The following is a 72,089-nucleotide window of genomic DNA, read 5'->3' as shown; positions in this document are numbered from 1 at the left end:
GTTTTCAGTGCTATTCATATTTCTTCACTGATTAAAACCTCACATTTTTACAGCCATAGGATTGTTTCTTTTACCGGGAAACTGACCCGAGTGATTCACCTTTTTTTTTTCTCAAGTTTTGCAGATCATACACTTGGCAAAATGCCAAAACAAAGGCCAGTTCCTGGGAGCTTTGACAGTAAGGGAAAGACGGAAGAAACCATTGGTGCAATGCCTAGCATCAGATAGATGTGGCAGGCATTCCGCTACTTCAGTGGCACTCATACATCCAGTAATAATGTCAATGTGGGTGTTGCCTTCCCCTTCTCCTAACACTACTGCTGCTCCCTCAAATAGCAGATTTGTCCTCACACCTTGCAATCCTATCAGCAGTAACTGGACTAGTGAATATAACAGCCAGAGAAACCAAACATGGAAAAGGTGTTATTAAGAAAGTTATCTACAGATTGAATTACTGCCTCTTTCAACAATATCCTAGTTAAATTCACAGAGTCTAGCAGAAAAATGGGAATACTTGGTGAATCACACCTGCTCCAACATTTACTATCTTAGGCCACATGAATCGGTTTTCTTAAATTTATTACCCCTTCAGTTTCATAACCAGGTAATAATTTGCAGAGCTTTCCATGCCTAAAGCACAAACAATCCAGATCAGTGGACTTCAAAGAACATCTTTATTATAAAAGAGAAGAACAAATGAATGGTGATTTTCTTGCAACCAAATGTGCAGTAGGCAAATTTCAATTTATTTTCTTTATTTTCATCACAAAACTGGTGCTTTGGAGCATGAGATATTCATTGCTCTGCTCAGCCAAGTGGAAAATGCTTAGAAGAGGCTCAGAGAGCCTGTGCTGATGCCACCTCCCAAGTACCCATGTGATTCCTAGGCCAGGATGCAGGGATTCCCCCCATTCCTACTGCAGGGCATGTCAGCCAGTCAAAGCTGCAGCAGTGCTCTGCCCACCGACACAGAAGCTATCCTTCAGGCTGCACAGATGCCAGAAATGCTAATCCAGCTGAAAAGGTTCCGTCTGCATATCCTTTGCCATTTTCCACATCAGAAGAAAAGCAGATTCTAAAGTATTATCAAAGCTGCTCATATAAATAACCCTTCCAACATGCAGCTTGCCTGCAGTTTTATTTTACATCTAGCTTGTAGCTTAAGCATTACCATAGACAAGAGGACTTCTTTCCTGCTATTTTGGTGAATGAGAGAGACTCACTGGCAGGACAAGTGCTATTGAAAAGTGACGTTCTGCAAGTCATCTGCATTACCAGTAAACCCCAAATCTTCTTAAATAATGGCAGAATAAGGAAGACTTGAGCCATTTGTGTCTAAAGATCTGGCTAAGCTTCAATATTCTCTTTTATATCACAGATAAATCTGTTTTCCAAAGAAAACAAGAAGGATCAGAAAACTTAGGCCTGCCTTGAGTGCTGGTGCTCAACAATCACAATACCCATGAAACCTTAAGAACCTAAAAATGAAACAACACACACTTTCAAGATAATATTAGTATAAGAGGTAATATAAAGGTTGATCTTTATTGGAGGCTTCGAGGGGTAGATATGAAAAATGTCTGCAAAAGCCCACGCTCACAGGGGTGAATACAGTTTTATAGGTTTGGCAAATTAGCATACTTGACAAAAATCATCAATTAGGAACACAGGTGGTGATGTAATTTCCCCTGCCAGTCCAAGCCGCTTCTAAATCCTCCCCCCTCAGATAGACCTAAACATTCTTGATGAAAATGTTTCTCAAAAAGCTGGTTTTTGGCCTTGGTTCCTAAGGAGAACCAAGACAGGATAGAGGCTTTGGAATGTTTTGTCTTTCTGCATACCAGGGTAGGGAAAATTACCAGGAAAACTAGCTATGAATGTAATAATAGCCTACGAAGGTACATGTATATGTGTGAAGATTACAGAGAATATATAAAAGAAAAAAAGACAAAATCATTAGGCATCACCCTAAGCTGTCACTTCTCTGTGCTGAATTCAACCCCTGCCAGGAAGGTCTTTAGCAACAAGGCTGCAGAAGGAGAAGTGGCGAAGTTAATTCGGTTTTCTGCATTACATCTCTGCAGCAGTACACCTGAGACTACTTCTTTGGTAGATATGGTGGCAACTGTGAGGCAGATAGAGAAGAGCAAAAAACTTGGTGATATCTAGATTTACAACTAATAACCAGTAAGACCAGGAACATTAAGCTATTAAAATACAACTACTGGCCAGCCATTCTTAGGAAGCTGTGTTGGTGTACAGATAAGAAGAACTTAATTACCAAGACCTTATTTCAGAGCCAGATAAAAAGTAGCTCAGCTATGTTTCCAGTCCAGGGTTGAGATGAAGCTGGTGTACCAGAAATCCTTTGTCTTCCTGCCAGATGGCCTTTGAGAAATTCTGGATAAGAGAATTTAGGAGTTATAAACAGGTGTTACTGTGACTCTCCTGCGGTCATGCAGGAAACTGAGGGATGCACTTCTCCTGAATGACCTTTCATCGACAGACTCATAAATGCAAGGCTCTCACATGCTGATCCTTAAATTTGGGGGCAAAATCACAATCCAGCTTCCCAGCTATTCCGTTTCTGCTTGTCTTGGTTTCAAAAGACAGGTGTCTGCTAAGGAAGGCAGGATCCTCCCCTAAAATGGAAAATGTAAACTTCCTCCCTCCGAATTGTTATAAATTTTAAACTAAGGGGCTCTCAGGTAAAACATATGGGAGCAGGAATAACAGTTCTTTACTAGGGAATAAAATAAAAAAGATAAGATAAACAATGTGTTATGAATAAAAATAAGGCTGCCCATTTTTTTTTAAGTTGCAGAGTTCACAACTTAAACCAATGGCTGCCAAGTTAGAGTTCTAACTATTTATTGTTAATAATTTCATGTTGTAATCTCCTGTTAACAGTTTCCTTTTAAATACCTGTTCTTAATAGTGCCCTGAGCCATCCCGCCGCTGCCTGGTGACTCGGGAGCGGTGGGGCGCCCCCCACCTCAGGCACGGGTCCCGGCGGGGCGGGGGGAGCCCCACGGGAGTTGCCCCTGGGGTGCAGACCCGCCCCGGGGACCTGCGGGGCGCCGCCCCCCCCCATCCTCCAGGCACGGGTCCCGGCCGAGCGGGGGGAGGCCCAGCACCGGTGGTCCCAGGGGCGGGGACCGTCCCGAGTCGCCGTTTCCAGCAGGGGCAGCTGCTGGGTGTCGCCCGGCTGTTTCCTGGGAGATGGCACCCTGACGGTGAAAAGACGAGATTCACTTGCAAATGTTAAGTCGTTAACTCTCTTTTGTATCAGTACCACCCTTCCTGGGCCAGGTATATGGCTTTTCTCAGACTGTGAAAAGAGGGTACCTTGGAGTTGACATGCAAATAATCTTGGAGCCAGGATGCAACGGAGTAAACCCCCCACCAAACTCAGCAAATAAACCCCCCACAACAATGAGCCAACCCAGAATTAAGAAATCAAAGTGATGTCCGGACGTGAAGATCAAAGTCCAGAGCCTGCAGAGACATGAGACCTTTTTTGCCCCTCACTGTAACCTCAAAAAATGTTAGCTAGAGAGAAGACCTCAAATGTCAAATTAGGAAATTGGGAACCAGGGGTATATCCCCAACTGCACTGGTGAGTACAGGGCCCCCAAGTCTGCCCCCGATTGGTTAAAACTGTATTTTCCTCCCCCTCTGAGTCACTTCTGGGAGTGACCCTGGTGAGACAGCAGACCTGTCAGGCCTCCCAACCTTGAGCTGATCATTTTTAATAAAGGTGTTAAAAGGGGAAAGATTTCCTGCCCTATTATTTCACAATGCAGTAAACTAAAACAACACTGACAAAGTCAGAACACTACCTGACACCCTGTTGGTAAGGGTGTTGGTAGTAGTCCAATTGGAATTGTGGCTGTAGTCCTGCAGTGTCAGGTGTGGTTCTGTTGGAGCAGGGATCCTGTAGAAGTCTAATTAGAATTGTGGCTGCAGTCCTCCTGGAGTGTCAGGTGCAGTTCTGTTGGAGCAGGAATCTTTCCTGTAGAAAGGTGTAGTTTTCCTCTGAAGATCCAGTGGAAGAGGCAGCTGTTCCTCTGGGAAAATCCAGTGGAGAAAGCCATGCTGGTGTTCCAGAATTTCAGGATTATATCTGGGTAGAATGCTTGGCTCTTCCTTCTGGGTGGAGCATCTCACAATGGGATGCTATATTCAATAGCCTGTTATCAGCAGATGTATCCCCACAGGGAGAAGTGGTTGTGGAAGAATCACAGAATTTCTAGGTTGGGAGAGACCTTTAAGATCATTGAAATAAACAGGGCAGGAGATATCTTTCCTTTTTTGATGCCTTTATTAGAAGTGTCAGCTCAAGGTTGGGAGGCCCGACAGATCCGCGGGTTTGCTAACGCAGCTCCCTGGAGTGACTTGGAGGAGGAGGCAAATGCAGGTTTGTCCACCAGGGGGGCAGAGCTGGGGGGGGGTCCAGCCTCACCAGGGCAGGTGGGGGTATACACCCCCACGATCCTGATTTTGAGTTGTCAGTCTCGGGTCCTGGCTCTAACAAACATCTTCTAAGTTTTGGTGAGGGGCCATTAAGGTTTTCAGAGTCTCTGCTGACTTCTCACCTCACCCCTGATGTCTAGAGATCACTTTGATCTCTGAATTCCATATTGGCTCGCTGGTTTAGGGGTTTATTAACTGTGTTTGGAATGGAGGCTTGCCCCATTGCATTTTGGCTCTAAACTTATCTGCATATCAACTCCTGGTTCCCTCCCCTTTACCATTTGGGGGGGGGGGGGTGCCATCCTCCCACCTGGCCACAAGCAGGGTGATGCTGATACAATAGAATGAATTCTCAACCATAGATGGCTAACGACCCGATACTTAACAGGTGATTACAACAAGCAGCTAACAAAAGCACTCCTCTGCCAGAACTGGTTAAACTTGTAATTCTACAACTTTTGGAAAAAAAAAAAAGGGTTACCCTTTTTTTGTTCATAACAATCATCGAGTCCAACCCACGCTCCAACACCTCAACTAGAACATGGCACCAAGCACCACATCCAGTCTTTTTTTAAACACATCAAGGGATGGTGACTCCACCACCTCCCTGGGCAGATGATTCCAGTATCTGACCACTCTTTCTGTGAAAAACTTCCTCCTTAATTCTAGCCTGTATCTCCCTTGATGCAGCTTGAGACAGTGTCCTCTTGTTCTGTCTGTTGTTGCCTGGAGAAAGAGACAGACCCCCAGCTCACCACAACGACCCTTCAGGAAGTTGAAGAGAGTGATAAGGTTACCTCTGAGTCTCCTTTTCTCCAGGCTGAACAACCCCAACTCCCTCAGTCATTCTTCATACGGGCCTCGTTGCTCTCCTTTGGACACGCTCAAGCATCTCAACGACCCTCCTAAACTGAGGGGCCCAGAACTGGACGCAATACTCAAGGTGTGGCCTCACCAGTGCCGAGTACAGGAGAAGAATGACCTCCCTGCTCCTGCTGGCCACACTATTCCTGATACTGGCCAGGATGCCATTGGCCTTCTTGGCCACCTGGGGCACACTGCTGGCTCATGTTCAGTTGACTGTCAACCAGCACGCCCAGGTCCCTTTCCTCCTGAGCACTGTCCAGCCACACCATCCCCAGCCTATAACGTTGCAGGGGGTTATTGTGGCCAAAGTGCAGAACTCAGCACTTGGACTTATTAAACTTCATCCCATTAGATTCTGCCCATCCATCCAACCGTTCCAGGTCCCTCTGCAAAGCCCTCCGTCCCTCTAACAGATGGACACATGCTCCCAGCTTAGTGTCATCTGCAAATTTGCTAATGAAAGTCTCTAAACCCTCATCCATGTCATCAATTAAAATATTAAACAGAACTGGCCCCAGCACAAACCCCTGAGGGACACCACTGGTGACTGGCCACCAGCTGGATGCAGCACCATTCGCCACCACTCTCTGGGCCCAGCCATCCAGCCAGTTCCTAGCCCAGCAAAGAGTGCTCCTGTCCAAGCCACAGGCTGTCAGCTTGTCTAGGAGTATGCTGTGGGAGACAGTGTCAAAGGCCTTGCTGATATCCAAATAAACAACATCTACAGCCTTCCCTGCATCCACTAGGTGGGTTACCTACTCATAAAAGGTGACCAGGTTGGTTAAACATGACCTACCCCTCCTAAACCCACGCTGACTAGGTCCGATACACTGGCCATCCTGTAAATTCTGTGTGATGGCACTTAATATAAACTGTTTCATTATTTTTCCAGGTACTGAGGTCAGGCTGACTGGTCAATAATTACCAGGATCCTCCTTTGCACATTTTTTGTGAATGGGTATCACATTGGCCAGCTTCCAGTCATCCGGAACCTCACCAGTGCACCAGGACTGTTGGTAAATGATGGAGAGTGGCTTTGCAAGCTCATTTGCCAGCTCTCTCATTACCCTGGGGTGGATCCCGTCTGGTCCCATAGATTTATGAATATCCAAGCATTTCAGTAGTTCTTTGACTGCCTCCTCTTGGATAATGGGGGGACTCATTATTCTGCTCCCTGATACCATCAACCAGTCCAAGCAGGCAGGTGTCTTGAGGGCAGGTCATCTTCCCACTAAAAACTGAGGCAAAGTAGGCATTAAACACTTCTGCCTTCTCAACTCCTCTGCAGATACTAAGTTCACTCCCTTGTCCAACAAAGAACAAAGGCTGGTCTTACCCTTTCTTCTAGCATTAATGTATTTGTAAAAACATTTTTTATTAACCTTTACAGAAGTCACCATTCTAAGTTCAAAATGAGCTTTGGCCCCCCTAATTTTTTTTTTGTGCATGCTCCAGCAGCCTTCTTGAATAATTCCTTAGAGACCTGACCCTCCTTCCAATGCTGATACATCCTCTTTTTATTCCAAAGTTCTTCCAAAACCTCCTTGCCCAACCAGGCTGGACATTTACCCTGCTGATCTTTCGGCACACAGAGAGAGTTTGTTCCTGTACCCTCAAGATCTCTGTTTTGAGGCATGCCCACCTTTCCTGAACTCCTTTGTTTTTAAGGGCTGTTTCCCAAGGGACCCTCTGAATAAGTCTCCTAAACAGGCCAAAGTCTGCCCTCTGTAAGTTCAATGTAAGAGTCTTACTGGTGCTCCTCCTGACTTCACCAAATATTGAGAACTCTATTATTTCATGATCATTCTGCCCCAAGCGACCCCCAACCACCACATCTCCCACCAGCCCATTTTTATTTGCAAACAGCAGATCTAACACAGTCCCTCCCCTGGTGGGTTCACCCACTAGCTGCGACAGAAAGTTGTCCTGCATACATTCTAAGAATTTCCTGGACTGCCTCTTTACTGCTGTATTAAGTTCCCAGCAGATGTCTGGTAGGTTGAAGTCACCCACAAGAACAAGGGCTGATGATCTTGAAACATTACCTAGCTGCCTATAGAATAAGTCATCTACCTCTTCTTCCTGGTCAGGCGGATGATAACAGACTCCCAGTAGGTTGTCAGCCTTGTTTGCCTTCCCCTTAATTCTTACCCATAGACATTTAACTCCATCTTCCTTAGTTTCAATTTCTACAGCATCAAAAGTCTGCTTAATATAAAGGGCCACCCCTCCTCCTCTTCTTCCTTTCCTGTCTCTTCTGAAGAGCTTGTATCCATCCAGTGCAGTACTCCAGCTATGTGAGTCATCCCACCATGTTTCCGTGATGGCAACTAAATCATAGCTCTGCAGTTGCACCATGGCCTCCAGCTCTTCTTGTTTGTTGCCCAAGCTGTGTGCATTGGTATACATGCACCTCAGCTGGACTACTGACTTCACCCCTAACTTAGCCTTGCAACCCTTGGGCCTGCTTCCAGATAGCTCAGCTGCTTCCTCTTCCCCCTTCAAACCTAGTTTAAAGCCCTCTCAATGAGGTCTGCCAGTTCATGAGCTAAAAACCTTTTGCCCTGAACAGAGAGATGTACCCCATCGGGTTCCAGCAGAGCAGATGCTCTAAAAGCTTCCCCATGATCAAAGAATCCAAAATTTTGCCAATGACACCAACCCTTAAGCCACTTGTTGATGATATGGATTCTCCTGTTTCTTTCATCATTTTCCTCTGCCATCAAAGGAACTGAGCAGAACACTACCTGAGCTCCTGCCCTTTCAATTACCTGACCCAGTACCCTGAAGTCCTTTCTAATTGCCTTGACACTCCTCTTTTCAATCTCATCACTGCCAGCCTAGAGTATCAGCAGTGGGTAATAATCAGAGGGCTGAATCAGCCCAGGAAGTCTCTCAGTGATATTTTGTACCCAGGCTCCAGGGAGGCAACAGACCTCCCGGTGGGATGGGTCTGGTTGACATATGGAGCCCTCAATTCCCTTCAGAAGGGAATCACCTACTACAATTACCTTTCTTTTCTTCTTAATGTTAAAGGTAGTGATCCATCTTACAGATGAATCATAATTGAGGGGTTCATTGGGCAGACAATTTTCTCCTAAATCATCTAGTTGGGTCTCTAGATCCAGGACCTCATACCTATTCGGAAGTGGTACCTGGCTGGATGATGGGGATGGGGAGGAGTTTCTGTTATTACCTCCCCGAGTGGGGACCCATTCCACTCCTCTTCATCTACTGGGTGCCCTTCTATTGCCTGACAGTGGGAGGCATATAAGTCCTCAGTCTCTCAATCAGAGGCCTCCCTTAAAGATGGAAGGGTTGAGCTCCACCAATCTATTTCCCTTTCACTTTCCCTGATACTCCTTAACCTTTCAACTTCCTCCCTAAGCTAGGTCACCAGTGAAGGAGGTCGTTCATTTGTTCACACTGCAGGCAGATCTCCTCCACAACACTCCCTGAAGCCACTGATAAGCTCAAGCACTCTGGGTACGGATGGGTCTGTACAGACACGTTCTTTTTGGAGGGCTCGACTTGGTCACTTACACTTATACCAGCCACAGTTTTTGACCGTGGTGAAACCATTACTAACAGACACCTCAGACACAACCGGGCAGCAGAAAGACCTCAAGGAACACAGAGGACTCTTTACTAGCAAGAAAGCTGGCAACCCTGCCTGCTTGCCCTGCCTGCGTGAACTGCTGCACAAGCTGCCTTGTATACGCCCCAGAGACTCACTACACCCCTGTTTGCCCACTCCTGTTCGCCGTGCTCCGGGTCGAGATAAGGAAAACTGCCCATTTAACAAAAGGTGACTGCCATAGAGATAGCAAATAGAATACAATTTACTTGACAATCCAGGACACTGCTCCTCCCAACATCCTATAGGAGTGACAGTGTAGGCACAGAATTTTAGCCCTACTGGATCTATTTGGCAGTGGAAAGCCAAGTTTCAAACCTAATCTGCAACTTCAAACTCCTCTTGCCAAGGAATCTGCTATGCAGAAGAAATGGAAATTTCAATGAGAGCTTGTTTGAAGTGCAAATATTTGATTTTATTTTCAGGTACCATGGAACAACACACAAAGCTAAACTCCAAACACGCTGTTTTGTCCTTTCAATTTAAGCAAGGCTATAAAACCTGTATTATAAGTTTAGGGTGTAAGAACAGAACACTAAAATAATCTATCACCAATTATTTATTTTAATAAAGATTGTATTTCTAATTGTTTCCTACCATTTTAAAGCAATTGGTCCTTCACTGAACTTCAAACAAATGAGAGCTTTGAAAACACAGCTGTTAAGAGAGATTAGTAACAGCTTCTCATCTCATCCCAGGAGCCCAAGATATTCTCCCATTATTGCTATTCCTCTCAACATGCAGAATTAAAGAAAAGGGCATGAGGACATGGAAGCAATTAGCAGTTCCCAATTGTAAAGTTATGGCAAGACAGGCAATAACATTTTTTTTCAAAGCATAGCCCATTTAGTCCAATGAAATTATTTTGGCCTCTAAAATCATAAATCCACTTTAAACTAGAGGTCACTGAGCATCTAAGCTGCCATGCAGCGCTATGTCAGGTGCCTTCTGGCACTTGTAAAGCTCTGTGTTAACAGATCTGCTCTCTAGTGCTTAGCTCTGGTTTCAATGCTTTTGAGATAGGAGACTCCTTGAGCCAGGTCTCATAAGCTCTTGGAGGTCTATTTCACACCCAAGATAGCTCCTGATACCTTTGAAGGCATTAAATCAGCAGGATGGCTTCTGTTGCAGCATTGGAAACAAAAAGGTTTTAATAAAAGGCAAAATAACAAACTCTTTACATAGAAAAACCAATCCAGGTGCAAGAGGCCCTCCTGCCCCTGATAAAACACATTACAAAAGCAGTTAGCTTCTTTGTTCTTTTCTTTTTCTAGTAAATTGCCCAGGCGGGACTTTTTGGCTCCTGTCCAATCAGCTATCCTTAAGTTTGAGGTTAAGTCCCCCAGGCCTATGAGATGCCTTTTTTACCTAATCGAGGAGAGAAATTCTGGGCTTATTTCCTTTTTAAGCGAACAAAGGATAGTTTTGTCACTCCGTCAACAGGGACCACGTTCTTACACTCTTTCATGAGTATTTATTACTAACAAATATAATCCCTGTATACTGCTTGTGCAGCTACAGTATTTTGCGTAATCAAAGAGTCAGAATTCCAAGTAAGATTCCTTCAGAGCCAGGTCCCAAAAGTGCTAAAACAACCTAATTGCCATGAATATATACAGCTTCTTGCTGAATCTATACAGCTTCCTTTTATTGAGGAAGATAGACAGTGAGCATTTATCAAACAGCTGTATCAGATATTCTCATGTGAGATAAATACTGAGACTTAAATAGAGCCAGCTCTCTGTTTTGGAGGCTATTTGATGTTTACACAGAGAAATCCTGATAATTTTTCTATGAGAAGTACATCAGCTAATGTGGTACAGTACATCTATAAAGGAGAATGTTCAAAGCAAATTATCTCTCTTTGGTAACATAACTGCTTGTTATAAATCAAGACAAGGTTGCCACCTCTTTTGGATCAAGGTTAATCTACTCATAGTCATTAAATTCACACACATGCATTACCAAGGATCTATTTTACAGCTTCTCACTCTAATAATTTGAAGTGTTACCAGCTGAACATGACATTTTCTATCACAGACACAGAAAAGTCAGAAAGGATTTGTGCTGTTATGTCTAGCTTCCAGGCTATACATTGAGCTGTTCAGGAACAAGATCAGTAATAAATTTTAGCAATACAGCAAGGCAAAGCTATAGAAACATGGGAAACCAAGGCATATTGTCCCACTATTGGGTTTTTTCCCTCAGCAGATGATGGAGAATATTTCTGCAGAGCAACAGTGTTAACCTAACACCTCCAAAAGCCTAGGTAAAACATGAGCAAGCTAAGCCTCACCACACCTGAAGGCTAGAAATTATTGCATGATGAAGCTGAGCCCATATTCTCCTTGCTAAAAAGCTGAAGTTTTATTCCATTTAATAGACTTTGTTGCACTAATGACACATCTCTAATAAAAAGATACCACATTTTAGTGTGAAAAATCCTGAACCTCAAGGGAAAACCAGAGCCCTATTCCACTGTTCATATTTCCAGGAATCCCCTACAAAAGACTAGCAGTAATAAAATCCATATGACTTGGTAAGAGTGGACAGATAGCTTTACAAACTGAACAAATCAACACGGTTTTACACCACTTGAATATTTATCCCTATTTCTCCATCTTGCATGCTGCAAACAGCTGGGCACTGCAAATCTCTGAGAGCTCAAATGTCTAAGCAAGAGTAATGACAAACAGAAGGTAAATTCAAACTCAATGAAAACTATTTCCTCTACAATCAAAGAGGACTGCTTTCAGGCATATGAAACCCAGGGTAAGTGCATTTAATGACCCACTAGCATTTGCTGCCAAAACCACCTGGATTTTAAATGCTCGCCTCAGCTTTGATTAACTATCTAGTAATCTATGAGGGCAGCTGCCCTAAGACACTAAACATGCATCTCTAAAAGGAAATAGAAAGAAAAGAGTTTCCTCTGATTAAGTTTTGAAAAAAACTTGACATACACTTTTGCAAACAGTTGAGAGGTAACAGAGATCAGATTATCAGAGAGATGAGGCACTGCCTTTTTTTGCAGCAGGAGTAAACACTAAATTTTAGACAAATTATCCTACTTTAATGTTACCAGAGGTATTACTGGTGCTTGACTAAACTCAAAGCAGTGGCACGTTTGGTATACACAGTGCATTACTGAATGGAAAGCCAAAGTCAGAGGCTGAGTAGTTTATTTTACATGTAACAAAACTCAAAATATCTTCTAAGACCCACCCTGCATGAAATGGCCGTACTGATTACATGAACATTCCCTGAGAACACTCATGTGGATGCAGAATGAACAGACAGGTAATGAAATCACAGCACCAGGCCCTTGGAAACTGAAATGTGCCTTTCACAAACAATCCACTAAATCAGATTAAAAATAGGTTATAAAGGAGATTTGAGAGAATTAGAAGTTCAGTGAGTTCATCCATTGACATGTGCTTTCCAAAGTGGCGTTTTCACAGATTAAAGCAGTGTCACCCTCAGTATACAGCAAGAGGTGTGATTACCTGGCAGCAAATTACACATTTTTGTTAAGGAAGATGACTGAGGCTTTTAATGAAGACCGGCATAGGCACCACACAGGGATGAAGGTTAAGTTTCTTAGATTCAGAGTGAAAAACAATAGCACAATCAAACATTCCACATAATGCCTCATTTCACACAGCCGAAGGAACCAGAATTTCTTCACAGGGATCTTGTGAACACAAACCCCCTGGAGAGATGAGGGAGAGCAAGTGCTGATCCTGGGAAAGCATTTGGGAGAGCACATGGTCTCAGCACAGCTGGGAGCTCCAGAAAGGCTTCTCTTCCCAAGGAGGTTCTGCTCCTACTTCTTTCCTTCTGACAGAAGACACTAAATGGACATGATTTGGAACTGCACTTTCAGCCAGACTCTAACAAATTACAGCCCATGTGAAAGAACTGAAACTATATGAAAATACGTAACCCACATACCTGACTTCCTTTTTGTAGTAGCTTTCCTGACATGATGGACACTTCCCTGACTGAAGTCCTGCTGTTTTCAAACAAGATAAGATTGGTATTGTTTTCAAAAGACTTGCTGGGGCAATTTTTCCACAATTTCTCAATGCAAAATTTCCCCTGCACATTTTCTCTGCCAGTTGTGCGATCATGGCACAGTCTTAACCTGCTCATACTTTGATGAAAGGACAACTGCAACAAAAAATATCCATCATTTAATGCGAATAGTCACAGAGGTGTCCAAGGCCATCAGATCTGTCCAGGTACTGTGTCAAAGTCTGTTCTTGTACAGACTAAATCTCAAAACATCGGTTGTGCTTCCACCCACAACTCTGCTGAGTGACTAATTAGGCGGCGTTATAGGAATAAATGACAAGCTCAAAAGAGATTCATGGAGCTTTCCCTTCCAGTGGCATTTCTCTCAAAAATGAAGGGAGTATCGACTCAAATTCTACTCCCAGGCCAGAAAATGAGCAGTGTCTAAGTGCAAATATAGGTAAAGACACCTGGAACAGCCATATGGAACTCTTCAACATGACAGAGCTCTTGCTGTCTGACAGTGTGTTAAGAACAGCCATATTGTCTGTCAAGATTTACCTTTAAAAGGATCCAAGTGTAGCCTGAAGTGAGCTGCAGCACAAGTGTACTGATGAAACTGAGGCAGGGATGAGAGCAGCAAGTATTTCAGCCAGGAAGAAAGGACACAGCTGCACAGCCAGATGCCAGTAAGAGCACCACAGTCACAATCAGGACACATGGTCATCACAGGCCAGCCAGATGTCTAGGCAGTATGGAAAGCTCTTCATGAAAATAATCATGTTATCAAAAGAGTGCAAATCTTATTTTCTGTTTATTCCCATGAACTGGTTTGATGGCAAATCAGAAGGAGGAATTAACTCCGCACAAATATATTGTGAGAGATGCCAAGTCAGAACTACAATTTAATAGGAAAATTACAATAAAGGCAATAGCACAGAAACAGTGTCTTATGCCTACAAAATCAGAATATGACCCGACACCCTGTTGGTCAGGGTGGTGGCAGCAGTCCTATTGGAGTGATGGATGTGGTCCTGTTGAAGTGGTGATTCTGTAGAATGGTCTGGTCCTTCTCTGGAGATGCAGTGGTGGTTATTGAGAGCTCTTCTCCTCTGGGAATCCAGTGGTGGTACTGTGGCGTCCCAAGCCCCAGATTATATACAGGTATAGGAATGTTTGATTCCTCTCCCAGGGCAAGGCATCTCACAATGGGATGATACAATTTTATGAGAAGTTCTGGGAAGCCTTGATGGCCCATTAGCAGAGATGGTCCTCCCAGGCTGGCTGCTGCTTGCCCAGAGGGAGTTATCAGGGCTGAGTCATACAGAAAGTAAAGAATACTGGTCCACAGCTCATGTAGGTGGTAGTAGAATATGTACTTTTGGTTACACCTTACATTGTAACCCAAGACATCTCATTTGCTTTGACCTTCGTGAAGCTTTCTGAGCTGGCATTTATGCATACCCTAACCTCTTTTAGTAACTAAGACAATTTTAACCCTTCTTTCTGAAACAGGCAAAGGGAGGTCAGATATTCAGCACAGTGAATGATCCCCTTATTTCCATATCTCTATACCAACTATTTCAGTTAGCCAGGCCTTCCTACAACATTCCTCATCACTGCTGTGTGTTCAGAGTCAAAGCATATTGATGTCAAAATCTGCAATTCTGAAAGTAATATAGGTTGGAGAGAAGTAAAGTATTTTAAAAGACCAAAATAATGATGAGGGGTTAAATACCATTATCTATCAGTATTATCTTAATTTTACAGAGTGCACACATAGGCACTGTAAAAATCCCTTTGCTCTTGGAAAGGATTGTAACTTGCTTTAACGTTACAAGGATTTTCTTAGTCTTTCCTCAAAGTGTTGGAACAATCCTATAAACTTCCTGACTTATATTGCAAATTAATTCTGCAAATACAACTCTAGAGTCTGGTTCTCTGTATGCCTCTATTCTTAATTTTGCTAAAGGAATAGCAGTAGCAGCTGAGGACAGAGCACTGCTGTTCTCTGCCAGGGAAGTGTTCACCATTCCTGCCAGCAGCAGTTAATGCACTGAGTGTGCCAAGACAAATGGGATCCAGCTGTTTTAACACACACCCACAAACCAGCTGGATAGGGCACTGCAAGAGGAGTGGCAGGTCCAGATACTTTTGTTCTCTAGATATTTCTAAATCTTGGAATAACTCATGGAGAAGAGGCAAATGTTGTTAGGTACCCCAGTTTATCTGACAATTTGGAGCTTGGTAGAAACCCACATGACTAAAAGCTATAATCAGCAGCTTGGCATTGGACCATCCAGTCATTGTATCTAGGCCCATCAGACACCATCCCTGTGAGAAAGCTATGGGCACTGTAGAAGTAAACCATCTTTTATGACGCAAATTTCAAAGTCACCAGAAGTTTTAATTGAAGAAAACTTCTGTTGCAGGTAATCTGCTTCAATGGGGTTCCAGGTCTTCAGCCTGATTTGTAGTCTGTCCCATTTCCATCATACACAAACTTTTCGATTGTCCACACCGATCTCCTGTGAAATACACCTATTGACAAATTACCCTTTAATATTAGTGATGGGTAAACAACTTTCTCTCTACCTGCTCCCAACAAAAGCAGATGACTAAATTTTCTCCATGTATTCAGATTTTTTGGCTGCCTGGCTCCAATGAAGTCTTTTACAGTCACCTATAATTTTGCTTGTTTGGCAGTCCAGAAGGCACAAATTAATGAGAGGAAAGATGTGTGCTAATGTCTTTACAAATACATTGATGCATGAAGGTATGGCTGTTACATCTTTGAAATGGGCCTTAATATCTCTGCTGACTTTGGGCAACAGGTTTGTTTGAGAGCCCTGACATCTTGGCTCCTGAAACAGATAAGGGGGTTTGCACAAGGCTAAACTTTGGGATAAAACAGTAGGTTCAGGGGGGGAATATATGGTAGGTGGTTCGGGAGTTTAGGATAAAAGGAGGCTGTGCCCTCCCAAACCCTGACAGAGAAAAGTCTGTGGGCATGTGACCTGGTGGACTCACTCCCTTTATTCATATAAAGGACTCCTCTGTCTCCTTTTTAGACATATACCTCTGGTGTTTGTGGATTTTCCTGACAATTACAATAGCTGCTATTCTGCTTTTGGACTGAATGGCTGCTGAAAACATTTTTAGCTTAAGTTCTTTGTCTGATAAAAAGCATATGATGAAACTTTGAAATGCACAGCTTGCTTTTTTTTCTCCCCCCTAAATATAAATAATTTGCTGTCAATATTCTTTCCCAAAGGAAAAGAAAGCCCAACAAAGAATTAACGTCTTGTGATAAATGAGTAATGAAATAGTTGACTCTCACAATTAAAGGGAAAATATTATGTATATGCTAAGAGAAGTTTTATAGATTTATAGTTATATTTCCCCCTTTTGCATTGTTCTCATAGGATGGCTGGGGAAGCTAGGACATTTGGGAGGGTTGGCTCATTACTATGGCAACACCTGACCTCCAATCAAGAAGTCAGCAAGTGATCTCCACCACTGGACAGCGAAGAAGGAGCCGATGGACAGAACTTTAGGAGAGGCTAAAGAGTTAAAAGGTGGAATATCCATTGTGGGGATGAGCACATGGTGGGAAAAATCCTTTGTTCCCAGGGCCACAATATTTTCTCTTCAGTCTTCTATTGTATTTTTGATGAGGTTTTAATAAACCTTTTAAATTTTTTGAAAGGGAGTATAATTTCTCAAAGTCTGAAGTGTGAAAGAACAGCAACAAATTTTGGAAAGGCATTTTTCTTATAGTTAGTAAATTAATATGAAGTATTGTCCTGGAGTGAGTGTATTCCATGATTCTGTGTTTTCTTGGATAGAGTATTCCATGACCACCTGCCTTGTGCCCAAAAAATAGTTATTGTATCTTTAGGGCCAGGGACCAGTATGTGTGGGGCCAGGGAGTGCATTTTGAAGCATCACTGCCCCAGGTATTTCATGTCTCTGGGCAACATGTGTTTTGCTTGACCAAAAAGATTTTTTTTGGCCCAAGCTTTTCCTTGCCTTGGTGCAGAAAGGCTGCAGTAGCGAGCCTTAAACTGCCCTGAGGTGAACTGAGCAGCTGCTGTGTAGGAGACTTGGGACTCTGTGCAGGCAGAAGCAAAGCAGCATCTCTCTGGTCCAAAGCCCTGCAAGCTGGGCCAAGAAAACACACTGAGCCTTCAGCCCGGCTGTTTTTGCGGAGCTCTGCTGTGGGGAGGAGATCAATGCTGGACAAGCCACTGGGCTTACACCTGCTTTGTCATAGCCCCTGCTTGTTTTTTTCCTTTCCTTGAGAGAAAGACCCCATCTAGTACCGTGTGTTGTGAGCAGGTATTTCTCTGGCCTTTTGGGTCTTTTGTCCCAGTGTTCGCGCATGGGGTAAGGTCTGACAGCTTAATATCTAACAGTTATTCACCTTTTTTTTTCCCTTGGCTCAAGGGCATTCTGCTTCTTAATGAACCGCTGGGGTTTTTTTCACTTTCATTTGTTGGTATTCCTTTCCTATTGGTGGAAAGGGATTATTGGAACCCTGAAGAGGAGACGACACTCATTCCACTGTCCTCTTTTAAACTGTCTCTCAAACTCAGATAAGTGTAACATTCAGAACAGAATTTGCTCCCAGTCACTAGCTCCTGTTTGCTCAGTTTTCTCCTGGGGACAGCTGTAGGTCTCCTGTCAGCCAAATTCCTACAGCTCTTTTGCCGACAAGTAATTTAATTTCTATGGTATTTTTAAAAGCTTCATGTGAATACTCTTTTCACAAAGAGTAATCAGGGATTTGGGGGTGTGGGGGAAGATTATCTTATGTGTGGACAATACAGTTGAACCACATATTCTTCTAGATCAGTATGTCCTTGTGCCACATTTTTAGCCCTGACTTTTAATTCACGTCATTGATGTCTTCTCCAATAATTATTCCAGAATTACCCTGTCAAATCATTGGCATTTACATGAGAGAATCTCATCAACTTGTCATACTACCAGGGGTTGAACAATGTTTCCTCTACAAGTATCCTGTCATTGCTTCACAACTCATTTAGGCTCATTGCAGAAGTCACTCATAGTTTCCTTAAGAAATTTCTTTCAAGGGCCATTTCAATAGAAAAATATCATTTGAAGCTTTGGAGGGCCATAAAGAACCTAAAGAAAACAGCTTGTGCAAATTTTCTTCCACAGTCTTTCAAAAGAAAAAGCAGTTACTTCTGCATATTGTGGGAAGTGAACTCAATCTCAAGGACAGAATCCTGTGTTACTATCCCAGGCAAAATAATTTTAGAGGGAAAAGTACCTGAAATATTTAAAATCATACAATCATAGAATATCCTGAGTTGAAAAGGATCCACAGGGATTTTCAAAGTCCCAGATCCTGGCTCTGCACATCAGTCCCAACAATCCCACCCTGTGCCTGAGAGCATTGTCCAAATGCTCCTTGAACTCTGCCAGTCTTGGTGTTGTGACCACTTCCCTGGGGAACCTGTTTCAGTGTCCAACAACCCTCTGAGTGTGAAAAACCTATTCCTGATATCCTATTTGAACTCCTCCTAACACAACTTCAGGCTATTCTCTGGGGCCCTCTCACTGGACACAGAAAAGAGATCAGTGCCTTCCCCTCACAGGAAGTTGTAACTGTAATGAGGTCTCCCCTCAGTCTCCTCCGGGCTGTAGAAATCAAGTGACCTCAGCTGCTCCTCACGTAGCTTCCCCTCCAGACCCTTCACCACCTGCTATGGTGCCAAACTATTAGAAAATAAATGTTAAATCAATTTCAATGCTCGCTCCTGGTACAATCCAGGAATTGCCAAGCTAAGAGTTTACTGACAGATTCCTCTGTTGATCAGTGCTGGTCTGATTCAGGATATCATCCAACAATTTATACCTCCCTCTGTGATATTCCAGATTCAAAACTGTGATATTCCAGTCCAAAAACTTCATTTGAATGTTGATCTCTACTAGGCATTGCAAATTTGGCTTTGTTTCACTTAGTCACTGCTCCCGAGCTCATCTCTTGTGTCCTGTGGGTAATGGAAGTCAACCAGTAACCATCTGCACTCACACCAGACCAAGGGTTGCTCAGACCTCCCTTATTTTCCTCCACCAGCCACTGACTTGTAATGCAATTACCTAAGGTTCCACATTATTGTTGCTGCCTTCCCGACGCAAACTGGTCAGGCTCAGTTGCTCTCTAAACATTGAACCTGCAAAACCTCTCAGTCTTTAATATTACCACCACTGGAATGATCCTTGCATTTCAAAGTGAGAAAGCAGTGAAGTGTGTAAGTTAACCACAATTACCCACCACATAAATAGCTAAGACAACAGAAAAGACTTCTTTTAATTCCAGTCCCAAACTTTACATGTGAGAACTCAGAGACTGTTGAAAATACAATTTCTGCGACCTTTAAATTCTAATACTAACAGCAGAACTAACAGCATGGCCATCTAAGCCTCTGTTCTATGCCCTTGACCAGATGTGGTCAAGAAACAAGAGTAACATCATCGAGACACAGAGTAGCAGATTTTTCTAAACTTCCCCTTCCTTGTTGTGCTTGGAATTGATTTGGAATTGATTTGGGAGAAACTTTCGCCTCACAGCAAAATTACATGCCAGATTACAAAAACATCAAGTAATTTGGTATTACTGAGCTTCCTTTAAGATTTAGTAATGGGGTTTTTATATCTATCTTGAGACTAACTATCAATTTCCAAGAACCACAATTCTTCCTTCAGAGACTTTTGTTACCTACTTATTTTAATACCATTCCTAAATCCAGCACATGTATATGATTTCACATTTGCTTATCATCGTAGACATTAGACCAGAGACCATAAGAAGCTGCTTAGAAACTAAGTACTTGAAATTTTCTTGAGCCTGCAGACAATTGAATCCAAATAAAATCTACCTTTCCAAAGCACACTTCTCAAAGCAAATATTTTTGCAAGGGTGGTTTGCTAGACAAAAACTCAGGTCCATCCAGAGAAGGAGAGAGAGATCTAAAGCAGGTCTCGAAATTTGTATTTAATATATAGTGGAAGTTTGGAATTTTTCTGTCATTTAGGTACAGTTCCATCCAATTCACTGAAAAAATTAACAGGAATTAGGTGGTATTATGACATAAAAAATAAAATTTGACCTTTAGGAAATAGATTTAAATCTTTGATTCAGTATTGAAAACTTGCAAAAACTTAGAGAAAATTCAAGGGTTTGGAGTTTTTTTACTCTTTATATATTTGGTCACATTTAAAACATCTGAGTCACTCCTGAAATCCATTGTTTGATATTTACTGGAAAAGAGTAGAAAGGAATCTTCTCCAAATTCTAAAACACATAATTTTTTTTTTTTTTAATACAGATTTTATCTCTTCCTGTGGATAGGCAATGTGTGAAGCTGTCATTGACAGACAGTGAGAACTTCAATGTGGTTCTGAATACATCACTCCATAATATAAATTAAACCACAACAGACATCATGAGTGCTTCTAACCTCCCTTTCCACCTCCCTCTACCCCACCCATCTTAACAGTGACTCTTTTGTCTGCCAGTGTGAGTTCTAGAGAGGTTTATCATCTCTGAGTGATCCTAGGCCATCCAATCAATCTGATTAATTTTTAATCTTTTCCAATAGTTCAACTTTACAAAGCAAAAAACATCCATTTTAATGACTGGCAATTTCTACTGCCTGCCATTTTAATTGCAGGATTTATTTCAAACTCTTGCTTGTCAGCATCAAGGCTAAAGCCTTAGACCACCCCACCAGCACCAGGAGATGTTCTTTCAAAACCAGCAGGTCAATGTGATCTTAGGGTGGCTTTGTTCTGAGCAGACCTAAAGAATAAGAAATGGCTCTGGTTTTAAGACTGTTATCGGTAGAGCTGAGGGTTCTCAATATTTTCTTGTCATCTCCTGCTGCCTTGCAAGCCGTACCTGCAGACTTTCCTATGGCTGATACAAATACAGCTGAGGAGGTGCTTCCATTCCATAGAGCAGACTTGGCACATTTTCATTGCCTGGTGTTAAATTTCCTGAATTAAATCTCTTTAATCAAGTGTACAGGGGCTGGAGGATGCTGTGTCTTGCTGTAAAAAAATGCACACCCTGAAGACAACAGACACTTAAAGTCTTCTGGGTAGCACTGGTTCTTTGACTTTCAGAGCATGTTTTGGAATTGCCCTTTCTTAGCAGGGGACACAAGCAGGTTCCTTGTATCCCAAAGGTAGCCTTTCACACCATCATGTTGGTATCATTCTCACTAAGTGGGCTGAAATAAACTTACACATGTGCTAGTTTTCTGTGGGCTTTAGCAAACGACCTCTTAATCAGCCAAACAGAACAAAAACACAAGCAAAAAATGTTTCTTTGCCCAAGAAACCAGTGCAGAATTCTCAAAAAAAAATCCATTTGCCCTGGCAGAAAGAGCATTGTGTAATGTCTGTGAGTACTAGGGAGTGGGTGACTTTTCATCCTTATCTTTCTCTAAAGGCTGTCTCAGGTTCAACAGGGGGCTACAGATCATGGAGATGCAGCTGGCTCCGCAAGCAGCAGAAGAAAATAGTAAAATGGTAAGATCTCCAGTGGTAAAGTAATGGATCAGCTATTGGATACAAAAGAATCTGACATGATTTCAGATTGCATTTGCATGAGAAGTGACAAAAAACCCTCTGAATAGTACTCAAATATCCTCATATAGCAAATATATGCTTGTGGGAACTCAGCGCATCACCTCGGATGCTCTGAGTCCCAGGGAGACTCCTTGGGGGGCTCAGAAGTCCTGGAATGTAGCCAAAGGCACCTGGTGGCTTGATTTTGACCCTTCAAGGGTCGTGCTATCAAAGCATGAGGATATGGAAGTTTCAGAGGTTTGAATGGTGTAGGGCAGGTGTTTTTATAGAATAGAATATAGGTTTTAAGATTTTGGTACAGGGGGGTCTAATGGAGGCAAGATGGAGGATTCAGGCCCGACCTCGTGGCTTTTCTCCTTCTTCTTGTCATCCATCTTCTCTGTGATGTGTGCATTTTAGATTGGTTCATACTAAAGGTGCACTGTTTAATAAAGGTGATGGATATTGGAGAAAAATTGTAAATATCACATACGCAATTATCAGTATAAGAATGTGCGACCGCCCTAAAGGGGCAGAGAGTGCTTGTGGCTGCCTTGCTGGTCAGATCTCGGCTGGGCAGAACAAAAACTTTAGAGATAAGTTTTAATAAACAACCTGAAGACTGAACTATAGGGGAGTCCAGACTCGTCTGTTCATCGCGGGCTGCCTGCGAACCGTCCCACGCGAACCACCCCACGCATGTCCGACAGAGACACACAGCTGATCGGACATATGCTCATAAAGTAAATATATGAGTCAGTCATCCTTTTCTCTTCCAAGTGAACTCCCTGCAGCAAAATTACCTAAATTAGGGTACACTAAATTAGGGTACTGGGAAATCATAAATTTTTTTATCTAGTGTCTGTACAAGTGCATTTCCTGGTGACTAATGACAACAAATTAGTTAATAAAGAATTTAATTTTAAAAGGCCAGTTGGGCTCAGATTAATTATTTCTTCTGGGAGAATTTTGGTCTTAAACTTTCAAGCTCAGAATAGTGGGCCAGCAGGCCATCCTACTGCATCCCACGGCCTGGGACCTAACTCCCAGTCTGGAAGTGGTAATCTCCTTTGCCTCCCTCTGCAGTCATGTGGACAGAAACACCCCCAAAGTGTTTCTCACAGCAATTCAATTATGCTCTGGTTCACAAACAGCATAAGATACTGATATGAGGAGAGGGGGAGGAGAGGAGAGGAGAGGAGAGGAGAGGAGAGGAGAGGAGAGGAGAGGAGAGGAGAGGAGAGGAGAGGAGAGGAGAGGAGAGGAGAGGAGAGGAGAGGAGAGGAGAGGAGAGGAGAGGAGAGGAGCGAGGAGAGGAGAGGAGAGGAGAGGAGAGGAGAGGAGAGGAGAGGAGAGGAGAGCGAGGAGGAGAGGAGAGGAGAGGAGAGGAGAGGAGAGGAGAGGAGAGGAGAGGAGAGGAGAGGAGAGGAGAGGAGACACCATATTAGAAGTATCACAAGGCCTTTTTTGTGTTAGAAATTAGGTGACATCATCTTTTGATGACTCATCCTGACACCAAGATTGCGTTTTCGTGCTCTGGATAGCTTCAAATGAAACCACCATTAACCATTATTCTGTTGAATTAGAATTCAATAAAATCTTGGAACCATTCTGCCTACCATGGTGAAATACCAAATTGCAAATGACAAATAACAATGGCAAATCCACCACAATATTCCAAAGAGGAGATGTGAAGGAGCAGGATTCTGTCCACAGCAAATAAACAGAAAGTAATGATCACTGAATACAAAGAGCAGAATAAAGATGCTGCAGTGATGATAATCACTTTGTTCACAGAGAACAGCAATGGCAAAGGAAAGTGCTTTTAATTGAGCTTAAATTTGAGACTGTAGCTGGAATGAATAACACTTAATTTTTTACATTAATGCAACAACCAATTTTTCCTTCTTAGACCACCAAAGAAGCTGGCAGGTTTTTGGAAGGATCTATCCCTTACAGAGACACTTCAATTAAAAAGCTGGTTCATTTCCAAAAACATTCCACAGCTCCTAGCACCCACTAAAAGAGAAGAGGAAACAAGTGTGTCTCTGAGTAAAATCCAAAGTCAACAAAGACTGAAAATCCAAAGGAGTGTAAAGCCCAAATGAGATATAGAACATATTAAGTTCCTTTTGGATATTTCTAAATTCAAAGGCTTTTGAATATGGGGTCTTTATAAATGTGTATAAACCTTGAGGAAGAGGCCAAATGCAGACTTCAGATATGGATCAGGTATAGTAAAATAAGGAATTTAAAATAGGACCACTAGAGTTCTATCTGGAGCAGCTAAGAAACATTCAATAATTTCATACAGAAGATATAGGCTCTACATAAACAAATTTACTTGCCATTAGGCCAGGACAGCATTTTTCACAGATTATTTGTTCTCTTGATTTGAAAGACAGGTGTCAAGTTCTTTACCAGTACGTATAACAAGGCAAACAAACAACAACAACAACAGTGGCTGTGACAGCAGAACCACAAACCCCATCCCGGCCTTCTCTGGGCCCCAGGCGTGTTCCCCTTTGGTGCAGTTCCAGTCACAGTTGGCAGAGGCACTGGTGGCTCCCGGACGGGCAGGGTGGGCGCAATGATTCCCCCACCCTTGCAGGGGGCGCTGTGACACAAGTTTCGGTGGTGTCTCTGCACACGGTGATGATGGCCACAGGTGGCCAGAATGGATGGAGAAAAGGCTTCCTTTACGAACTCACAGGGGCAGCCAGTCCTGGTGCCCCTTTGGGATAGCAAAAGAAGTTGTAGCAGGAACCTTGGAGTAGCAAGCTGAGAAGGCAGGGATGAGCAAAGTCCCAGAGTGTAGGTGAGATGTATCAGAAAGGTCCTGGCAGAGCAGGAGGTGAGTGGTTACAGTGCAGCAAAGAAACCTCAGAGAAGTAGCAGAGAAATGGTGGGGGCTGGGCAGTGGCTGCCTGGCTCCCAAACAGGACCAGCAGAGGCTCCCTTGGAGGGTGAAGGGCCTTGGAGATCCCAGGATGTCCCCTGAGACACCCGGGGAGATGGTGATGGGTCCTTTGTTTAGTGAGGTCAAGTGTTAATAAAGTCCCAGTTCATCGGCCACACTTATGAGCAGAGCTCCGCTCTGGTAGAAGGCAGCAGAAGACAGAACCCTGCAGAGGTGGTGAGTTCTTACTACAGCGACTGCAGCCTCCTTCCCCTCTGAATGCTGAGAGACCAAGAAGGAATAACCTCCAACACCTGCCCCAGCCCCCTTTTCCCCAGCCAAATTCTTTGGTATGTCTGCCCCTCCAAGCGAAACCCTCAGACAAGGGGAGTGCAGTCAGTGCCCTCTTCCTCTGCGCTTGGCAAATGCTTTTATCTCTCTTAAGTTCCCGGCCATTATTGTCTCCGAGCAATACGTATGGGGGAAAATTCCCTGAGAGGAAGAAGCAAGAGGAAGAATCCCAAATCCCAACATTTGTGTATATGTAACGCAGCCCAGGAACAGCACTACCGATTAGACAGTAATCCTGAGATTTCTTAACATTTGCCTTGTAGAGGCCTTCTGCTCAAGAGAAGGGTTTGTGCTAACAGACATTTATTCTAAGGCAGGAAGATTAAAAAAAAAAAACCAAGCACAAAAAAACTTAAAAAATACATCCAAACCTCTCAAAGCAATAGTTAATAATTAAATAAAAATTTGAATGTTTAAAGACTGAAATATTTTACTTGTGGTCACTCATGTCATATACTGTAGCATCAAGACTCATGCACAATCCGTGGGCTGGTCCTTGTTTCCTACCCTGTCCCAAATACTGTTGGCTTCTCTAGTGAGGGTGACAAACAACAGCCAGAACATCAGCTTCTTAGAACTATTTCTACATATTTCATACACTGTTGTTGAGGGCAGGAGGTGCTTTTCACAAAATACCATGCTAAGCTGAAGTGAGCAAAATAAACACAATTTTCCTACACAATCATGAAAGCCTGAACGAAGATGAAGAAAGCTGGAAGTAGACACTGTCAGAGAATTATAAAGTAGGAAATAAAACACCAGAGAAGTGAAAACAAAGGAGCTTCTACTTGGAAAAGAGCTGCTGACTGCCCCTCTATCACCTTGCACATGAAGTGAGCCCTGAGCAGACTAGCTAAATCTTGTGTCATTTGGCTGTGAGAGCCACCTGAATGGCCTTGTCCACAGAAACCTCTGCTGCTCTGAAAGAAGAAGACCTTTTGGATGAAAGTGCCACATCTGCCGTTCCTGCAGTGCTGACAACCTTCCTGGTAGTTTGTTATTGTGGTTGCTGACAGCCTGCTTTATGGTTCCTTCACATGTTTTATACCTTTTCCCAAGCCACAAAATGATATACACTCAGTAAAGAAGCAGAAGAAGTGAGAAAAGGAAACTAACATGGTGACATAATCCAGTAATAAAGTCAAATTCTTCTCTAGTCACTCCTTTCCAGGTCATTTCCACATCCCAAGTTACCATTGGAACAGCTGAGTAGGGTAGGAGTCCTTTGGTGCGCCAAGTATTTTTGCCAAACTGTATCCAAAAATCACTTTCCTCTTGTGCCACAAGGCACATTTCCATATATTAAAAAATACATATATACCTAACATTCTCCAGGCAAATGTAGGGTTCATTAACATCAGTAGCAGACTCTCAGACTGAGTAAAGCCCCTGGGCCAAATGGTGGGAATACTGAGCAAAAATACACATGGTTGTAATCCATGTGTGCCTGCACCATCTGTTTGCTTGTTTTTCCAGAAAATCACAAGTCTGATGCTTTGTCCCACTTCGCTACCTGATTTAAATTAGCAACCTTTGGAAAACCCCAGCTATGTTTTATGCAAAGCTTAGTAAGATTAATTAATTCACTCAGAGTCCAATTTATACAGCAATTAGGAAAAATTAGACAGTAGTTGATTTTGCTGTTTTGAAATGAAGGGCCTGAGTCTGCGGGTCTGCTCCCAGGCTAAATGCTGGGTTTAGAACTTCATGATTTCAAAGTCTCCAAACAAGTGCTTTACACTCCAATTGTTTTTGCATCATTCAGCCTCCAAATAACCTCCCTATTCAATCTGTGAGCATACTAATGACCAAAACAAATAAACAGGAATGTGAATCTTTGTCATGATTTGATGCTGGCCAAATTCCAGACACCCACAAAAATTGCTCACTCAGCCTCTCATGCCTCAGCTGGACAGAGGAAAGAGAAAAGTTTAATGAAGGCTTCATGAACTGAGATAAGGACAGAGAGAAAACACTCCAAGGGCAAAACAGGATCAGCCTAGAGGTACAAAGTGAATTTATTACTTAAAAAATCAGAGGAAGATAATGAGAAATAAAATAAGCCCTTAAAAACATATTTTCTTTCCCCAACCTCTCACTCCTTCCCACTGCCAATACAGGGAGAAAGGGCAGTTTGTCAGTTTGGTCAGTTTGTCACCCAAGATTTTCTTCTGCTGCTCCACGAGAGGAGTCTTTCCCCTGTGAGACCGTGGGGTCCTTCCCATGGAAGACACATCTCCACAAACCTCTCTGATATGGACCCAATCTCAAAAGCAGCAGTCCCCCCAAAACTGCTGCAACATGGTTCTCCTCCCATGGGGTACAGTACACCAAGGACAGGTTGCTCCAGCCAGGGAGCAGGGCCCTCTCCCTCCACTGGGTCTCCCACTGGATCACAGCCTCCTCCAAGCAGCCACCTGTTCTGGCATGGGCACCTCCCCCATGAGCTGTGGATGGATCTCTGCATCCCCCATGGATCCCCACAGGCTGTGGACATATCTCTGCATCCCCCAGGGATCCCTGTGGACTTCAGGGGCACAGCTGCCTCACCATGGCCTTCACCATGTTTCAGCATGGTCTCACCACAACCTGCAGAGGAATCTTGGCTCTGGCACCTGGAGCACCTCCTTCTCCACTGACCTTGGTGTCTCCATGTTATTTCCTTTGCATATTCTCAGAGGAAGCTCCTCCTCTCCTCTGGCTAGAAAAAAAAGAAACCTATGTCCCCCCATTGCTTTGATTTTCTTAAATGTGTCATCACAGAGGCGTCCCCATCATCTCTATTTGGCCCAGCCTTGGCCAACAGCATGTCCATCTTCAGAGCCATCAGGGATTGGCTCTGCTGGACATGGTGGAAGCTTCCAGCAGCTTCTCACAGAAGCTACCTCTGCAGCCCCCCCGCTACCAAAAACCAGACCATACAAAACCAACACAGTATTTTCCATGACAGTTTTCAGTAGCTGCCGCTGGCCGGGGGCTATGTACAAATCACAAACGGGATGGGACTGCTGTGGAACGTGCCTTGAGCTGTTTTATTTTTCAGCATCAGTCTCATTACATGGCTATGACAATGGGAAGATGCCAGCAGCTCACATCCCAAGCAGCAGACAAAGAACTTAATGTTACAACTTACTTTATAACCTTTTTGACCAATCACACAAAGCAACAGCATATTGACAGTGGTTCCATCCAACCACTATAAGCACACGTACCTTTGGTTAAAACAATGCTTGCTTATTTTGAATACAATGCCTGCTTGTAAGCCTTAAAACACAAGGCACAGAGCTCCATTATTAAGCTTCAAACTTCCTAATATCTTGCTAGATAAGCTTTTCTGCAGCTTAGGAAATTATCCTAGACAAGCGTTAATACATGGACCATTGTTCTACTCGTTCTTGCTTTTCTACTTTTTAAGTAATTTTTCTGCTGACCGATCTCATGGCTATTGCTTAGCTCTAATCACAGTTCTGCTGTCTCTGAGGCCTGCCTTTTGCAGCTTTCCCAAAACCCTCTAATTTTTTGGATTCCCACAAGTAGCAACTTTCTTTCTCAGCCTGAATGTGTCACACTGGTAACAGTGGTCCCAGGAAATGCCTTGTGATGCTGTGTTAAATTTGGTGACAACATTGGGGAATCATCAATTAATGTTATTAAGGAAAAACCTTGTCCTCTAAAGAAATCGTACACCCTAATCATATGCATACACTTGCTGCATATACCCCATGGCTTTAGAGCCCTTAGACTACCACACTAGTCCTTGTTGCAGTGGGGCAGGGTGGTGGGACAGTCATTGAGGCTCTAGACCCACCCCTGAACTTCCACTCTGCCCAAGGACAGCTCCCAGCACTACTGGCTTTGTACTCCATTCAATGTCTCCTAGTCAACAGCTACAAAGTACTGCCTTGCACAGCACATGTAAATCACATTAGTTCCCAATGCTGCTGGTGTTCTCTGAGAAACAACTTGACACATACAGCACAATTCCTTGGAGCACAGGAGATGAACTAGTGCTGTACAGAAGCTTTCACTGAGTATGCAGTGCACATCTGGAGTTATCAAGTTGAGTCAATGGGGAGAGTTCTGCAGCAGATGAGGTTTTGGCCTAAAGGAATATAAATGTCTGGATATCATATTGCTTGATTAGCTCACTAGATAACTTCATGTGAAACAGCTGAACAAAGTCTTAAGGAGATCATGAACATTCTGAATGCAAAGCTCCCTTTAGCATATCAGCTTTTCCTCAGGGGCATTTAAGGTTTATGTGGCCCATTTTAGGGATCAGTTTAACATGTATCTGATGTACACAGTTTCCTTTGCCTCTCTGTCCATACTTACTATATTTACATTTTTTTGTGACAGAATTTAACAGGTGGACTGGATCTGATTTCCTCATTGTTCATCTGGTTGCACTCTTTCAGGACATTAAAATCTCTTAGTGTATTTTCAAGTATTAAACTGTCTGTTCAAAACAAAACCAAGCAAAGTATTTGTTGTGAAATGCTTAATGCTTTCTTCTGTCTGCAGACATTGGGGACTTTCCAATCTTCTTCAAGTTTTCTGAAAGGAATGCCACAGTAGTGGCTCTTTTACCCCAGACATATCTTATATTCACAGGTTTCTTTCCTTACCTTCTTTTTCCAGAGCTAAGTGCCCACTAGCTCACATGAGCCTTGTGAATGTGCCTCGGGGACACACAGTCTAAGTTTTCTGCAAACCTCCTACACCTTTCATGACCTTTGACAGCCTCTGATGGTCTCATCTGCTGGGGACTGTGTAATGTGTCCCCAAGGTGTCTATGCACCTTAGAAAATGTCAGCTAAGTGAATAAGTCGGGAGGTAAAGAAGACAGGTAATGTGCCACACCTTTCCTTCTGGAGAATTGGAAAGAAAAAGAACTGCTCCCTCAAGTGTGAGTGTTTTAGAGCAGTGAGGAGACAGCTTTAGCAAAGGACACCAAGTCTTTAAGGATTCACTGTCACTTTTCTGCTCTGAGTAATTCCCTGAGAGGGCAAGGAAAGCTGTCAGGGGTCCTCTGATTTACAGCTATTCACTGTGTGTCTTTCCTGCTGGAGCTACTGCAGCTGCATTCCAAAAGACAATAGCCAGAGAGAGACACAGAGAGAAAGGCTCCCACGAAAGCACATCACCCTCCTTCCTCCCTCTCCTTTCCAGGGGGAGGTTTGTATTTGGTTTCTGTGAGAGATCAGGTGCAGGCTGCTGCTGCCTAGCTGCCTAGCGGGGTTTGTATGTCCCATGTCCAGGCTTGCTAACAAAGACACTCTGCCAATTCCATCCATTCAGGGAGTTTAAGGCAGAGGAGCCCCAAAAGGGCTGTGGTCTATTGTCTTTAGATCGTGCTGCCTCTTTAAAATCAGAAATGCACGGACAGCTTCAAGGTGCCTCCCACTGAGCAAAGGCTTTAGATGCAGGCACAGAGGCAGAGGAGACAACATCCTCCCCTGAGCACAGGGCTAACCTAATGGGAGAGAAAGCAGTGCTCAGCGGAGTCCTTGGGCTACTTCCAGTAATCCTTTCTCTCCTCCAGTAACAGCAGCACGTGCAGAGGAGAAACCTGGCGGCTCTCTCACCAGAGAAGAAAACTGCCTCTCTCTCAGGGTGCCTGAGACCTCCAAGAAGATGAGTACAACTGCAGGTACCCTTTGCTGATAGTGTTATGTCTGTTTGTAGATGGTTGTGTTGTCTGTATTTATTTTACAGATCTTTTGGTATTTAGCAGTAGAATCTGACACAGATTCTTGTTGGCCCCTTGTTTTGGCCAACAGATTTTGCATCCAAGAGTTTATTTAACATTTCTCTTAAATGAATGTTTACCTTTCCAGGCAGCTGTGGAGGTGTCTCCTGAAGCGTCCCTTGTCAGAACTGTTTCATTTCAGGCTTTGGCTTTCTGTAATTCTGTTCTGCAATGCTCGGTTTAAAAAAACAAAGTTGTAAAACAGAGTTTCTGACAGATATTTGTTCAGTGTCGGTACATCAGGGTCTGAGGGTGGTTCCGGAGAAAGAAGGGAGCAACAGCTGCACTATGCAGATTACCCTTTGTAGCCGTGACTGCTATTGTTCAGTAGCATTTGACACCCCAAGGACTTACTGCTTCAGAGCAGAAAAAGCAGTAATGCACAGAAAAAGCAGTAATGCTCCCTGATCCTCTGCTCGGAGGAGGTGAGACTGTCCTGACAGCTAGGAGTCTGGTGTGAAGATTCCTAGATGTACCATGGGAAGACACAAGAAGATGCCGTCTCAGCATTTTAATACAGAGAGGCAAAAATAAGGAGTAGATGAAATGGTTTTTTTTCCCCTCTGTGGGAGATTTTTTTTTAATATATTTGGTACAACTGGCAGTACAAAGAGGAGACCCTGCTCCTCCCCAGCATCAAAATGCAAGGCACTCTGTCTTGCTTACAGAAGATTTTCTCTTTCATCTTTCACTCTCTGTGGAAACACTTTCCCTGTGAATGGCAGATTTGCCTTCACAGCTAAGCTCTACAAGTTGGTTCATGGGACAAAATTCTTGTCTTTTCAAATTGGCAGAGCTTCACCTGTTTGACAGAAGTGATAATGGATTATGCTAGTAGAAAAATTTTGTCCTGTACTTAATTAATGGCTGCCAAAAGGGAAGTGCTGGATTTAGTATTTTCTTGGGTCTCTGCAACTCTTACTTCATTAAGAAATGTATTTAGAAGCAAGAACATCAGTTCTCTTTTCATTCCCCTCTACATCACTCTGAAACAACCAGAATGAAGCATAAACTTGGTCCAAAAGGCACATCAAATGCTTTACAGAACACTGAGTTGTCATTTTAGTGTCTTTTATCTTGCACGATGATGACAGCACCATGGGCTTGCGGGCTGGTAGAGTTTTAAACTCGATTTTACATTCCTCCTAGACTGTCATTTCACTGCCTGGTGAAAATTTCATTGTCGGTAAATAAAACTGTAATTGCTGTAACAAACAGTGCATGAAGCAACTAGAAGCATTTATTTAGTGAGAACAGAAGCATCCTTTCACAGGGTATTTCTTCCTTCTGTGTACATGCACCAACAGATCTGTGGGGCAATGAGGTGGCTATTGCTCTCCTTCAAGATGAGTACTTTTGCTGTCATTTCCTTTCAGGAAACATTTTCCTCTTTTTGTTCCCACAGAAGGAGATAAGTGAGGCTGTTGTCCTGTAATCCTCTGGGGACAAAGACAAGGTTACTCACTGCTCAAAAGGAAGCTTTGGGTGAGGTCTCTCACCTGCCACTCTTGTGCCCTGCCACATTCGGCTAACACAACACCAAGGGCCAGCCAAGCTGCGCATGCCAAAAGAAGGCAGACATGGCCATGGAGCAAACTGAACGCAACCTAAATGCTACCACCCACCTCAATTTTGCTTTAATCTACAACATCCATGATGGGGATTTCACCTATTTGAGAAACTTCTCTTTCCCTTTAAATTTCACTTACAGTGACTATGACCTGCCGCTGGACAGTGAAGATGACATGACCAAAACCCGTACCTTCTTCACAGCCAAGATTGTGATCGGGGTTGCTTTGGTTGGCATCATGCTGGTTTGTGGCATTGGCAACTTCATCTTCATTGCTGCTCTCGCCCGCTACAAGAAGTTGAGAAACCTCACCAACCTGCTGATTGCCAACCTGGCCATCTCAGACTTCATTGTGGCTATTGTGTGCTGCCCCTTTGAGATGGACTACTACGTGGTGCAGCAGCTGTCCTGGGAGCATGGCCATGTCCTCTGTGCCTCAGTCAACTACCTACGAACTGTGTCCCTCTATGTTTCGACCAATGCTCTCCTGGCTATAGCTGTTGACCGGTAAGTGGGATGCTATGACTGCACAAAGATGTAGCACCAGCTTCCAAAGTTCTAAGCCATGTCCTCAAGTGTCACATCCACATTTTTTGTGAACTATTCCATGGGTAGAACGTTTTGATGCCTGACCACTCTTTCAGTGAATTTTTTTCTAATTGTGCTGCAGTCCTGAGAGATTGCCTACCTTTTACTCCAGGAATTTTAACAATTTAATTTAATTGTATCCTTTCTCAAGACTCTTCTCTCAGCCTCGTGCACCACGGATTCTGACAGACCAAGACACTGAGCATCAGTCTGGTGCTGACATAAGTCTGACATGATTGATTCACAAAAAGCCAGAGACTGGCTCAGTAAACTCTTTACAGAAAGGCCATCATCACAAGATCTCTTTTATGTTCAAACACAATACAAATCTCTGTAGACCCTTTGAACATACATATGTGATTCCCACTCTTCCCTCCTCTTCTCTCCCCCAATTTCTCTCATGTGCCATTTTAAACTTAGGTGTAGTGTTGCAGTTTTCAGTCCCTGATGCAAAAGTCAGCTCAGGAGCCCTCAACCTGTGCTGAGGGCTGTACAGATACAGCTTGTGAATGGCTGATTCAGCTGTTCCTGATGTGAATGGAAGTCTGTGAAGAGACTCTGGAGAAGTTCAGAGGTGTCTTCCTTGGTGTGGGCATGGGGACGATCAGCTCCTACAAAACAAACCCTTAACAAGCATCTAACAGAACAGGTTTTCAACAGCAGCTGAGGACGCATGGCAAAGCTTCTAAACACTACCATGTATGCATTATCATCTTCTATCAGTTTTTCAGCTTCTACAAGGTTTTCTTGGAAAGCTCTGCCAGTGCATCTCAGGCTGATGAAGTAAGGGGTCATGGCGTCCTTATGTCTGCTAAGAAATCAGATTTATAGCATATCTTCCCACACATCTTTAAAAACAAGCCTGATTAACAAGATTAATCACTGCAGCTTGTTGTAAGAAAACACAGTTTTGGTTTCACGGCTTTTCTTTTTTCTTTTTCTTCTATTTGCAAGCTATTGGTTTGGTAAACAGAGAGAAACCCCATTGTTTAACAATCATCTATTCCATGTTATGTCATATGGATTGTTGACTTCTGTCTCTAAAAGGAACAGGCTCCTAACAAAAGTCTTCCCATGTTTAGATCGTTTAAAAAGAGTCAGCTGTGTAAAGTGAGTAAGCCTGTCCCACTGAGGATTTTCTTTAGGGAGGGCTCTCTTCTTCATCCATGCCTTAAAAAATAGGAATTTCAAAATTTTAAGGCCACACCTACACTAGAAAAAATACATCATCTGAAGAGGAAGAGGGCATAGTAAGGGTCTAATATCCACACTGCAAATATTTAGCTGGGTCCCCTTGACCAAACACCCATGGACATTTGGTATGTTTTATGTACACTTTAGGAGCACAACTTCCAGGATAGTTTAATCTGAATTCAGTTTGTGAACTGCAGAACCACTGCATGGTAACAGCCATGGTAAGCAATGACAATCAGGAAATCCACCACAAAAGCTTCCTCCAGAATCTATTGGACAGATTGATACCATCCAGACAAATGTTCTGCTGAGCAGATATGCACGTTTATGAATACATACACATACATTATGCCACAACTTACATCCCCAGGACCTGATCTAAAAATGTTAACCTTCTGCTCCACAATGAGGCTGACTTATTTTGCTGTCCCCTGACATTTACCCTGAACTATTAAGAGACATGAACAATTTGTCTGCTTCCAAGAACTGTCTGATGAAAAATGCTGTTGACTTTCCATTTTTCTTTAGAATAAATATATCTTATGGATGCTATTCGATATATTGAATATATCCAGATGTAATAGACTCCAAAGGAATGAGAAATTCTACTTTTTGAAACAATACTTTGGGTTAAATATGGTTGTACTGGGACCTCTGATAAAAATTTCCTCCTAGCAGGAATACTACAACCTGTCAGCTTTACAGTCCTAAGCAGTGCAAATATCTAACTCAAGTCTTCTGTTTTGCCATATTGCTTAATACTGTATATTTAAGACATATAAGCAATAGTCACTTCCAGAATACACACAAAAAAAGGGTTTGCATGGGCAGAAAATAGATACACATTTTGTTGGTGGCTTAAAATCATGTTCACCTGTAACTATACATTAGCATCACCTTCAGGTCTTTGCACCCCACAGAATAACCACAGAAATAAGAAACACACTGTAATGTATATTTCACCTCTTTGTAAAAAGAGCTATTTAAGTAGCTCTCTGCCTAGGGAAAACATTTTCTTGATTCTACATGTTTGTGTTTTCTTCCCTGGACCTGACAAGATGTGTAATACTGCATTTTCCAAACTCTTGCTCCTGTTTAAAAGGAAAAGTTGTGATACAAAATTGTAGCTCAGCTCCAGGCTGCTACTTCACAACATGTTCTTACAGATTATTATGTCCTTTCAGATGAGTATGTTCAGGCTCTCCCCTCAGGAATGACAGCAATTTCCTCCTGCCCAATTCTGTTTGCTTGTATTTTGAAGTGTGTTCTGGCCAGTGTTTTCAGAGTTCATTTTGAATATATTTTTCTGTTCTAGGTATTTGGCCATTGTTCACCCATTGAAACCACGCATGAATTATCAAACAGCAACCTTCCTCATTGCCTTGGTCTGGGTCATCTCCATACTTGTAGCTATTCCATCTGCATACTTTGCTACTGAAACTGTGTTGTTTATAGTGAAAAACCAGAAGAAATTTTTCTGTGGCCAAATTTGGCCAGTTGACCAGCAGATGTACTATAAATCATACTTTCTCTTCATCTTTGGCATTGAATTTGTAGCACCTGTGATTACAATGACCTTGTGTTACGCCAGGATCTCTCAGGAGCTTTGGTTTAAAACTGTCCCAGGATTTCAGACAAAACAAATCAGAAAGAGGCTTCAGTGCAGAAGGAAAACTGTTATGGTACTAATGTGCATTCTGACTGCCTATGTTCTCTGCTGGGCACCTTTCTATGGTTTCACAATTGTCCGGGACTTCTTCCCCTCCTTTTTGGTGAAAGAGAAGCATTATCTTACTGCCTTTTACATAGTCAGGTGCATCGCCATGAGTAACAGTATGATAAACACCATGTGTTTCGTAACAGTGAAAAACAATACAATGAAGTACTTCAAGAAGATCATGCTGTTCAGATGGAGGTCAACGTATAAGGGAAGCAAATCTAGCATAGATTTGGACCTGAGAACAAGTGCAGTCACAGAAGAAGTAGACTGCATAAAACTACAATAAATTTTCTGAGGTTCTAATCTTACCTTTTTTGGAGAGGGGGCAAAGAGAAAATAATACCTTGTCAGAAACTTGTTCCTTATCTGTGGGAATACCCACCACTGGTGAGAGCTCTCAAATAAGCAGCCTACTTTGCATTCCCACCAGAATTCTTCTCACTGGACTGCTGGATAATCCTTAGGCTTGAAAAGATGTTGTGCTTCAGTACATCCATCTGTAAATTTGGGAAGTAGGCACTAATTTTATAGTTGTTTAATAAGAACAAAGAAGTATATGAATACATTAGAGTGTACTACAATGATGGAAAAGTTGAGTGCTGACCCTAGCAGTGATGCTTCTTTGTTTCTTAAGAGAAACCTCTTAACACCTTTGAGTTTATGACTTGTACCTTTAAGCTATTTGGTGTCCTTTTCTTTCTTCTCAGAAGACAAAGGATGCCAAGAAAGCCCATTTTGCTTCCTGTCACGTTTTTCCTCTCCGTTTACCTTTCCTGATGAAGATTCTTGAAGTCTACAGACCACCAGCTTTCTATTGTCATTGGACAATATGCACAGCATGCTCCTATGAAAGGCACATGCTTTGAAAGCTAAAATCTGCTTCACAGTCAAGTGAAAACCTGAAGTTTCTTCTTGTTACACCTTGTTTAAGAATGCTTTATCAATATTCTACTCTTCAGTTTTATGGAGAGTGTTAACTCTGTTATGTATTTGGAAATGCCTCAGATATATATGAAAAGGATTTACTCCCTCATCTCCAGGCACCCTGTGGCCAGCTTCTGCTGCCTTAAAATGCTGAGCTCCTCACAGAATCAATCACAAAATTGTAGAGCTTGGGAATAACATCTCCACATTGTCTAGCCCATCCCTCTGCACACATTAGCCAGGATTGTGTCCAGCTAGGCTTTGACTGACTCCAGGGAATGCTGACAGTCTCCGTGGATCACCAGTGTCAGTGTTCAACAGCTCTCACTGAGTGAAAAAGTGTTTTCTTACATTCAGATAGAGTTTTGTGTGTTTTACCTTGCTTGTCAGTGGGATCCATATAAACATACAGCATGGTGGTGGGAAAAATCCAACCAGACATCTTACCAAGTCTATGTGCACCTTCCCGATAAAGGATAAGCAACGCCAAAATATCAAGATGATCCACCTATCCTTCTGAGAGCAAGGCAGGCTTAAGCTTCAGCAAGCCAGCCTCTGGTTGAGTTGAGAAGCTTATTGTCTGCTCATATATGACGCTACTCCAGATGAATTCTACTTTTCCTTCTGCAGTGCTTCTTTCACTGTTCTGATTTAGTGCAACTCCAGTTTGGATGTTTCTTAAATGATAATTGTGACATAGCAGGTGACAGTAATACATACTCATTTCAACTACACATAAGATATAATGGGCTTCTGTGTATGCTAAAAAAATCTTTTCTGTTGTGATGACAAATGTGTATGTGGTTGTGCCTTCTTTTGGAGTAAATGGTTTTGGTAAATAACTTGTCTATTTGTCAATTTAAAGTGAGCAGAAAATCCTGCAAATAAAACATGCCCTCAGTATAAGCATTCCAAATTATTTTTTGTCTTTTTCTTTTAGCCATCACTTTCTTACCCAGCTGAGTAATGTGAATGATCCCATTGCTGCTGAAGAAAAATTGACCAATTAAATTTAAGGGCAAAAGGATGTTGTTATAAATGATCAAATCGACAGCCAAATTTATAAAAAAAATTATAAATTTATTAGATCGACAACGAAAAAAATAGAATATTATAAAACCACCACAGCCAAGACGGCATAAACCCCAGACTTTGTCACTGGGTGAGCCTGGGTGAAACCGACGTAGTGTCAGCATCTCCCCAGAATGTCACACTAACTGCTCCATGCAGCCAGCTTCTATACAGTTTATTCTGCCTGGAGCAGAAATGACCTAAGATTTCTGTAAGTTCCTACATATGTATAACAGGAACTATACAGATTCAATCCCGTACAAAAATCAATCCATAGGTTTGGATGGCTGTTTGGGCTCCTCGAAATGGTCTTCCTTTCAGCTGTAACCAGGAGGTTGCTGTTCTTCGATGTAATCTCTCCCAGGTGTTGTTCGATGAATGTTCTGGACATTCTTGGGAAATGGTCGTTGATCACCCAGGAAAGACTCATTCACTCGTTAATGGTCATGATTTTATCTGGGCGAGTCCGGGAAATCTTTTGAAAATGAAAAGCCCTGCTTCTGGCCATGGGGGTCAGATGCATGGTTGGATCTTTACAATTTTTATACAATTTCCAAAGCATGAATTATCTACATCATATACTACAGATATGCAAATCCATTAAAATGCTCAAAGCCTCTCATCATTAGCTGCTCTTAAATATATGTTGAAGAGGGTTTCATCATTTGCTGTTAGGCAAAACAATGACTGAAATCATCCTTCAAAATGTCAGTTTTGAACAGGGCTAAGTACTAAATCCATTTGTTTTCCAGCCTGCCACAGAAATTCAAAGGACAAGAGTGTTTAAATATTTCACTATCAAAAGGCTTAATCTTGTAATCTCACCTGAAAACTCATGTTTTTTTCTGAAACCTGCCCTAGTTGTAAGGGATTAGCTAGCATTACTGCCTGTTATTAGAGTATGTGATAGACCATGTTTTCCCTACATGGTTTTGGTGCAACAAAGTCAACTGACAATTTCCACACTAGGGAAATCCATCTAAGGCTAAGTTAATAGAAAAAACCAATTTCTGCCAAGAAATATAGTGCTGAACAAAATCTGGGGCAAAGAATTGCTTTAAGACACTGGAAATCACTCTGAGAGCTTCAGATCACTCTTGTGGTCTGGCCTAACCACTGTTCTCATTCCTGTGCCTGCCAAGGGTATTAAAGCAGCATCCTCCACAGCCCCTGCTGAGAGTTTGGGTTTTGGGACTGTTGTATTTTTAATATTTTGAGCTCCTCCAAGCAGCAAAGCAGTGTTGTTGCCTGAACCTCTGGATAGGGCAGGAGAAGTCATGCTTTTCCCTCAACTGCATTTGTTGTGAGCTGCATCCACAGAGAGAGGGGGACTCCCACCGAGGAAGGGTGACAGTTCTGTTCCTTGATCCAAGAGTGAAGCAGTCACATTACCCTTAGCCTGTGTTGGCACCACCTCCAAACAGCTCAAAACAGGGCACTTTCTGAGACAGTATTTGCTCTCAAACTGAGCTTGAGCAAGCAGTGGCCCAGGGCTTTGCAGGGGGATCAAAAGTCACTTAAAAACTACTGTGAATACTCCTGAAGCGTGCAGGCAGTGGGAACAGGGTGTGACACAAGTGGCCCCCTCAGGCAGGGGGGAGCAGGCAGGGAAGGGTCTGAGAGAGAGAACCAAATCCCACATTCCCTAGGGCTTTTGTTATCTGTGCAGGGAAGAAAAGAACAAAAAAGGCTTTTTTTGTACCCTCACAACTTACTAAAGGACAACATTTAGAGAGGGAATTGAAATGGACTGCACCTACCTGGATCTCTGCTTGTAAACAGAGAAAGACAAGCACAAGTTGGGAAGAAGGCAGCACCTGTCTCAGAGGAGAAAGTTGTGCCTTTCCAGCACAACTCCTGCCTACTGGAAGCTGCCTGCTGGAAGCTCTAACGGGAACAGCTGCAATATGGGCTCCATCATGCAAGAATTGTGCCATGTGGCAAGGATCAGGACTGGGTGGAACCTGAGATCCTTTGGCAGCGTTTAGGTGACCAGGCAGTGAATCTACCAGATTCCGTGTCTCGGTTGTGGCTAGCTCCAATTTTTGCTGCCAAATACAAAAATGTGGTGCTACCACACCAGATCACTGCTTAGTTGTCCTGCTGCAGCACAGCTCCAAATCCATAGCCTTGCTTCCTTCTACAGCAGCTTCTCCAGGGATAACTTGAGAGTAAAATCCAGTCTCTGCTCCTTCATGCTGAAAAACATAAAGCCAGGTGCACCGACAAGCTAAAACAGTAACATGAAATGGCTAAGAGAGCATTAAGAGAAGAAAAAGCAGTTATTCTCAGCTACAGGCACTGAGAAAACAAAGCCTGTGTCATTAAAACAATTGACCCTGTACAAAAGGGGATGACCTACAAGATCCCAGGCCAGCATACATCAAAGTAGCCAGCACAGAAAATTTCCCTAGGGACTGACTGACTCGTTCAGGAGCTGACTTTGCTGGGATCCTTCTTCTTTGAGCCCTTCACGTGGCAACAGCACCCTCCAGCTGCTGCCTCTGCAGCACAGTGTCACTACAAACTGCATCAGCTCACATCAAACACCGTGGGAATGGCGTCAAGCACGTATTCCCAGGATTCCTATGACTCTAACAAGTAGCAACAGATGCTTCAGCTTTCGACAGCTGGGTACCCAGGCACTTATCCAATGTTTGTAGTGTCTGCATTCTCCCTCTCCCTGTGTTAGCAGGGCTATGACAGATGCTGGGTGTTTGGGCTGTCCCCTTTCTATATATTCTGCACCACCTGTGCAGAAAAACACATACCATTGAGCAGAAAAAAGCAGAATTGAGGCAAGATAGACACATGTCCCCCAGAATCACGGAGATCTTGCTCTCTCATACACTCTGTTAGGATCCTGTCCTATAGGCTGCACTGTAACCCAGGAGATTGGGTTGGATAAGTCAGGATAAGCCCTAACTCACAGATCCAATTATGCTGGAAAAGACCTTTGAGTCCTTGAGTCCAGCCTTTGGCCAAACACCACCATATCAACTAGACCATGGCACTGAGTGTCAGTCTTTCCTGAAACACCTCGAGACACAGTGACTCCGCCACCTCCATTCCAATGTCTAACCCTTTTTTGGAAGGAAATTCCTCCTAATGTCCAACCAGAAACCCCCTGGTGCAGCTTAAGACTATGTCCTCTTTTCCTGTTTTGTGGGAGAAGATACTAACCCCCATCTGGCTAAAACCTCCTTTCCGGTAGTTGTAGTGACTGATAACATCACTCTTGAGCCCCATCTTCTCCAGGCCAAACACACCCAGCTCCCTCAGCTGTTCCTCAAAACCACTGACAAGGCAGGAATTCCTGCAACCTCAAAAGTGACCTTTGTAACACCAGCTGGAACTAAAGAACGTGGAACAAATCCCAGCATGAAAGTCACCAAATAATCATGGATAATAAGAAACATCACTGAGCATAAAGTCACTTAAAGTTGCTCAAAGGGATCCTGAGACTTGACAAGGAGAAGGGCTACTGTGGGGCTGAAGGCTAAAGGGCTCCTGAAAAATGGCACTGTCGCCCTGATTTTGTAAAACTTTGTAAGCCTTCTGATGTTTATATTCTCTCAACAAACTTTCTCACACACAATTCTGTAAATAACCTATGTTTTGCATTCTTTCATGGAGGTGGAGAGAATTGATGGACCCTTGGTCTGTCCAGTGGCATTGGAGAGGTGGCACTGTCACCCTCCAATCCACTGTCACCTTTGGAAAACTATAAATGTTGGAGTCAGAAAATAAAGGTCGCTCTTTTTTTGTTCCCCTCGAGAGCAGCAGTGTCTGTGTCATCATTTCGTGCCTTATGTCAACATCTGGTGAACCCCTTCGTGTGAATTTGAGACCTCGAGTGTCGTGCGGCCTTGCTGGGTGAGGTTGTATCCTTCCCCCCCCCCCTTGTTTGCCTGGCGTTGCCTGCTGCTCTTGTGAGAGATGGCAGCCTCTGTGAGTTCCTCGGATGTTTCTGTTCTTTTAGAGCTCTGGAAAGTTCTCCTCGACCGGAGGGGAGTTTCCCTTTCCTGGAGTGAGTTTGAGACTCTGTTTCTGTGGGCCAGAGAGCAAGGGTTTTTTTCGGACTCTTTGGAGGCGCTCTCTAGGGAAATGTGGTCTCGCGTGGGCGATCGTCTCATGGTTGCTCTCCTTGACCATTGTTCGGTGGATGTGAGATCGCTGATGGTGCACTGGCAGAAGTTGAGTGACGTTTGGCGGGGGTCTCCTCGTTATAGCTCTCGGGGTTCCCTAGGGACCCCTTCTGTCTCAGATGTGGAGGAGGGGGAGTCTGATTTTCTGTATGACGCAGGACCCTCTCCCCCACACCGAGAGGGAGAGCTGGGGGGCAGCTCCGCCTCGGAGGGCGATGTCTGTTCCCCCGGGGTGGATTGGGCTCCTGGCCAGCTGGTCCCGAGCCCGGCGGGGGGTGCCCCGCGGGCATCTGGGGGCTCGGTGGAGCCGGGGGGCCGCCCTCCTCCGCCCCGCCCCGCACGGCCAGCGGGACGGGGGGGGACCCTCCCTCCCTATGTGCCTTCCCGGTGCTTGGGGACAGCGGGCAGTCACGGGGGCCGCTGCCGCCTCTGTTTGACTCTGATTCCGAGACGATTCTGTGTCCGCACTGTGGCATCTCCGCCAAGTACCCCCTGGCTGCGGTAGGGATGGCTTCGCCTCCCCCTGGGTCCGGCTTCTCGGAGGGGGAGGCGGTTTCTCCCGTCCCTGGGCAAGCGCAGTCCGTGGCCGCAGCCCGGGGCGGGCCGTCCATCGCTCGTCCGGCGGGCCCGGCCCCTGCGGCCGGGCAGCCCGCCCCGCCCCGCCCGGCGGAGGTGGTACCGGCTGCTGCCTCTCGCGGCACGGGTCGGGCGCTCATTGGGGCTTTGCCCGCCCCCTTTGTGCCGGCCCGCTCTGACGTGACTCCATGGGCCGTGCCCCTCTCGGCACCCGGCCCCGCCCCCGTGTCGGGGGAGGGGGGCCCCATGCCGGTTTCCCTATCCGTGCTGGCGCCCGCGCCTGCCCCCTCCACGGAGCCCTCTGCCGGGGCTGCGGGGCGGCAGGGCGCTGAGGTGTTTCGATTCAGCGCGTCTACCGATGCTGCCGGCAGGAGGCCAGTGACTCCTCGGGGCCGTGGTCAATCCTCGTTGGCTTTGTGGACGCTGCCTTCATGTCAGGTGATGGTGCGTCCGAAAGAACCCAGCCGTTTCTGGCAGGAAGTTAAAGCTAAGACTGACGAGATGTGTGATCCTGCATCCCCACGGCAGCTGCGGAATCGAGGGGGAGTCTCCTCTGGCTCTGCTGATTCTGCAGGAGATGCAAGGCCTGGCGCTGTCGGGCTGACTCCCAGCCCAGCATCTGCTTTTGTCCCTGTGATGCCCACAGGACAGGATGTGGCAGGTGCTGCAGCTTCGTCGGGGAGTCTCCAGGCCTTCCCTGTGATCAGGGGTGTTACTCACAACACCCATGAACCTATTTTGTTTAAGGTAGAGCAGGAACTTTGCGATGCGGTTGCTCAGCATGGTCTGGGGTCTGTGGAAGTTATGCACGTTCTTCGGAGAATTACCGCGGACGTGCTGACACCTCACGACATCCGCAAGCTGGGCCATGCTCTTTTTAACCCTGTGCAATTTGTGGTTTTTGACGCCAAGTGGACTCGCCTGGCAGCTGAAGCGGTGCAGCAGAATGCTGCGCTGGGGGCGCAGGACCCCCGGCGTGCTGTTGTCGCTGACATGCTGTTGGGCACGGGGCGTTTTAGTGATGTTCAGGGGCAGGTTGGCTATGATCCTCTTGTGCTTCAACAGGCCCACGAGCTGGGCGTGGTGGCACTGGTTCAGGCTGTGGAGGTGGCTGCTCCGCAGGCGCCGTATGAGACCATTCGCCAAAGGGCTGATGAGCCGTTCATGGGCTATGCAACGCGGCTGTCTGCAGCTCTGGAGAGGCAGGTGTCTGATGCTATGACAAGGGATCGCCTCCTTTCAAACATTTTAAAACTTAACAGCAATGAGGCTTGTAGGAGGGTCATAGCGGCTCTGCCTGCGTCTGCTACTATTGCAGACATAGCAGAGGCCTGTTCGAATTTCAACCTTGTGAGGCCAAAGTTGGGTGCCGTGGCTACTGCTGTGCAGCCAGTCTGGGCGGCGCCGCAGAGCCAGTGGCCGCAGCAGGGGAATGCGCGGAATGGCAAGAAGCGGGGGAAGAAGGCGCAGAAGGCCAAATATCCCATGTTTTTATGTGGTTGGTGTGGAAGGCCTGGTCACATATCCAATGCTTTCAAGGCGATGGCTCATGTTAATGGCCAGGCTTTGCCGGGTTCGGGAAACTGGAAGCGGAGCGCCCCGGAGAGATGCGCTCCGACACAAGTCTCTCTCCAGACCCCGGAGCCGATGGAGGTCTGCTCTGCCGGCTTGCGGCCAGCACCCGCGGATCAGCAGGTGTGGATGTCTGCACCGCAGCAACTGTTGTCTTAGAATCTTGTCGGATACACAAGATTCCCCTGGATGCTTTTGGTCCCTCGGGTGGAGGCATGAGTGCTCTCCTGATGGGGAGGTCTAGCGCCACCATTCAGGGCATCATTGTGCACCTGGGGCTCATTGATGCAGACTTCACAGGGCAGATTTGTGCCATGGTTTCCACACCCACCCCCCCTGTCACAATCCCAAAAGAGACGCGCATTGCTCAACTTGTGCCTTTTAAGTCCTCTGTTCGCAGGACGGCTGACCGGTCACGTGGTGTGGGCGGCTTTGGATCCACTGGGTCGCCTCAAGTTCACTGGACCACCGTCCTGTCCGTGCCGTCCCGAGATGCTGTGCACCCTGTCCAACCCTGGTGCGACGCCGTCGGACATCCGCCTCCGCGGACTTCTTGACAGTGGGGCTGATGTCACGATTCTCCCCCTTGCTGCCTGGCCCCCGGAGTGGCCCCTGGATCCGGTGGAGATGCCTGTCACAGGACTGGGAGGGACGGCGCAATGTTTCGTGAGCCGGCGGCCCGTGCTGGTTGCAAACCCGGAGGGACAGACGGCCTGGGTTAGGCCTCATGTTACCTCTACCCCTGCTAACCTCTGGGGGAGGGATGTTCTGTCCGCCTGGGGGGTGCGCATCGGGACGGGTTTTTGATGGGGGCCACTGCGACGAAGGGCGCAGACTGTTCTACGCCTCCTATACGGTGGCTGGTAGACAAACCTGTTTGGGAGAACCAGTGGCCCCTCCCTCATGAAAAATTGGTCGCCCTTCGAAATCTGGTGCGGGAGCAGTTGGACCAGGGTCATCTGGAACCTTCTACCAGTCCCTGGAACACTCCTGTCTTCTGCATCAAAAAGAAATCTGGGAAATGGAGGTTGTTGCAAGACCTCTGAAAGGTCAATGCCGTGATGGAAGGCATGGGAACGTTGCAGGTGGGCATGCCATCGCCTACCATGCTTCCCGCGGACTGGCCGATCCTCATTGTGGATCTGAAGGATTGTTTCTTTACAATTCCTTTGCATCCCAATGACAGGCCGAAATTTGCCTTCATGGTGCCAGCGATTAACAACGCTGAGCCGGCACAGAGATATCAATGGAGGACGCTGCCCCAGGGCATGCGCAATTCCCCAGCCATATGCCAATGGTATGTGGCCCAGGCCTTGTCTGGAGTTCGCAAGCAGTTTCCTGATGCACGTCTGTATCATTATATGGACGACATTTTGGTGGCTGCGTCCACCCAGGATGAGCTGCTGAGGATTCAGCCTCGGTTGCTGGATGCTTTGCATGCTCATGGGCTGCAAGTGGCTCCAGAAAAGGTTCAACAACAACCACCTTGGAAGTATTTGGGGGTCAAAATTCTGGAACAGACAATTTGTCACCAAGAGGTGCAATTTGTGCATTCTGTGAAGACACTGAATGATGCTCAGAAATTGGTAGGTGTCATCACTTGGTTGCGTCCATATTTGGGACTGACCAATGCACAGCTGTCTCCGCTGTATGATTTGTTGAAAGGAGACAATGATCTAAAGTCACCTCTCACATTGACCCCTGAGGCGCAAAAGGCGCTGGAGGTGGTTCAGCAAGCTGTTTTGGCTTGCCAAGTTTATCGCATTGATCCCTCCGTTGATGTCACTGTATTCATCACCACTCCAGATTCGCATCCCACAGGTATCATTGGCCAGTGGAGTGACAAATGGTCCAATTCCTTGCACATCTTGGAATGGGTTTTCCTGCCCCATCAGCCGCAGAAGACGGCAACTGCATTGTTTGAGCTAATCGCTCGCTTGATAATCAAATGCCGGCAACGGTGTTTGCAATTGATGGGTGCGGATCCCGCAAAGATTGTACTGCCGGTGCAACGGGAGGATTTTGACTGGAGCTTTGCAAACAGTGTGTCCCTGCAGAGTGCTCTGGAAAACTTTTCAGGGCAGATCACTTATCATCTGCCCAGCCATAAGCTGTTGCATGTGGCGAGATTCACACAAATGTCTTTGCGGCCCAAAAATAGTCAGGAACCCGTGCAAGGACCCACCATCTTCACTGACGGTTCCGGGAGGACCAGAAAGGCCATTGTTACCTGGAAGGATGGATCTGAGTGGCAGGTTTTGGAAGGTCATGAGGATGGATCAGCCCAATTGGTTGAACTGAGGGCTGCTGTCATGGCATTTGAGAAATTTTCCCAGGAGCCTTTCAACTTGGTCACGGATTCCGCCTATGTGGACGACATCGTGCAGCGATTGGGTCATTCGGTTTTGAAGGAGGTCAGTAATCCTGCCTTGTTTCATTTGCTGAAGACCTTGTGGCGTGCCATTCAGGCTCGGGTTCATCCCTTCTATGTTCTGCATGTGAGGAGTCACACCTCTTTGCCAGGCTTTATAGTGGAAGGTAACGCGAGGGCTGACAAGTTGGCTAACCCAGCGTGGGTAGCACCTCAGCCTGATACACTCGCGCAGGCCAAGGCATCACATGGGTTTTTCCACCAAAACGCACATACCCTGCAGAAGCAGTTTCAGCTGACGCCAACTGAGGCTCGTGACATTGTTGAGTCGTGTGACGACTGCCACGCGCTTGCTCCGCCTTTGCCGGCAGGGGTAAACCCCAGAGGCCTTAGGGCCTTGGAGCTTTGGCAGACCGATGTCACCCAGATTGCCGAGTTTGGCCGGCTCAAGTATGTGCATGTCACGGTGGACACGTTCTCCTCTGCGATGTGGGCTTCTGCTCACACTGGAGAAAAGGCCCGTGATGTCATTGCCCACTGGAGGCAGGCCTTTGCTGTTCTGGGCATACCTTCTGCTGTGAAGACCGACAATGGTCCTGCTTACGCATCACAGAAGGTGCGGCAGTTCCTGCAGTTGTGGGGTGTCTCACACAAGTTTGGTATCCCTCATTCTCCAACCGGTCAAGCTATTGTAGAACGTGCTCATGGTACTCTGAAGCGGGTTCTTCAAAAACAAAAACGGGGAATGCAGGGTGAAACCCCGCACAGTCGGTTGGCAAAAGCTTTGTACACAATCAATCACCTCACTGTGCCGCAGAACTCAAATAACCCTGTCATTTTGAACCATCATCTCTCGTTGCAGGCTGCGGATGAGGCACTTCAGCCTCGAGCAAAGGTTTAGGTGCGGAATTTAGTCACCAAACAGTGGGAAGGTCCCTATGACCTTATCGCTTCGGGGAGCGGGTATGCTTGTGTATCCACAGATACTGGGGTACGCTGGGTACCTTCGAAGTGTGTTCGCCCTGACCTGCAACCGCAGAGACAGAATCCGGCCGACGGGCAACATGGAGACCGTGACCAACCTGAAAGGCATCAAGCGGGTGACTCATCGAGTGATGATTCGGATGCAGACGACGCGAGTGATCGCTCTGATGACTCCTCCGCAAATGGACACTGAACATTGTTCATGTTTGTTTTTCACATTGTTAATTTTCTTTTTCGTTTTTTCTTTTTTAGACAGAAAAGGGTGAGATGTCGCCCTGATTTTGTAAAACTTTGTAAGCCTTCTGATGTTTATATTCTCTCAACAAACTTTCTCACACACAATTCTGTAAATAACCTATGTTTTGCATTCTTTCATGGAGGTGGAGAGAATTGATGGACCTTTGGTCTGTCCAGTGGCATTGGAGAGGTGGCACTGTCACCCTCCAATCCACTGTCACCTTTGGAAAACTATAAATGTTGGAGTCAGAAAATAAAGGTCGCTCTTTTTTTGTTCCCCTCGAGAGCAGCAGTGTCTGTGTCATCATTTCGTGCCTTATCTCAACATGGCACCATGAAGGTTGACGAGGGAAAGAGACTCCTATGGGGTGGCAAAGAACTGCTTCCTGCAGGTTATAATGAGCACAAGACAATAAAACCCTAGAATGCATACAGTGCAGAATACAATACAATACTGTACCATATGCTACAATAGCTATACAAAAAACCATGATATAATGCAGTACATACTCTGCAATACATTAAAAATACATAAACTACAATAAACATGAATGACAGCACACAACACATCTAGGACCATAATGAAAGGAATGAGAGGGATGTGTCTTTACGAACAAACTGTGGGTCTGCTTGCAGAGAAAGCCAGATACTGATAGGCAAAAGAAGCAATGGAAGGAAGCATTAATTCCAGAGGAATCCCACTAATTGACACAGAGTGTTGCTCATCCAAGACTGTGCCAAATTCCTGGACTTAGAGAAAAAGAACAGCAATACAAAGAAAAATGGGGGGACAGGGTGGGAGGGTCCGCATTAGAAGGGGTTCTGTATTAGGCTATTCAGGAAGTCTGTAATTCTCAGGTACCTCAGCCAAGGGGGAGAGGAAAATAAAGCAGGGAAATGAGGATAAAGAGGAGGCTGCATCCTCAACAATTTGAGAGACCTCATGGGAAATGTCCCATGGCCTCTCCCTTTATTTGAATAAAGTTGCAGTATCCTCTGTCTCCTTTTAGAACATAAACCTCTGTCATTGTGGATTATTTTTCCTAACAATAAATACAGTAAATACCACATGATACAGCACACACTGTAACACACAACCCACTTCTCATCCTTTGAAGAAACCTGCAACTCACACTAGGCCCTCTGTGGCCAAGATACAAGGTGGCCCCTTCAAATGACCTGGAGAGTTCCTGTTTCACTCAGGATCTGCATCTGTACTTCTCTGGTCACTCTGACCTCACCCTCCCTGTGTGCCCAACACACAAAAGACACACAAGCAGCACTAATTCCATGGCACCTTTTCCCCAATGTCAGATACCACCACAAGGCCTTGACATGGCACGGTACCTAAGAGGCAGACAGGAATCTCTTCATCCTACTGAGTGAATTCACCTCATGGGAATGCCCTCCCTTTTGGCAGAGGGAAGGCGACCTGAAAAGAACCAATGTGACTTTTCTTTATGTCTCAACATATGTTGTACACAGGGTGAAAAATTACTATAGGGGCTGTTAGACATGCTGGGAGCCTTAAAATGGACCACCTGACAAGGAGGCAGAAAATGGAGGTGTCAGGAAAGTTAATCCACGAGAAATTTATGTCTTTATGGTGGGATGCCCCTGTGTCCTGTCAGTAATGCTGGCCCTGTCTTCTATTTCTCCCTCTGTCTCTCGTTTTCCCTCTCTGCTCTCTTTTCTATCCCCCTCTAGTTGAGTCCATACCCTTTCTTTACCAAGAAACAGTTCTCTGATATAATGTTGCCACATTGGTGCTTTATTTTTATCTGAGAAATCTGTCAAAAAGAATGCTTCCCTTTTCAGCAGAATCTGAAAGGGGAAGCATCTGTCAGGACCAAGATGACCCTCCAAGAATGAAAGTTTCCAAGTGCCAAGGGGGTGTGTATAATGAGGTTTTTTGAGGTAGAAACAGGCAGCAGCTGAGGTCATAAGGGCCATCCCCAGTGCCCAACCTCTGAACTGCTGGGACCTGAGGCTGCACAGCCCCATCTTGCATTCCATAGCCTGGAACACACCTCCCTTGTGCCCCAGAGGAAAGTGGCTTCTCCCTCTGTGTCCTAGGGTGACTGTTATCCCCATTCGTGTGTATGTAATTTATGCTGGATATTTTGTTCTGTGCCTTTAAGACTGGCAGAGTGAGAGTTTTGTTTTGGGCCTCCTATCAGCTACTCGGCGGGACATACAGATAGCACCAGTGCATGTTGCGGCTTCTCTGCTTTTTGCCCTGCTTTTTGCTCTCGCTCTTGCTTCTGCTTCGCTTCTGCTCTGCTTGCTCTTGCTTCTTTCCCCCCTTCTCATTAGTTACTTTAGCTAAACAGTCCAAATTCCTTTCTGGACTGTCCCCCCCACCCCGTTGGACCTGCTGACTGCTCCGGACTGGGATTCAGAACACCGAGAGAGAGAGGTTACACCTTGTGACTGCAGCAGCTGCCTCAGCGCCGGAGGGACTGATAACAGCAAACCCCCAGGAGAGACTTTTCTGAATTTGTCATCTTTCTCAGAGCAGTGGAAGAGTGGTGTCATCCGGTATTGTTCATTGTGTGTGCTGGGGGTTGCTGTGCTTGTCAAATAAACAGGTTCTTTCCACCTCTCTTCGAGGAATTCTTCCCGAACCGGTTGGGGGAGGGGGCTGTGTGGGTTTGTTTTTGGAGAAGCCCTTGTTGGGGATTCTCTCCCAAATTTGCCCTAAACTGGGACACTCTGCCAACACCTCAGCATGAGGCTGGCTCCCCTTCCTCCTGCTCCTCCAGAGAGTGTCGCTCCAGTCTGTGGCAGCTGCATGCACCTGCTTGTGGAGGTGCCTCCTGGGCAGGACTGAGACAGTTCCTCTGTGACACAGCCCAGCTCAAGCCAGGTCTGTGCTCTCCTGCCTCCTGGCCTTGAGGGCAACTTCCCCTAAAGCCAGCAGCTTCCTTCACAGGGCAATTTCCCTGCCCAAGACAGCCCCAGCGTGATGGGAGCAGGAGATCTCAGGGCTGCTGAGAGCTGAGTCTGCACACAGCTCAACGCAGCAGTGGCCAGGCCTGGGCAATACTTGGTTTGATTCTCCCTTGGCAGTTTTTCCTGTAACAGGAGCCTCTTCACAACAAGACAAGCACACAAGCTCAGTCAAAAACCAGGGCATTAGAGCTGTAGAGGGCACATCCACAAAGTCCTCCTGAAAAGTTCGTAAAACCAGCTAGTGTGTATTTGGATGTCTACTTGAAGCCATACTAGAATGTTTCTCTTGCTGAACTTCAGGACTTTGACCAAAAAAGGTGCCAAATTCACAGGACTGCAGTCATCTGTCCCAAAATAAAGTAAAACCTTTTAACTTGCTTTCCAGGAAGCTCAGGGGAGTGATGAACACACTGAAGGCAAGTTCTTCCAACAACTTTTGAAATCAGAGACACAGTTACATGCTTTTCCCTCTGTATGTTACAAGTTTAACTGTGCAAAAATACAGTCATCAAGACTTTGCTGAGAAATGGAAACAGTTCTGGTGATGTACATAGAAAGAGGTACTGTTGTAATCAGAGCAAATAACACTTGTTGAGCCAATCAAGTGCTTCGATACATTGAGATCCTGTTCTTAAGTGATTTAGACAACCTGTGTTTAACTACTGTACCTCAAGAGAATCAACAAAACAACATCTGGAAAAGATGGAAGCAGAATAACAAAGTTTAAAATTGCACTAACTCCACAATAAAAATGGCTTAGACCTTCCTGCCAATATTTCTTTCAAGCACAGGAAGATGAAGTTTTAACAACCTTTAAAACTGTATTTCAAAATACAAAATACCAATGGCATTGCAAAAAAAAAAAAAAATAAAAAAGAAGAGAAAAAAAAGAAAAACCCAAAAATTTCAGAGCTCTATCCTCTGGGTCCACAACTTAATAAAACAAACATCACACCAGCCCCAAAATAATACAAATGGATAAGAAAGGCATTGCAGAATCCCCTCAACCCCATTATTATCTTCCTTTACTGCCTATATCATGGAGAAAAAAATTTTCAAACCAATTCCTCTCCTCTGTGCAACCATGTTTGAACACAACCACACTGGACATTTATAAGGTTGTTCTTAGCAGCCATTTCCTGATCCTAACAAATCTACATGTTTCTTGCACAAGTGTGTCAACATCTTCATTATCCTTTTCTTCTGAACTTGGTTCCCAGTCCAAGTCTTCACCTGTAGGTTCGCACTCCTCCTTCTCCTTCTCATCTATAAAGCAGTCATTGAGGTCAGATTCATTGGCTTCACCATTATTGACACTGTCCTTCTTCACAGCCCTTTTTCCTGTAGTGACAAAAATGTCATGTATTTGTGGCTAATAAATGTAGAGTTCAAGATCCCTCCCAGAGCCCACATAGTAAGCGTTTCTCCTCACAAGAAAGAATCACCTAAACAGTACATCTGTCTTCCAGTTAAGCCTCTAGCTATTGCTAGATGGCTACTCTGACCCTAATTTAATTTTCTCCATCCATCCATCCATCCATCCATCCATCCATCCATCCATCCATCCATCCATCCATCCATCCATCCATCCATCCATCCATCCATCCATCCTTTATATTCTTAGTCTTTGGAAGCTAATAGCTTCCTTCACTTGAGAGAATAAAATTTTCTAGATCACTAACCTCCTATGTTCTCCACTTGCCTTCATGATGGATAGTCTGTGTTTCCCTTCTGAAAGTCATCTCGCTCAGAAATGCATTTTGGCAGATGTGTTTCAACCTTGCTCTCAACATCTGTGACACCTCTTTTCTTGAATTTCCAAAATTCTTAACTAGCCATGGCCTGTTAGTATTCCAATCATGTCTTATTCTATCCTCAAGTCACATCACTGAGTAAAATCATGTTCATTTCTTGGCCTCCCACCCTCACAGTTTTGCATTCTTACTTTATCTAGAAATAACCACGCAATGATATCAGTCTAGCTAACTGATCTGTTGAGCAGTTGTCACCAGCTTTCATATGGAACTATGAATATGTTTTTTTTTCTTTAGCTACAGACCACAGCCCAAATCCTAACTCTTTAAATTAACCATAAACAATTTTCAGCAAACTCTTGAAACCTCAGGTCAGAGCTCCAGGCACAAACACCACCACCAGTACCTCACATAGCCAGACTACAGCCTCTTTCAGTCACACTCTTCTGTGAGTGGGAACACTCCTGTTCCAGAATTACCTTCCTTCTTATGCTTGCTGGCTTATTGTTTAAGAGACTTCAGAGGAAATTAATCATGCCATAACTGGGGGCGCACATTCATTTCAGGATGTTTTCTTCCAATTTGTCTCAAACCAAGACACTGTATTAGCCCATAACCAGCAGAATTTCTCATCAGAATCACAGACTATTATAGTCCTTGCAGAATTAATTATGCCTTGGAGGGGAGGGGTCAAAATGAAGACGCTGAATAAAGTAAGAACAAGATCCCCCTTCTCAGACTAAGGTTATGAGAATAATAAGCCCAAGAGCTGCTTATCAAAGAAAAGCCCTTAGCCACTTTCACAGCGCTGTGAGTGGTATTTTACAACAGAAGCAGGAATGCTGGCAAAATACTGATAACTTTCATATTCTTCTTACAAATGTAAGAAGTGCATACTATGTTTTCCCTCCTCATATATCAACACTTTGATTTCAGCAGTGAGTGATGCACTTCCTTTTATGCCTTTCCTCTCCATTTCTTTCTGCTGTAGTTCAATTTAGCCCTGCAGCCCCTAAAGCTGATGATTAAGCTCAATTCTGCCTTTTGTCTAGTAGCCTATCTATAAAGATGATCTTGAAACTTTCTATGGAAGTATCTCCTTGATGTGGGGAAAAAAAGCTTGCTGAGTGCTCCTTCCAAAACATTCTATTTTGAAATGAGCTTATCAGCTTTCTAGAGAACCTACACAAAAGTATGTAGGAGAATCCATGTAGTAGAATCCATGGCTACAGGGTGTTATTCATCTCAGTAGCAACAACCTAGAGAAGTCATTCAGTAGTGACAATTTAACAACAGCATAACTGACTTTTTTTCAATTCCTTCCCCACAATTATTCCAAATTTGCCTCAAATTAGTTTTCAGAACATTCTCTAAGGCAATTCTGGCAGCAATTAGACTTAAAAGCTAAATATGTTAACTGTCATGTAGAGAGCTCCCCTCTTATCTTGGCTGGTGGAATTTAAATACACTTGTAGGGAATTTAATCCTGCTGTGTCTAATGGTGCAGTTGTGCCAAATATGACAAAATAAAGATTAATGGAGCCCTTACTGTCTGTCTGACCCTGCAGGATGTGGTATGATGGCCTCAGGTATGAACTTGCAGAGTACCACCTTTTATAAGCTTTGCCCTCTACAGAGCTGAGTAAACCAGTCAACAAAACATTACAATTTTTTAAAAATAGTAAATATAAACAGAAATTAATAAATTAATTCCCTTCTTTCCTGTGTGTGCCAAATATAAATTCTTCCACAGTTTATTCTTAGTAAGAAAAGTTGCAAAAGACAGACTGAATTTCACTTCTGTATGCAAGTTTTACATGCTGCAAGAGCAGCACTTCTTCCTTCAGAGTCACCCCTGCCTGACCATCAGCTGCACACAAGGGGCAGGGTACGCCCTACTATTTGGGTAAGGAAAGTGCTCTTATGAGAGGCACAGCTGCAATTTAAAACCTTCAAGAATAGATTTGGACTTTTAGATATGCACATAACTCAGACTGCTTCATTCTAAAATCTTCAACACAGTGCATGCCTCAACACTCTGCAACACAAATTTCTACCAGGGACCTCTGATCACGGTGGGGCTGTATCACAGGATACACTAAAGCACACAGATAACAAACGTGCCTCAGAATATGCTGGTGCACAGATATAAGTATAACAAGTATTTGGTGATACTCAAAGGGCACACAAACTGGATAAGAAAATGGTATGGCAAAGAAATTTCACAGTGGAAAGTCTAAAACAACCTCCTGCATTCACCCAGAACAGAAATAGAGGCCAAAACACTTTGCCTAGAAAGCTAACTACAATTATTCGCACTTTTATTTACTTTCTGTAGAAAGCAAATCTATTTTGAAGATTTCCTTAGGAAATTCCCAGCCTCTCCTTGGTGGTCTCAAAGAAGGCAAGCCACTTCCCACTCAAAATGCAACAGTTCTACACCCTCCTGCCTTACTCAGGTCACTGAAAGACTGCACAGCATCAGATTTTCAGACTGCTCTTTAAAGCTCACTTTTAATTTTAGAAAACATAGGAAGCTTCATGTTTGGAAAACTAGACAAATAAGAATCCTGGAAGAAGACATAAGCATGTGTCCTCGGTTGTAAGACATGTGGGTATTCTATTTCTTTCTGTTAGTGGTGGGGCAGTTATCTTCTGTTATTTCGGCAGTTTTCTTTATCTGTTCCACAACCAATCCTCTCTCCGGGAAATATCTTCTGTTAGTGGGCCATTGAGTGTCACCGCATGACTGATAAAAATTACATCATCCCACTGTGAGAAACTCTACCTGGGGGCAGGAGCCAAACATTCCTACCTGGATATAATCTGAGATTTGGAACACCACAGGCAGCCTTTTCCCACTGGATACCCAGAGGAGCAGCCGCAAGCGTTACCCACAGACCCAGAAACTTATCTGCAATACACAACACCCAATCTCGTAAACGAGGAATGTCACAGCACACCTTTGAATTCCCCGAGTCTACTGAATTTGCCTACTCCTAGGTAAGATTCTCCACCTACAGCCTTCAAGCACTCTCCACTGGATTCCTAGAGGAAGACCAGGCCCATCTACACCACCACTGGGCCTTCAAAGGAAAACTACACCCTTCTACAGGATCACTGCTTCAACACAACCACACCTGTCACTCCAGGAGGACTACAGCCACCATTTCAACTGGACTGCTACCACCCTGACCAAGGGTTTCAGATTGCATTCCGACTCTGTCAGTGTTTTTTTTTCTTTGTTTGTTTGTACTATTGCATTTGTATTTTTAGTTTTCCTAGTAAAGAACTATTATTCCTATCTCCATGTCTTTGCCTGAGAGCCTTCTAATTTCAAAATTATAATATTTTGGAGGGAGCGTGTTTACATTTTCCATTTCAAGGGAGGATCCTGCCTTCTTAAGAAGACACCTGTCTTTTCAAACCAAGACAGCATGTTTAAAATTGAGTCTATGTGCCCCCAACATACATAAAATTCTATACTTTGATCTAACAAGCCCTGAAATGTCAGTACCTCACTGTAAGAGTAAGCAAGTTCATCAGCAAATGTACAGATTATCACCTGGAAGTTAGTTAAAGGTCAGAGGGAGTATCTCCATGTTGCAGGATCAATCACTCCTTATATGGCAATCTTAACTAGCTGTGCATGAAATACTGGATTCCTTTCATTCTATTATGGCTGCTGTGTAAGGAGTGAAGACGGAAGACACCATTAAGCCATATGTATCTTTCCTTAAAATATGTTTGTTTTCTTGTGTGCTTCTAGGAAAACACAGGTGTGATTATCCGGGAAGAATAGCACAAATGCAACTGAAGGACTATTACTTGTAAGAGAACAAGGATTTTACTAAAATAATGACTATTTTCTCCTCAGCTAAGTATTATCAAGCATCTCCAGCACTATTAAATGCCAAAAGAGCCACAGCAGTCCCAGGTTGATGTGGCTGGGACTCCACTCATAATTACAGAATACACTCACCATTGCTGGAAGCTCATTGTCGTGTTCCTCTTCCAGTTACTAAAGAAAGGGAAGTTGTCAGTCAGGACAGAGGGAACCCTACCATAAGGGTTATTCTTAGAGCTGCTACAAAAGGAAACTGACCTATTAAACGAATGCTGAAATGGTTGTGCTGTAATTACAGGTAAAAAAGCTACTCTGATGCCCCAAAAATACCGTTTTTTTCTTGAATCACTCCCAACAGATTATCCAGATAAACTGTTCTTAAAATTATTACCCCTGCCATCTGTGGACAGATGTCATAAAATCTGACTGGGGGTTTTTAAACAGGAAATTTGAATATTTTAGGGCATTTAAATATTTTACACTACTGTTTCCATAAATGTTATTCTTTCTTAATAATGTCATTATTAAGAAATCTTCAAAGCAAAATGCAGTATTATAACAGATCCCTAAATGTTCTGCTCTAAACTACTGCTTATCACATTGGGATTTCATATGGAAAAGCTCCAATCCAATAATCAAGAGAAAGCACCACAAAAAAATAAAACCAAGAAGTATCTCTTTCAATTCTTTAAGAGCAGACAAAATGTAAACAGCACATTCCCCTGTGTTTTTTCACCAAATCAAGTTACTGGAATATAAAAAGACTATGAAGTGTTAGATTAGGAACTCAAATTCAGTTTTTGTTATATTCCGTCCAGGCCTCAAGAGAACATATATGCAGAAATTAGATCTCACAGTAAAAAAATCACAGGTGAAAAAAACCCAACACAAAAAGATGACAGATATTGTTGCAATATTTTGTTCAGAATACTTTAAAATTTTATCTTACCAGAGAATTTCTGATTAAAAAAAAAATCCCAGAAAAAAATAATCCTAATACAGAGGGAGCTAAAAATGCAACTTTATTCCCTACAGGAAGATTAAAGCATTTTATTGAGATAGACTTGATTGTTCTTGTGGGTCCCTTCCAATTCAGAATATTCTGCGATTCTGTAATATTGAACAAATTGGCATACCTGGAGGTGCACTGTGCTTGTATTCCAGCATGTTCTGGGGGTTCTTCCTGCAAAGAAGAAAACAGTAAAAGTTTGATTCCATCACCTTGTTCTACATTTCACAAGTGCAGAATTCCCTGGTATTTTATGGATAATTTTCGAGGCACAGCATTTAGATCAGTCAAGTAATAGCCAACAGATAAGGACAACAAAATTAACACAAAACCCTTTCAAATTATATCTGTTGCTTCATCAAAAGAATGATCAATTTTTTCATGGGTCCCTCCTTTTCTCTATCCCCAAAGAATGAAACACAGATTAAGAAATTACCAACTCAAGCAACACAGAGGTTGTCTCATCTGGAAGGAGAGCCAGTTTGGGGTTTAGATAAAGCATCCATTGTACTCCTGAGAAGCCTGTTGGCAATTTCATTACTGATATAAGTCTTTATCGTTCAGCATGAGATGGAAAATTCATCTCATATGTGTTTTTAAGAGAACCACATTTTCTGCATTAGCTGAGTATCACCGGGCTTTTTCCTAAGAGCTGTCTTCATTTTGTTACATTTCATGGAGATCATGCTATTTAGGACAACCACACTTTCCAGGAAAAAATGTTTATGTGGAGAAACAATCTTTAACACCAGCCACCAGTTTCAATATGCTCCCATAGAAATGCTATTGCCTCAAAATATGTCTTCTTGTCCATTGTGATAATTATGCAGTCTGCTAAATATGTAAAACCTAGATACTGAAAAACAATGGAATACAGCAATATTTTGAAGAAAATCAAAAGTGCTTAAAAGAAACGGCAGTCAGCCATAAACTGGATTTTATGGCTGTTACCTCAATTATGCTTTGTAATAAATAAATCAAGTACTGACTAACATAGTTTTTTCACAAAATCACAACAAATATATTACCAAAATTTAAACCAAAAGTTACAGATCAAGAACAACATGTAACAATAAATTGCCTATATAAAAGAACAATTTACTGAACGTTGAAAAGAGATACAGTGTTGATCTCCAGGTCACTGAATAGGCTCTTTGAGCAGACAAGTTTTCATCTCTGACAGCTGACATAATTACCAAAATAGTGATTTTTACTGTGTCAGTGTTAAAAATATGCACAGACTTGGGCGCTTTAAGGGTAGCAGTCTGACCACAGTAAATTTTGGAAGGCTACAGCCGAAGTAAACATCAGGAATTAGTCATTATTCTATTGTCCTTCTGCAACTGCAGGGGAAAGCATTCTTAACTCGTCAACAAGAAGAGCCACTTTGCACGTGTTTCTCACCTATAACAAGCTGTTCCATATGAACACTCAGGCCGGCTGTCATCATCATCCTGAGCCATCATCTCCATGTTGTGATAGTCATCATCACTAGGATGACTGAACTGCTGGAAGTGAATGGGATTCTTCCATTTCTACACAAGAAAGGACACATAAAACATGTTACTGAATCATTGACAGCTCATTTTTATGTGGTTACATGAAAAGGAGCTTTTAATGTCTACCTTGATGCAGACTGTTTGACTTACTTTTAGGACAACAAAAGAAATTTTGTCTTAGCACCTGCTGCAACAGAAGTTAAACCAGGAATTTTCCTATTTCCCATCAGCTTTAAGTTTCAGTCCTCCAACACATGCACAAAAGGCTTTATTTGAATTACAAATTAGCATGCTGACATGAAGCTGTACCATAAGACATTAACAACTTCATGTGTAGCTGAGTCACACCAGTGTTAGTGAGGACAGCACAAGACCATCATCTATAACGTCTTGCTCTACAACACTTGAATCTGAGGTGAACAAGAAGGGAACACAAATTTATGCATCGCTGAAAGAACATTTCTACCACTTCTAGGCAAGAGCTTCGTACACACACCACTCAAGACTAGGCAGTCATAAACATCACTTAAAGAAGAGTTGTCTTCCTTCCAGAGCTGTTGTAAGTGGAATTAACAGAACACAGAAAATCAAGTTCCCACTTCATGTGGGAACCTGAAGTGGGAAATTCATGTGACAGATCAAAACAGGCTAAAAAAAATTACACCAAAATTAGTACACTAGTATCAAAAGCAAATCCACTTTTCCCCTATAATTTCTTGTAGACTTTTTTCCAAGTGTAATACTGAGAAGCAAGAAATGTAAGATTTTTAAAGAAAATATTTTCCAAAAGACATCTGCAAAATACTTTATTGATTACCTCAATCATCCCAGAGCACATAGCCTCTATTGTGTTTGTGCAAATTTTAAAAGCGAGCTGCCTGCCCCAAGCAGGAGGAATAATAACTTTCTACAGAGTAGTTACTGCTTTAGCTACAGAGTAGTTACTGCTTTAGCTTAGACTTGCTACAGCTGCATTTAGAGGCAGGTATGGAACACACCAAGTATGTGTGCAGCAACCTCCATACATAGCAACTTCCTCACTGATCAGAGAAACTCCTTTAAACTCACAAGTACCTCTTCTGAACTTCATAGAGGAGAGTCCATATTCATTTTAGCATTTCAACTACCACTATAACAAAAGAGCATTTGTTACTTTTACAAAAGGATGACTTCAACACTGTGAGCTCTGCTGGCCATTCAGGCCTCCTTTTAGCATTTGAGAAATACCAGGTATTTAGTATTCTTTAAATCTCCATTTGCTAGGCATCTTTCACTCATGAAACTCCACAAGCAAGCTACAGATAAACTCTTCCATAAGCCACTTACCAAAGATCCAGTATACCTTAGATCTACTTACATAGGTGATAGGCTTCTTGTCCTGGTCTTTTGTTGCTTCTACAAACTGTAGAATAATTGAATAATGTTTCATTAGAAACTATTGCAAGGTTGCAGTCTTTTATTCCTTATCAAATTATCATGAAACATCACTTCTTGTGACAAATTCAGACTGGCTGCCTACTTCTTTCCCCATTAAAATAAATGGGATGAAACCAAATCATTTAGAGGCCATTTGCCACTTTGTTTTCTTAATGCACAGAACTAATATACTTGTAGTAAAAGCAAGAATTCTCAGCCTCATGAAATACAATTTATCTTCTGAAAGGGATACAGCAGCAACTGATGTTCCTTGATTTAATTTTAATCCTTATGCCTACATCAAGATACATAAAGCATCATGGTTGCCAGAAAAAGAAGGACTAATAGCTGTCACTCACTTCTGTGGCTTTAAGTGGGCTACTGCTAGATGTAAACAGCATTAGGCATGCAACATTGCAAAACAGAGCAGCTATAGATTTCTTATTGTTATCTCACGGTCATGGATGCCAGGATTTTTGAAGGTATGTGTTGCATGAATTTATCAGATCACAGTGAATCAATCTACAACAGCATTGCAAACTTGAAAGAGAGAGTCAGTCACTTACAGGTGGATGACAGATGGGGAGGACTGAACAGTTTTTTCAAGAGCTGGGGTGTCACTGGGTAGCTTAAGGCTTTGTTGAAGACAGGATTGGTAATTTTGTCGGTGATTGTAATTATTGCTCTGTGTCTCTCTTGTCTGCTGGGACTTTTGCTTTGGGCCCTGCAAAAATCCTTGTCAACTGCGTTTGTCACTCAAATACAAAAAGGGGGAAGTATGGAGGGGCTAGAGAGCTGGCCTGCAAGCAAAGCTCTTAAAAGAAGAAATAACACTTGATGATTTTTGAGTGCATTCATAGCAAGGAAGAAGAAAAGGCCATCAGCATGGAAACTGATTAGAAAAGATACATGAGAATTTTTGTAAGCTAGACTACGTGCCTAAGTAGATGTGTATATGTGCCTTATTAAATTTCTGTCAAACTTTTGCCAATTATATTGACGCTGATTGCTTTGCACCAATGAATAGAAGAAGTTACTGTGATGTAGTTAATGACTTAAGGTCACACTTTGTTAAGGGTATATAAACTGGAGAACACGCAGAATAAAAACTTTTTTTTCCATGGACCTTGGTCACGTGTGTATGTCACATCTGGCCTAATGGTGACACTGGTCACTCACCTGCCTCTTATATTCATGTTAGCGTTCCTATGGAAGGAGTTTTTGTAAAACTTTCCTGTGCATCCTGCTGGTTCTCCTGCAATCCTCTGTGGTAAATCTTACTCTGCTATTTAGGCTCCGAGTTGCAAAGATCTCGATGAATTTCTAGGGCAAGATCCGGGGATGTTTGCTGTGCTGGCATAGTTTCTCCCTGCCAGAAATTGTGGAAAAGCTTTTGCGAAGATGCAGGAGACAAGATACAGAGCTCTCCAAAGGTAAGTGCTGGTCCTGGGCGTCTTTCAGCAGAAGCTTCACTCCGGAGAGCACTGCGACTGGCACAATGCTCAGTGAGCAAAGAAGCTGCTTCTTTGCATCGGAGAGACGGAGAGCGTGGCACCTGCTGAGGCATGAAAAATGAAGACGCACAACACTGGCATTCACTGATCAGTTTGCAAACTGAGAGAAGGCACCTGGTCACTCACTCGCCTCCTAAATTCACATTAGCATTCGTATGGAAGGAGTTTTTGGACAACTTTCCTGTGCATCCTGCTAGTGTTCCTGCAGCCCTCCCTGCAACTTCTAGGGCAAGATTGGGGAGGTTTTCTGTGCTGGCACAGTTTTTCCTTGTGAGACATACTGGAAAAGCTTTCCGTGAAGATGCTGGTGACAAGACACACAGAAGACGGAGATACGGATCTCTCCAAAGGTAAACGCCGATCCCGGGCGTCTTTCGGCAGAAGCCACGCTCCGGAGAGAGCACCGCGACCAGCACAATGCTCAGTATCACTGGCCCAGGGCTATGTACAAACCACGAATGGGACGGGACTGCTGTGGAACGTGCCTTGGGCTGTTTTATTTTTCAGCATCAGTCTCATTACATGGCTATGACAATGGGAAGATGCCAGCAGCTCACATCCCCAGCAGCAGACAAAGAACTTAATGTTACAACTTACTTTATAAATTTTTTGACCAATCACACAAAGCAAAAGCATATTGACAGTAGTTCCTTCCAACCACTATAAGCACACGTACCTATGGGGTTCGGCTTTTCGTCTCTGCTCCCACACACGCTTAGGATGGTTCTTGCACACTGGGCTTCAAAAGATGAGTCTGGATTCAAGGTTTTTTTGGTCTTCAGAATTGATTATTGTTTCTTATCTACAAAGTCCCTTCTCTGCCCGACCTGGATCTGACCAGCACGGCAGCCAAAGGCACTCTGACCACCCCCAAGGCAGTCGCATCTTTTATAACAAAAACTACGTATGTCATATTTACTTTTTATCCCCAATACCTATCACCCTCGTCACCAAGTACACCCTCACCCCAGACCAATCCACAAGTGCCAACACCACAGCAGAAGATGGACGACAAGAAGAAGAAAGAAGAGCCTTGTGACATGCCTTGATTCCTCCATCTTGTCTCCACAACCCCCCTGTACCAAAACCCCAAAATCTGTGATTTAGCCTATAACTATGTCTTCCCTTCACCATTCACACCCGAGTGATTCCCACAGGTTCCATCTCCTCATACATCAGCGGCACATCCCAAGATGGATCAAAATCAAGCCACCAAGTGCTTTTGGCAACATTCCATGGCTCCTGAGCCCCCCAAGGGTTCTCTCGGTAGCTCTGGACATCAGGAATGATGTGCTGAGTTCCCACACACCCCTATACTCTCTTGAGGGTTCTGTCTTTAGAATGTCACAAAAGATCTCTTGGTGCAAAAGGAAAACTGTTTTTGTATATGTGTGAATCTGGACTGTCTGGGAAGGAAGGGACAACTTGAAAGAACTAATCGGGGCCTCCCAGGCAGATTTTGTCTCTTCACCCACCCAGGGAAGCAAAGGGGAACACAGCAAAGACTGTGAGATTGTGTAACAGTGAGATTGTGCACCTCCCTGTCATGGTTTTGGTCCCTTCATAAAATGACTGAAAACTCTAGAACAAAAGTTAACGCTGAATTTTCTGCTCTGCTTGCTAAAAACAATGCAAGTCTTCTCCGGGGCGGGGTGGGGAGGGGAGGGGTTTGGGCAGATAACAACTGGTTTAATTTAGAAAATGTTATAGATAGAATATATTCTTTACAACATGAAACAGAATTTACAATGGGCACAAAGAAAACCACCCTCTGCTCAGATTTGGGAGCTTGACTCACAGCAGCCATAGAAACCCATTTTAAGCGAAGAAATGAGGAAATTGCAGGAAGAACTTCCCTTCAAAACCTAGGTGAAATTTTGCAAAAAGAATTAAAGGAAGACAGAAATGAGATCTATATGTTGTGAGCTGCCCTTAGAGAGGAACATGTGAAGAATTCACATAATACTGATTCCTCTACAGAGGCAGAGGAAAAGGAAACTCCTCACATTAAACAAATCGATCCCCATAAGGAACTTGAGGCAGTAAAAACTTGGGGAGAATACTGCTGATTTTGCTTGAGACCCTTGGTTCAAACAGAATAGAACTATAATAATGATGAGGATCTTGACCCACGTGTCACAACTAAACAAATACCATTCGGCGCTACTGAATTAGCTAAGCTGAAAAAAGAATTCAGGCATGTCCCACAAGAATTGGAAACAGAATATGTCTTCCGAGTGTCCCTCACTCGTGGAGATCAAATTAAATTAACTGAACAGGAGGCCAGTGGGTACTGGGGACATGGAGTCTTCTTAACAACAGGAGGTAAGTGTGACGCATGGTCCCTGACACAGTGTGCAGCTTTTTGGGCCAGGGGAATGAATCCTGTGAAAAGGGGTGACCCCGTGGCAATCGTTGGTACCCCTCGACCAGCTCTTTGAAGGTGTCCACAAAGCCACCTGCCCGCAAATGATTGAGGAAAAGAAATTAATTCCTGGTTTTGAATCCCCAATGCAATTACCAGTGAAGCCAGAACTAATGACCCCTTGAATTCGTGGCCTTCCAGAAATCCTTAAACCCACAGCAGCCACTCTACAGAAAAGCATCATGGCTTTGAGTCCTGTAGAAAGACTAGAGAGATTGCTCAGGAACTCCAGTGACCAAAGTGGATCTAGAGATCCTGGCTTCACTCCGTACTCTTCCCTCTGCCAGCCCTCAGCTTCTCAATCAGATTCACCTGCCAGTAGCCGTAAAGTTTGGGCATGGGGTGAAGTTGCAGTAGATCTGATGAACTATTGTAGACAAGATGGACCTCTAAGAACCCCAGAGGAGAAATCAGAAAAAACAAAAGGTGTTGGGTTATTTGGGGCTCCTCCCAGTGAAAATATAGAGAAGGGAAAACAGATCTCTAACTGCCACCATTGGTGGTGGATGGGAATTAAAAAGCGGGGGGTCCCCAAAGATAGATGTGATAAATGGTTTGCCCCTTGATAAATTGCAGAAAATAAGAAAGAATTGACACCATTGAAAACCGAATCCATAGGCTCAAGCCAGTGCACCCCTCCCTTCTCAGGAACCAAAACCAGCCCTCCCCCAGCCTCTCCACCAGAACACGGGCAACGAGCCAAAATTACCCCTCTGCCTGCTTCTTTCTCAGCATCCTAGCAACGGAACCCACCCCCAGGCTCTCCCTCAGAACACAGGCAGCGAGCCAAAACCAACAGGCTTTTCGGGAAACTAATCTCTCTTGAGATTAGTTGCTGCTTACAGGTGGGCGAAGGGGTGGACCTTGGGTTTATTGCAGAATGCTCACTAAAAGGAATTAAGGAGATATATTAATCCCAGCTATCAAGGGCCCCAAAAGGCTACTAGTAACCTTTTGGATTGACACTGGGGCTCAAAACTCTGCCCTAATAAAAAAGGATGCCCAGAGGTGTGGAATTGTTCCAACTAAGAGACAATGCTGTGTTCTTAATGCTCTGGGAACTACAGAATCTATGAATGTTGCCTTAGTCAAACTGATGCTCCACTGGAGATGAGCATCAATTAGTCACCAAAAATGGGAATCGGGGACATTCCAAATAATTGATTAGGAATGGATGTCCTTGCTGGGAGGCAGTGGGAAGACTCTGAGGGATTTCTGTGGTCTTTTGGTACACTGCCACTTAACATTAAGCTGCTTCAAAACTGCACCCTCTCTACCGTATAGTAAAAGAACTAATGTAAAACAATACCCTCTACCTTCTGGTACCAGAGAAGGTATCAAAGGACTTGAGAAAGCAAGGGGTAATAATTCACACACATTCTCCTTTTAATTTGCCAGTATGGCCAGTCCAAGAAGCCAATGGAAAGTGGAGATTTAACAGTAGATTTTTGCAGGCCTAATGCCAGCACAGACCCTCTCACAACAGTGGTCCCAAACTTAGCTGAATTAATCACATCAATTCAAGAAAAGGCTCACCCAATCATGGCAACTATAGATGTCAAAGACATCTTCTTTATGATACCTATATAGCCAGAAGATATGGACCGTTTTGCCTTCCCAGGGGAAGGACAGCAATACACTTTCACTAGGCTTCCCCAAGGCTACAAACATTCCTCCACTTTGGCCCAGCATGCTTTAGCCCAGGAATTAGAAAAAATACCCAAACCTGATCCTGTAGCTGTTTATCAATACATGGATGACATTCTGGTGGCAGGGGGGGGCATGAAATAGAGGTAGTAGGGAAACATCAGCAGAAAATAATCTCTCACTTAGAAAGTCTTGATTTGCAGATGCCCCCAGAGAAAATTCAGAAGCCTTCTCAGGAAGTGAAGTTTTCGGGAACTTGGTGGAAAGGAGGTATGACATGTATTCCACCCAATACTCTAACCTCTTTAGATCAGATTCAAATTCCTGAATCCAGGAAAGATCTCCAGCAAGCTCTGTTAGTGTTCTAGAGAAAACACATCCCAGATTTCTCAATAATTGCTAGGCTGCTTTATGACTTGCTGAAGAAAAGGGTGAAATGGGATTGGACTCCTTCTCAGGAAGAAGCATTGCAATTACTGATTTTTGAGGCAACAGCTCACCAAGCACTAGGCTCTATCCATCCCACAGATCCCTTGCAGGTGGCATGGGGATTTGCCTCCTTGGGCGGGGTCCGACTGGGCCTCTTGGGTTTTATTCCTGTGGTTTCAAAGATGCTGAGAAAAGATACGCTACCTGGGAAAAGGGGTTGTTTGGGGTTAGCTTAGCTCTCACAGAAGAGGAAAAAACTGGACAACAATAGCCTATTGTAAAAAGAGGCCCTTTCAAAGTTATCAAAACTGTCACTAATGGGACCCCCCCGCCCCGCCTGGTGGGCTGGCCCAAAGGGCCTCACTTAGAAAATGGTACGCTCAGATGGAACACTACTGTAATAGTGTCTCAACAACAGAAGGTGCTGCTAAAAATCTAGTAACCCAAGACACTGAGAACCTGGCTAGCAGCCAAGATAAACCTGCCTCTGGAATCAAAGCTGCCCTTCCTTTCTCCCCTGAACTAGCAGCAAGTTCTTGGTTCATAGATGCCTCTGCAAAATGGGAAGGGAAGGTATGGAGATGCAGAGCAGCTGCCTTCCACATTTCATCTGGTGAAAGAATCATTACCGAAGGGGAAGGCAGCGCTCAGGCTGGGGAGCTCACAGCTCTTTGGAGTGTTTTCCGACGTGTGGCACAGAACATTTCTCTTGTCTGCATTTACACCGACTCCTATGCAGCGTACATAGGTTGTACCAAGTGGCTTCCTTTCTGGCAGCAAAATGATTGGGAAATTTACAGAATTCCAGTGTGGCAAAAGGAAATGTGGTAAGAAATTTTAGATATTGTGAGTCAAGGAAATGTTGCTGTTGTTTGGGTTGTATCTCAACAAACAGATAGAAATCCAGCAGGAGAGTGGAATAATTGAGCTGATGGACAAGCAAGGCTCAGCCCCCTGAGAAAGGAACTAACTACAGAGGACTGGCATCAACTACTAGAATGGCTGCATGTAAAAAGACAGCACACAGGTGCGAAAAATTTGTACAGGGAAGCTCATGCTCGTGCTTGGCCGGTTACCAGGGAAATATGTAAAACATGCGTATCAGCCTGCAAGCAATGTTGCAGGTGACTGGAGAGACATCCTTTAGAAGATGAACCTCTGCATTTAAGAAAGGGTAAAGGCTTATGGGATGCGTGGCAGGTAGACTATATAGGCCCCTTTAAGAAGTCAGGAGGTAAACACTTTGTGCTAGTAGGAGTAGAAATCGTATCTGGGTTGGTTCAAGCTGATACTTTTAAAAGAGCTCCAGGTGATAATACGATTAAAGTTTTGCAGGGGTGGTATGGAACTTTTCCCAAAGCCACAAGAAATTCTATCTGATAACGGGTACCACTTCACTGCTAGAGTTGTACAGCATTGGCAAAAGGTGAAGGAATTAAGTGCACTTACTACCCTCCAGCTAACAAGATGGTAGAAAGGATCAATGGTTTTTGAAATGACTTCTGAAGCCACAGGAGGGAAATTGGGACATTCGGTTAGGGGAAACTGTTAAAGGAGTGAACAGTAGGTGGGGTGAATGGATGTCCCAAAATCACTGCCTCTTTCCCGACAGCACCAAGCACCAAGCACTCTTCAGGCTGAAGAGGACTGGGTTTTCTCCGTGTGGAGGCAGCTCCTTTCTTTTGGGGGGTTTTCGGTGCCTGATGCCTCGCTGATTGACTTGCTGGTATGGGCCAGGGTTCATGAGGTCCCCATGGGCATGACTGATGCTTTTGACCTGGGACGGTGTCAGGTACTGTGTGCTTAGCTTGCGGAGGGGTTTTACAGTGGGGACGACACAGTAGCCCCTCGATTGGCTGTGTGCGATTTCTTGTGCATGGCTCTCCGGGACCGGGCCAAAGTATGGGACGCGGACAGTTCGAGGGGCGGGGATGGTGCCAATTTGGAGGCACCAAATTGCCGGCACCATCCTGCTTGCGGCTTGCCGTCGGTGCTGGGCTCGTCCCCCTCATCCCCGGCGGCTCGGCCCCGTCCCCATTCCGAAGATGGGGCTGCGAGTTGTTGCAGCAGAAGATCCGCCTTTCCCCGCCCCTGCTGCCAAAGAATGGGGATTATCCTGTCTGATCAGTATCCCGCCTCTCTCCGCCCCTGACTCCGAGGTCGCGGGATTCGTCGGGCTACCGCCAGGCCTGCCTTTCCCCCCTCCATCTTTTGGGGGGCGGCGCTCTCCCAACCCTCAGGGGCCACGGTTTCCAGCCCAGCAGCCCCCCTCTGAATGGCCTGAGGGGGTGGGGTCTGCTCCTGCCCCTGCAATCGCCAAGACGCCGCGGGTGGCTCCGCCTGCTTCTTTGTCGTCACCCATGGAGCCAGTGCAGCTGTACCGGCCACGCCCATGGTCGATGCTGGCAGGTGCAGCGCCCCTCAGCCAGTGTCGTGTTCCCGGCAGGTGTTCCCCTCCTTCCCCATGGAGCCTGCACAGGCGACGGCGGCGACCGTACCTTCGGCTTCGGTGCCATCTCTCTGAATGTTAAATTATTTGGAGGGGGCAGTGCCTTTTTCTTCCTCCAGCGCGGCGGCCTGTTCGGGGGACTTGATATCTTTCACTCCTCTACCAGGGCAGCCTGCGGTGGCAGTGGGGCCATCAGCTCCAGCTGCGCCACCAGATGCCCTGTCTCTGGCCGCAGGGGTGCTGATGGCTGGTTCGCCTGTGTCCCAGCCTGGGGCTGTCTCTCCGAGATCGCGGCCGGCGGGTGGTTTCTCGGATCCGGGCCCCTTTGCTGGTGTGCCTCCCCCAGTCTCCCGCTGGGGGCATTCCTCGCTCCGGGGCGGGGGGGGGGGGGGGATTACGACAGCAATGATGACCGGCGGGGGGGTCCCCTGGTATGGGCACGCCACGATGGGGAAGGGCCACCAGCGAGGGGCAGAGTTGGTGTCCGCTCGTCACCTTTGGACTCTGCCCCCTTGTAGAGTGACTGTCCGCCCCAACAATCCCACCAGCTTCTGGGACTCAGTTAAAGTACTGGTCTCGAAGGCTGAGGATGAGGGTCTGTTGGGGGTTCAGGGGGCCACATTTCACCCCGTGGTGCCGTGGGGTCTCATCCTGTGTTCAAGCTTCTCCCGGCTTCAGGGCAGACCGACAAGCACGGGGTCATTGCCTGGCCGGTGATTCAGGACCTGCGGGATGAGGTTTTGAGACATGGCCTTGGTTCGGAGGAAGTTATGCAGTATCTCCGGCTCATTGCCACAGACCCGCTCTGTCCCTTTGATATTAAGCATCTTGCTGACGTTCTTTTTTGGCCTCTGCAATATGCAATGTTTTTGACATTTTGGACGGAAGGGGCTGAGAAGGTTGCAGTGAGCAACAGGCTTCTGCCACCAGAGGATCCTAGGCATGGCGTGGGGGTTGATGCTCTGATTGGAGAGGGCACGTATTCCCATCCTGATTTCCAGAACACCTGGGATGCCGTTCTCCAGCAGTGTTAGTCTCTGGGGTTTGCTGCATTGGTGAAGACCATTGAGGCGGCTTCCCCGAAACCCAACTTTACTGACATACGCCAGAAGTTGGGCAAGCCTTTTGTGCCGTTTGTAGAGAAGCTGATTGCTGCTTTGGAGAAACAGGTGGAGTGTGAGGGGCTGGTTACATGACAAAGGTCACGTAGACATGCTCTGGTTAGCTAACCAGGAGTTGGAAAATTACCAGACCCAGCTCATCTGAGTCCCTGCACCTGCAAGGCCGCCGTGGCCTTGAGTATAGCTGTAGTCTGATAGCAGGATGATGTAGCCGAGAGCGAAGCATGAGAAAAGGGAGATGTAAGTGGTAAGGAATGAGGGAACAAGATAAGAATTGATATTTATAGTATAACCAATAGACTGCTTAGCTTACAGAATATGCATGACCTTATTACTTGTTGTGCATAAATGTCAGATGCTCTAATCAATAAACAAAGCTTGCTGAACTCTCATATTGAGCGTCCCAAGACTTCCCTCACTGCGACAGTGGAGGAGCTTGGCCTCAGAGAGCCCCTTCTGAAGCAATTGGCCCGGAACAATTCCAACCCTAAATGCCGGAAGATCATACATTCTCTTCTGGGGGATCCTTTGGTGGTAGAAATGGCACGGGCTTGTGCAATGGTGAGCGGAGGCAGTCCTGATGTGTCCACTCTGGCTGTTGCTTTGCGGTCAGATCAGGTGTCCTTGGGGGCGGGCGCAAGAAGAAAAACAAGAATAAGGGTAAGAAGCAGCAGGGCGTGCCGAAGGTGGCAGGTTCGGGCCCTGAGTATCTGGGCACCAGGTGTCATAAGGCAGGTCATCCTGCCAGCCAGTGCAGGTCAGCCTTTGGGGCTGATGGCCAGCTTTTGACGGGCCTGGGAAACGGAAAGGGGAGTGCAAAGAGGAATTGCACCCCGACAAAAGTGGTTCCTCAGGGCTCGGCGCCAGCCAGGTCTGCCCGGCCAGCTCGCAGGCGATGCCCATGGCTCCACCGGAGTGGATGTATGTACCACCAGCACAGTCATCTTAGACTCCGATGGCAAACATAAGATCCCCTTGGACATCCTTGGAACTCAAGAACGAGGTCTGAGTGCACTGTTGGTGGGGACATCTGATGTCACCCACCAAGGGATCTTTGTTTCCCCTGGAGTTGTTGACTCTACTTTGGTGGGTCTGGTCTTTGCTGTTGTTTTCAGGCCCTCTCCCCCTGTCATCATCCCAGCGGGGATCAGATTGCTCATCTTGTGTTTTTCAGTCGTTTGTCCCCAGGACTGCCTTGCAGACCCATGGGACTGGTGGCTGCGAATCCGACGGACCGCCACGGGCCCTCTGGTCTGCGACCATTTCCGAACAGCGACCCCAGATGATGTGTACTTTGACGCTACCAGGTGCCCACCCACGGATGATCAGGCTGCAAGGTTTGATTGACACAGGGGCAGACGTGACTATCATCTCCCACACTGTGTGGACATCTACATGGCCTTTGGACCCCATAGGGATGCCTGTGTTGGGGGTGGGGGGTCCAGCGCATAGCATGATGAGTCCCAGTACGGTTCTCATCAGCAACGCAAGTGGGCAGGTGGCGGCTGTTTGGCCCTATGTCATTTTGACCCCGCTCACTCTCTGGGAGCGGGATGTGTTGGCAGCCTGGGGGGTACAGATCGGGGCAGATTTTTGGTAGGGGCCACTGCGATGGAGGGCGACAGATACCCGATGCTGCCTTTATGGTGGCTGGTGGAAAAACACATTTGGGTTCCTCAGTGGCCCCTGACAGAGGAGAAGTTGTTCGCCCTCCACCAACTGGTAAAGAAGCAATTGCAGCACGGGCACATGGAGCCTTTGATGAGTCCCTGGAATATTCCTGTCTTCATGATCAGAAAGAAGTCTGGGAGGTGGAGGCTGTTACAGGACCTCCAGAGAGTCAATGAGGTGATGGAGGGCATGGGGGCGCTGCAGCCTGGCATGCCTTCGCCCACCATGATCCCTGCGGGGTGGGTGATCTTCGTCATTGACTTGAAAGATTGTTTCTTTACCATCCCTTTACACCCAGATGACAGGCCAAAGTTTGCTTTTACGGTGCCTTCTGTCAACAATGCTGAGCCAGCACAGAGATATCAATGGAAGGTTCTGCCACAGGGCTGTTGCAACAGCCCAATTATTTGCCAATGGTATGTGGCTCAGGCCTTGTTCGGAGTGCACGATCAGTTCCCTGACGTGTGTTGTTATCATTACATGGACGACATCCTGGTGGCTGTGCCCAACCAGGATGAGTTGCTGAGGATACGGCCTCAGCTGTTTGCTGCCCTGCATGCTTACGGGCTGTGGGTGGCCCCGGAGAAGGTCCAACAGCAACCTCCTTGGAAATATTTAGGGGTCAAGATTCTTGACTGTACTGTTCAGCATCAGGAGGTGCAGTTTTCAGATTCTATTCGGATGCTGAATGATGCCCAGAAGTTGATGGTGTCAATCAACTTGAAGATGGGTGTCATCAGCTGGTTGCATCCTTACTTGGGACTGACCAGACAGCAGTTGTCCTCACTGTAT

At 44.8% G+C, this 72,089-nt stretch overlaps 2 protein-coding genes across 2 annotated transcripts; one reads left to right on the top strand and one right to left on the bottom strand.

The window, feature by feature from the left end:
• The first annotated feature begins 32,186 nt into the window (after positions 1-32,186).
• Positions 32,187-35,964, top strand: PROKR1 (prokineticin receptor 1). Its single transcript, XM_009097033.4, has 2 exons — positions 32,187-32,683; positions 35,274-35,964. Exons 1-2 carry the CDS (start codon positions 32,187-32,189, stop codon positions 35,962-35,964), a joined length of 1,188 nt encoding a protein of 395 aa, XP_009095281.1.
• Positions 35,965-41,805: 5,841 nt separating this feature from the next.
• LOC127059459 (basic salivary proline-rich protein 2-like) lies at positions 41,806-42,645 on the bottom strand. Its single transcript, XM_050973003.1, has one exon. It carries the CDS (start codon positions 42,643-42,645, stop codon positions 41,806-41,808), a length of 840 nt encoding a protein of 279 aa, XP_050828960.1.
• Positions 42,646-72,089: the final 29,444 nt, after the last annotated feature.

Source organism: Serinus canaria, chromosome 3 (assembly GCF_022539315.1).
Source record: "Serinus canaria isolate serCan28SL12 chromosome 3, serCan2020, whole genome shotgun sequence".
In the NCBI taxonomy this organism is placed as follows: Eukaryota; Metazoa; Chordata; class Aves; order Passeriformes; family Fringillidae; genus Serinus; species Serinus canaria.
This window is presented reverse-complemented; position numbering and strand designations above follow the sequence as displayed.

Excerpts from the sequence above, each read along its gene's own strand:
- PROKR1 (XM_009097033.4), top strand. The coding sequence starts at position 32,187 with ATGGCCATGGAGCAAACTGAACGCAACCTAAATGCTACCACCCACCTC. Across the intron at positions 32,684-35,273 it reads CTGGCTATAGCTGTTGACCG|GTATTTGGCCATTGTTCACC; the intron begins GTAAGTGGGATG and ends TTTCTGTTCTAG.
- LOC127059459 (XM_050973003.1), bottom strand. The coding sequence starts at position 42,645 with ATGGGGCCCCCCTCCCCCGACACGGGGGCGGGGCCGGGTGCCGAGAGG.